General features: G+C 46.7%; 2 protein-coding genes across 4 annotated transcripts; both read left to right on the top strand.

Moving 5' to 3' along the window:
- The first annotated feature begins 7,522 nt into the window (after positions 1 to 7,522).
- LOC137349046 (zinc finger protein 229-like) lies at positions 7,523 to 17,729 on the top strand. Of its 3 annotated transcripts, none has more exons than XM_068014325.1 (2): positions 7,523 to 9,549; positions 15,723 to 16,105. In XM_068014325.1, the coding sequence occupies exon 1, from the start codon at positions 8,608 to 8,610 to the stop codon at positions 9,532 to 9,534; it is 927 nt and encodes a 308-aa protein (XP_067870426.1). In that variant the 5' UTR covers positions 7,523 to 8,607; the 3' UTR covers positions 9,535 to 9,549; positions 15,723 to 16,105. The 3 variants fall into 3 exon arrangements, with proteins under 3 accessions (XP_067870426.1, XP_067870425.1, XP_067870424.1); XM_068014324.1 differs by lacking the exon at positions 15,723 to 16,105 and having other exon boundaries at positions 7,523 to 7,714; positions 8,249 to 13,545; XM_068014323.1 differs by lacking the exon at positions 7,523 to 9,549 and adding an exon at positions 15,211 to 15,266 and having other exon boundaries at positions 15,723 to 17,729.
- A 20,398-nt stretch (positions 17,730 to 38,127) lies between these two features.
- Positions 38,128 to 43,674, top strand: LOC137349045 (BTB/POZ domain-containing protein 17-like). The gene is made up of 2 exons (XM_068014321.1): positions 38,128 to 38,201; positions 40,918 to 43,674. The coding sequence occupies exon 2, from the start codon at positions 40,921 to 40,923 to the stop codon at positions 42,229 to 42,231; it is 1,311 nt and encodes a 436-aa protein (XP_067870422.1). The 5' UTR covers positions 38,128 to 38,201; positions 40,918 to 40,920; the 3' UTR covers positions 42,232 to 43,674.
- The last annotated feature ends 18,300 nt before the right edge of the window (positions 43,675 to 61,974 follow it).

Here is a 61,974-nt window from a genome sequence, read left to right as displayed (position 1 = left end):
TCAAACATCTGTGGTATAAGAGTACCAGTAGTTAACAGGTTCCTGTGAAGTCCTCCATCTGCTCTATTATGCGAGCGATACCAAACTTGGAAGTATTGTGAACTGTGAGAAAGATAGTTTCGAACTTCAAAAGGACATAGACAGGTTGGTGGAATGGGCTGACACGAGGCAGATGGAATTTAATGCAGAGAAGTGTGAAGTGATTCATTTTGGTAGAAAGAGTGCAGAGAGAGAGACTACAAAATAAAGGTTACAATTCTAAAGGGGGTGCATGAGCAAAGGGACCTGGTTGTCTATGTGAATAAATGATTGAAAGTGGCAAGACAAGTGGAAATCACGGTTCATAAAGAATTCAGCATCCTAGGTTTTATCAATAGGCACACAGAGTACAAAAGGAAGGAAGTTATGTTAAACTTGTATAAAACACTGGTTCGGCCTCACTGGAGTACTGCATCCCGTTCTGGGCACCACACTTTAGGAAGGATGTGAAGCCTTTAGAGAGGGTGCAGAAAAGATTGAGGAGAATGGTTCCAGGGATGAGGAACTTCCATTATGTGGATAGATTAGAGAAGGTGGGAATGTTTTCCTTGGAGAAGGTTGAGAGGAGATTTGATGGAGGTATTCAAAATCATATCAGGTCCAGAGAGAGTAGGTGGGGAGAAACTTTTCCCATTGGTGGAAGGATCAAAAACAAGAGGGCACTGATTTAAGGTAAAAGAAACAATGAGGAAAAGGTCGTTCATTCAGTGAGTGGTTAAGGTCTGGAATGCACTGTCTGAGAGTGTGAGGGAGGCAGGCTCAATCAAGGTATTCAAGACGGAATTGGATTGTTATCTGAAAAGGAAGAATGTGCAGGGCTATGGGGAGAAGGCAGGGGAGTGGTACTAGGTAAATTGCTCCTTCAGAGAGCCAGCACAGACACAACAGGCCGAATGGCCTCCTTCTGTGCTGTAACCATTCTATGATGCTATAATGTTAATGCAATGTTCAACCAATTTATTTTAAATGGGTTTTTAAATAGGTTAACACTTGTCTTAAGTTGGTAATCTCAGAACCATACTACAAACACATTAAAGCTTGGTAGAATAATGACCAGAGTCATTTTCAGACTGGAAATTTAAACCTGCTGTTTCACTTCCATTCAGGAACAGATCACAGTTTTACACCAGTCTCTGATTTGACAGCACATTTCCAGCATTCACTGTTGTTCTTCCTGACTCTAAACACAGCTGTAAAGGGGCCTTCTGTTCCGTGTTTAGGAGCTCTGACCGTTGGAGAGCGGCTGGGACACATTTCTTACAGGCCTCAGGATTAACCCACCTGGGACTTTGCTGTCAGTGAAGAGAGACGAGAAAGACCAAAGTGCCGTTTGTCCCTCTCATTGTGATCCTGAAGGAAGAAGTTCTGTTCCTGCCGTACAATCCTCCCCCAGATTGTCCTTTCTGAGCTCCAGCCAGGTGATGCTAAACACTCAGGTGGGAAAGACAAAAATCTACAACAATGTGTTTAAAACACAGATTGACATAGTCATAGAGCACAGAAACAGGCCCTTTGGCCCATCATGTCTGTGCCAGCCATCAAGCACCGAACTATTCTAGTCCCATTTTCCAGCACTTGGCCCGTAGCCTTGTATGCGATGGCGTGTCAAGTTAATACCATCACAAACAAATCCCAATTTTCAGAATGAACATGGTTCAGTCCTGGATGTGATTAACAGCAGCAATAACAGCAGAATCCAACCCCTGCAGTCACTTGTGAACTCACTGGTGTGACAGCAGATAGGACGACTAATGTGATGTTTGCTGTGAGTTCCCCGTCTGCAAATCCTCCTGTTCTAATACCCTGTAAAAGGAGATTCTAAAAGTCAGTACAGAATAGAAAGTCAGAACAGACAATTCTAGCTTTTTTTATATAATTCATTAATGGGATCTGAGCATCACTGGAAAGTCGGCATTTATTATCCATCCCTAATTGTCCTTGTGATGGTGAGCTGCCTTCCTGAACTGCTGCTGCCCATGTGGTGCAGTTACACCCACAGTGCTGTTAAGGAGTAAATTCCAGGATTTTGACCCAGTGACAGTGAAGGAACGGCAATATAGTTCCAAGTCAGGATAGTGTGACATGGAGGGAACATTGAAAGTGGTGGTGTTTCCAGGAACCTGCTACCTTTGTGTTTCTGGGCGGCAGACGTTGCAGCTTTGGAAGGTGCTGTTGGAGAAATCTTGGTGAGTTTGCTGCAGTGTATTTTGTAGATGGTACACACTGCTGCCACTGTGCGTTGGTGGTGGAGGGAGTGAATGTTTGTAGATGGGGTGTCATTCAAGTGGGCAGCTTTGTCCTGGATGGTGTCGAGCTTCTTGAGTGTTGTTGGAGCTGCACCCATCCTCGCAAGTGGAGAGCATTCCATCATGCTCCTGACTTGTGCCTGGTAGATGGTGGACAGGGTTTGGGGAGACAGGAGGTGAGTTACTCACCACAGGATTCCCAGCCTTTGACCTGCTCTTGTAGCCTCAGCATTTAGGTGGCTGATCCAGTCAAGTTTCTGGTCAATGCAGATGGTGGGGGATTCGACTATGAATGTCAAGGGGAGATGGTTAGACCCTGTAGTGTTGGTCATGGTCATTGCCTGTCATTTGTGTAGCATAAATGTTACTTGCCACTTATGAGCCCAAGCCTGAATGTTGCCCATGTCTTGCTGCATGCATGCACAGACTGCTTCAGTATCTGAGGCATTGCGAATGGAACTGAACACTGTGCAATCATCTGCGAACATCCCCATTTCTGATGAAGGGAAAGTCATTGATGAAGCAGCTGAGAATGGCTGGGTGTAGGACACTGCACTGAGGAACTCCTGCAGTGATATCCTGGAGCTGAGATGATTTGGCCTCTAACAACCACAACCATCTTCCTTTGTACTCTGTATGATTCCAGCCAGAGTTTCATTTTTATCCTGATTCTGATTGACTTCAATTTTACTCAGGCTCCTTGATGCCACGCTTGGCCAAATGTTGCCCTGATGTCAAGGGCAGTCACACTCTCCTCACCTCTAGAATTCAGCTCTTTTGTCCATATATGGACCAAGGGTGTAATGAGGTTGGCAGCCCAAACTGAGCATCAGTGAGCAGATTATTAGTGAGCAAGAGGTCAGAATTGGAGGAATGCAGAGTTCATAAAATCATAGAATGATACAGCACAGGAGGCCATTCAGCCCCTCATGTCTGTGCTAGCTCTTTGAAAGATCTGTGCAATTTAGCCCCACTCTCCTGTCCTTTTCCCATATTCCTGAAGATTTTTTCTAATTCAAGTATTTATCCCTTTTGAAAGTTACTATTGAATTTACTTCCACTACCCTTTCAGCCGGTGTATTCCAGATCATAACAACTCAATGCACAACTTTTTCCCTCAAGTCGTCTAAGGGTACCATTCTAAAGGGGGTGCAGGAGCAGAGGGACCAAGGTGTATATGTGCATAAGTCATTGAAGGTGGCAGGACAGGTTGAGAATGTGGTTAATAAAGCATACAGTATCCTGGGCTTTATTAATAAGAGCATAGAGTACAAGAGCAAGGAAGTTATTTTGAACTTGTGTAAGACACAAGTTCGGCCTCAGCTGGAGTATTCCTGAAGATTCCTGGGTGCCTCACTTGAGAAAAGACGTGAGGGCATTGGAGAGAGTATAGAAAAGATTCACAAGAATGGTTCCAGGGATGAGGAATTTCAGTTATGAAGATAGATTGGAGAAGTTAGGACTGTTTTCCTTGGAGAAGAGAAGGCTGAGAGGTGATTTGATAGAGGTATTCAAAATCACGAAGGGTCTGGACAGAGTCGATAGAGAGAAAACTGTTCCCACTCATGAAAGTATTGAGAACGAGAGGGCACAGATTTAAAGTATTTGGTAAGGAAGTAAAAGTGACATGAGGAAAAGCTTTTCACACAGCGAGTGGTTAAGGTCTGGAATGTGCTGCCTGAGGACATGGTGGAGGCAGGTTCAATTGAAGACAGTTATATGAAAAGGAAGAATGTGCACAGTTACGGGGAGAAGGCGGGGAATGGAACTGAGAGCTGGTGCGGACACGATGGGTCGAATGGCCTCCTTCTGCGCTTGAAATGATTCTGTGATTCTGGTTCCTTTGCCAATTATCTTAAATTTGTTTCCTGCTTCCTGACCCTTCTGACACTGGAAACAATTTCTCCTTATTAAGAGGGTTGTGGGGCTGGAGGAGATCACAGAGATGGGGAGGAGTGAGACTGTGGTGGGAATTGAACACAAGGATGAGAATTTTAAAGGCTGAAGCCACCAAGCATCTTCCCCCAGTACAGAATGTGGCTCACTACTAACAGAAAGGATGTTTCTGTAACTAATAAATGTGCGGAAAGGTGAGAGGTTGTCCGTTTAAATATCACAAACACATAATGAGGGAGAAATCAATCTCTGTATCTTCAACAAAATAGTGACATGGAAAGAGGGAAATGAATGACCTTTAAACACCTGGTCCACTTGGCTCTGAAGTGTCTGAAACTCAAAATAGGAATTCCACGAAAACAAAATACTGATAAATGCTGAAGTGTTTTGTTGATAAAAGAAAGATTGACTTCACTTTGAAAGGATAAATAGTTTGCCAGGGGTTCACATTGACTCACCTGACTGACAGCCTCAGGTTGCAGCCCTCAAAGGCCGCGATTGCTTCCAGAAGGCCTGTTACGTAAAATGGGCGGCACAGTGGTTAGCACCGCAGCCTCACAGTTCCAGCGAGCCTGGTTCAGTTCTGGGTACTGCCTGTGTGGAGTTTGCAAGTTCCCTGTGACCATGTGGGGTTCCGCCGGGTGCTCCGGTTTCCTCCCACTGCCAAAGACTTGCAGGTTGGCAGGTAAATTGGCCATTGTAAATTGGCCCCCAGTGTAGGTAGCTGGTAGGAGAATGGTGGGGATGTGGTAGGGAGTATGGAGTTAATGTAGGATTAGTATATATGGGTGGTTGTTGGTCGGCACAGACTCGGTGGGCCGAAGGGCCTGTTTCAGTGCTGTAACTCTAAATAAATAAAATAAAAAAATAAAGAAGCCGCTGCTCCCTTGGCCCTCCGGCCTCTGAGCTTCTTCCTGTTGCTTCCCAGGACAATCAATCAGCTCTCGGTAACATGACCCTGTCAGAGGGAGTTCAGGGGCTCAGAGGAAGAAAACAAATGAGGCCATGAATCTGAGTTGGGAAATACAGTGAGAGAAACAGGATTCAATTGATGGGCGGGAGGATCACCGTTAACCCGATGGTGCAGCGCCTCCCCCATCCGACCCACCGCTTCCCGGTTTCTCCCGTTTCCACCGAGTCCGACTCGCAACAAAGGACAGGACCGCCCAGAATGCCCCGCGTCTGTCCCTAGGGAGCATGCGCACTTCCAGCGCACGGGGGAAATCAACGGGTTGGATAGACCGGTTCCTCGGGCGCAGGGAATTGTAGGAACTGCCACCGCCATTCGTCAATTAACCCCGATTGCTCAGACACCAGTGAGTTCACCTGTGTCTGCAGGGATTGGATTCAGCTGTTGTTAATCACATTCGGGACTGCAGCACAGCAGAGGGCCCTTGAATTTGTGTTTCTGTGTGAATTTTTCATTAATTTCATCTCAAAAGGATCACAGAAAATTATTTTCTAATCATTGATTGGGTCTTCCTTTGACAAAACTGTGACCGAGCATTCCCCGTGGAAGTGTTCGTGCCGAAGGCATTTATGTTAAACTTGTATGAAACACTGGTTCAGCTCAAGTGGTGTATGTGTCCAGTTCTGGATGCCACACTTCAGTAATATGTGAAGGCATTAGAGAAAGTGCAGAAAAGACTCACGAGAACGGTTCCAGGGATGAGGAATATCAGTTATGTAGATAGATTGGAGAAGTTGGGACTGTTTTCCTTGAAGAGAAAGTTGAGAGGAGATTTGATAGAGGTATTCAAAATGATGAGGGGTCTGGATAGAATAGATAGGGGAGAAACTGCTCCAATTGATGGAAGATCGAGACCAACAGGGCACAGAATTAAGGTAGTTGGCAAAAGAAGCAATGGCGGCATGAGGATAAACTTTTTCATGCGGTGAGTAGTTAGGATCTGGAATGCACTGCCTGACAGTGTGGTGGAGGTAGGTTTGATTGAGGGTTGCAGGAGGGAATTGGATTGTTTTCTGAAAAGGAAGAATGTGCATTAATAAAGGGGGAAGGCAGGGAAATGGCACAAGGTAAATTGATCCTTGAGAGAGCCAGTGCAGACACGACAGTCCAAATGGACTCCTTTCGTGCTGTAACAATCCTGTGATTCTGGGTCATGTATGTTGGTTGCATTTGCTGACAATGCAACCACGAGGTGGCACAGTACTTGCATATGCGCAAACGCAGGCTCTTCCACTGGAACGTCCTTGTCTGCGACGTTCAGGCAGCTGCCGGGATTAAAGATGGCACTGCTCCATTTCTCACAGGAAATGCTCATGGCTAGATCATTCTAGCAAACTAACCTTACATTAAGTTGGATGGAAGCCCAGTAATATGCCATGTAGTTCTTGGATACTAACTGTAATCCTCAGATCCATTTAATATTCCAATAATCCTATTAAATATAAAAGGAATTTTCTGATTGAATTTCCAATGGAAGACAGTGAATTGGCACCCCGATCGATGGAAAAGAAAATTGGGCCAACTATAAACTGGCCTGCCAATTCGTTATTGTGATTCGTTTATATAACTGACCAGGACTGATTTCACCTGAACGCCCTACTGGCCATTCTCCCCCCCCCTCCCTACCAGCCACTTCCCCTCCCAATCAACCACATGCTCCAGACCTCGCTGCTCCCCCCACTCCCCTGGCCGATTGTTCCCCGCTCGTGCCACCCAGCTCTCTGGTCGGTTGCTCTCTCCACGGCCCCCCCTCCCCCCAGCCACTAGCTCTAGGCTGCGGCGCTTCCCTCCACTCGCTCCCACGTTTGATTGTTCTCCACGCGCTACCCAATGTGGGCCACGAGGGGTGAAGGGGCGATTTCGGAGCGAGTGGCTGAGTGGAGGGAAAGGGCACGGCCTAGAGCTAGCGGTTGGAGATCAGGTTGGTGCAAAGTGAGGAACATTCGGCCAGGGGAGTGGGGGGGGGCAGCCAGGTCTGGAACGAGCGGCTGAGGGGAAGAAATGTCGAGGCCTGGAGCGAGGGTGGGGGGAGAGCTTCAGCCTTAAAGTCTCCCATTCAGCCGCTTCCTCGAGCCGAGGGGGGACTCGATAGTCGATGACGATTTATCGTAAATGTGCGAAGATGGCCCAGGCGTGGATAGGTGATGATGTTACAATAGAAAGGCAAAATACTGCAGATGCTGGAAATCTGAAATAAAAACAGAAAGTGCTGGAAATACTCAGCAGGTCTGACAGCATCTGTGGAGAGGGAAGCAAAGTTAACATTTCAGGTCAGTGACCCTTCATCAGAAAGCAATGACGTTGGCGCTGTACGATGACGTCATCCCGCGCATGCGCTTAATTCGCAGGATGTAGCTGCAGTGTGGCATACCCTGATTATGTCTGTGGGCCGCTGCGTTGTCAGCAGTCACTTTGTTGTATCACAAGTCATTTTCTGTGCTGCAACCATTCAGTGAAATTCACACCAGAGGAACCCAGTGCGCAGGCGCTGGACTGCATCTGGCGCATCCGCAGTGTCATTCTCATCAGAGCTATGCGAGTGATGGAGACGATTTTGCAGCAGGTGGGAGTCGGCGGGGCGCAGGGGAGGAATGGAGCCGGCGGGTGGGCGAGGAGGCTTCAGAAACACTTGGTGTAGGCCGCAAGCCCCGTAAAAGAACCTCCTGGTCCCCATTTGCAGCGCCAGGGCTTTTCCGAACAGGCCCAGTTTGATGGCCGCCATTTTGTTGAAGGAGGAGCAAAACGCATGCGCGACCATCTTGGTGACGACACAGAGAGTGGGCGGGGCTTCAGGGTCCCAGTGACCAGGAGAGAAAATCATTAACTCATTGATTTGATTCTCACTCTGCAACACAGGGGCTGGAGAACTGAACCCAGTCAGAGTAGAGGGAGGGAGAAAACTGGCAGCAGAGGAAAGAAATGGTGCAGATGATGCAATGGGTTTGGATTTCAGCACAGGGAGGAGGGAGAGTGTGTGGGATGCGGATTTACAGCTTTGGGGGAACAAGAGAGGAAAAATATTCCATCGGAACTAGAATTGTCCGTTCAGAATTTCTATCCTGTACTACGTGATGACTTTCATAAACTCCTTTTACAGAGGTTAGAAGGGGAGGATTTGCAACCAGGAAACTCAAACCAAAGATCACATCATGATATGACAGAGTGACTCAGTTCATCAGGACCTGAATATCATCGGCCTGTGAATGTGGAAGGAGAAATGTTTGTTCTTTCTGTGGGAAAAGATTTCAAACATCAGTGTGACTGGAAAAGCACCGAGACCCACACACCCATGTGAGAGTGTTCCAGTGCACTGACTGTGGAAAGAACTTTAACCAGTTACACAGCCTGTAAAAGCATCACACCATTCACAACGGGGAGAAACTGTACGTGTGTTCTGTGTGTGGTCGAGGCTTCAACTTATCATCCAACCTGGAGAGACACAGGGACACCTGAGCCATGGAGAAACAATGGAAATATGGCGACTGTGGGAAGGGATTCGGTTGCCCGTCCAAGCTGGAAATTCATCATTGCAGTCACACTGGGGAGAGGCCATTCATCTGCTCCGTGTGTGGGAAGGGATTCACTCAGTCATCGGATCTGCTGAGACACCTGCGTGTTCACACAGGAGAGAGGCCGTTCGCCTGCTCCGTGTGTGGGAAGGGATTTAATCAATCATCCAACCTTTTGGCACACCAGCAAGTTCACACAGAAGAGAGGCCGTTCACCTGCTCCATGTGTGGGAAGGGATTTAAGCGATCATCCGATCATCTGAGACACCAGCGACTTCATACTGGGGAGACGCCATTCACCTGCTCCGTGTGTGGGAAGGGATTTAAGCGATCATCTGACCTCCTGACACACCAGCACGTTCACACGGGGGAGAGGCCATTTTCCTGCTCCGTTTGTGAGAAGGGATTCATGAATTCATCCGACCTGCGGTCACACCAGCGAGTTCACACCAGGGTCAGGCCGTTCACCTGCTCTGATTGTGGGCAGGGATTTAAGCGATTGTCAAACCTTCTGACACATCAGCGAGTTCACACTGGGGAGAGGCCATTCACCTGCTCTGTTTGTGGGCAGGGATTTAAGCGATTGTCCAACCTTCTGACACACCAGCGAGTTCACACTGGGGAGAGGCCATTCACATGCTCTGTGTGTGAGAAGGGATTCATTAATTCATCCCTCCTACTGAGACACCAGCACATTCACACCGGGGAGCGGCCATTCACCTGTTCCTTCTGTGGGAAGGGATTTAATCAGTCGTCCAACCTTCTGACACACCAGCGAGTTCACACTGGGGTGAGGCCATTCACCTGCTCCGTGTGTGGGAAGGGATTCACTCTGTCATCCCACCTGCTGAAACACCAGCGAGTTCACAAGTGACTGCAGGTGTTGCAGGTGCTGTTATTTTTGCTGTTAATCACATCCAGGACTGAACCATGTTCATTCTGATAGTTGGGGTTTGTTTCTGTTGATAATTAATTGATCAGCCAGGATCTAATTGGATGGTGCAGCAGGCTCGATGGGCTGAATGGCCTGCTCCAGTTCCTCTGAAATTTCAGCCCGGACTTTCCCAACTCTCAAAACCAGCACTTGAGCAGAGTTTCTGTTGCACTGCCTTCTCCCCAGTTCCCCCATGACTTTCCATTCATCAGCTGTGTTTGACTCCCGGTTTATTCGTGACTTGGGAACGGGAGTCGACCATTTAGCCCCTCGAGCTTGTTCTGCCGTTCAATGAGATCATGTCTGATCTGCAACCTAACTCCGTGTACCCATATATTATTTTAATACCAGCTTCCTTAGTCTGTTGTAATGTGATTTTAAAAACAACTGTCATTTACATTGCACCTTTAAGGTAGGAAAGCATCCGAAAGTGCATCTCAGAAGCTTAAACTGACAAATCAGACAAAAGTTGTCACTGAGCTAAAGAAGGGTATATTAGGAGGGCTGACTAAAAGCTCGGTCAGAGACATAGGTTTTTAGGAGGGTCTTAAAGGAGGAGAGATGTGGACTGTCAGAGAGATATAGGGAGGGAATTCCAGAGCTTAGGTCCAATGACTGAAGGCACAGCCAATGGGACAGAGAAAGTGAGGGATGTGTAAGAGGCCAGAATTGGAGGAATGCAGAGTTCTCTGAGGGTTGTACGGCTGGAGGAGGTTACAGATACAGGGAGGGGTTGAGGCCTTGAAGGGATTTGAATGGAGATGAGAATTTTAAACTGAAGGCATTGGTGGACCTGGAGCTATTGTAGGTCAGTGAACACAGTAGTGATGGATGAGTGGGACTTTGTGATGGTTGGGGTAAAATGCAGCAGAGTTTGGATGAGCTCAAGTTTAAGCAGGATGGAGGTCAGTCGGAAGAGCATTAGAATAGACAAGCAGGCTGACAACACTGGAAGGGTCAAGAGAGGTGGTGGTGAGGTAGAGATGGGTGTCTTCAGTGTCCATGTGGAACCTGATGTCATGTGTTCAGATGATGGCAACAAGGGACAGCAGATAGATGAGGGATAGAAGGAGCCATCGATAGATCCTTGGGAAACTCCAAAGATAACTGGGTGAGAAGAGAAGTCATTGTTAGAGATTCTTTGGCTCTGATTGGATGGGTCTGAGTGGAGCCAAGTGAGGTCAGTCCCACTCAGCTGGACAGTGGAGAGAGGTGTTGGAGGATGGTGTGGTCGACTGGGTGGTCAGGAAGTATGAGGAGGGATAGTGTCCCATAGTCACCAAAGATGTCCTTTGTGGCATGGATTCGAGCTGTTTCAGTGCTGTGGTAGGGATGGAAACCTGATTGGAAAGGTTCAAACATGGAGTTACAGGAAAGGTGGGCACGGATTTGAGAGGAATAAAGACATTCAGTGACTTTGGAGAGGAATGAGAGGTTGAAGATGAGGTGGTAGTTTACAAAGACAGCGAGCCTGAGGGTGGGGGTTTTGACAAGGTGGGTGATGACAGTTTTAAAAGGGAGCAGGAAATACCTGAGGAAAGGGAATTGTTTACAATGTCAGTTAACACGAAGACCAGGAAGGGAAGTTGGTTGATCAGTTTAGTGGGAATGGGGGTGAGAGAGAAGGAGGTGGGTCTCATGGATAAGATGAGCTTGGAGAGGACATGATGGGAGAGAAACTAGACAAAGACACAGGTTCAGGGTGAGGGAAGAGGGAACCTCGGGGGATGTTTGTCTTGGTGGAGAAGAGGAGGATGCAGCTGAATGGATGGTCTCAGTGTTAGTGACAAAGAAATCCATGATCTCCTTACACTTGTTTGAGTTCAGGTGAGAGAGGTTTAAGGAGACTGTGGTGGAGAAATGAAGCTGGGATTATCTTTGCTTTCAGGACGGACCCTGAAATAGTGAGCAGTTTTGACAGAGGAGAGCCAGGCCAGATAGAGCTTGATGTGTGGTGCAGCTGGCTCTGGTAATGAATGGCTAAACCAGTCGTGGGCCAGATATGTTCAAATCTGAGTTCCTTAGACTTGAGGAAGTGAAGATGAGGGAGTGACAAGGGTGGAAGAGAGTCAGGGTTTTACTGAGGGTAAAGACATCAGAGGTTGAGGGAGTGATTGAGCAGATCGCCAGTTACAGAAGCATTGTAACAAATGGACGGCCAATGGTGAGACAGTTGAGAGTTTGAAAGAGTAGTTATAAGTGACTTGGGGAGAGTTTTTTCCAGGGTGGACACAGAAGGAAGGGAAATGTGAGTGATGAGGGATACAAGGAAGTGAACAGAGATGGCCTTGCCTGTCAACAAGAGAATAACCAGGTCGAGGTGATACTTGGGGTTTTCTGCTTTTCACAAAGTGTCCTGTGATTTTATTAAAGAAAATAAAAACTGATTTATTTGAATAAACCCAAAAATGTTCAAACTAAACACTGAAAATCATCAGAATTAAATACTGAAAATGTTTCTGATACTCAACTGAGCTTATAGTCATTTTATCTTTGTGTTTTTTCTCAATGTTGGTTTCAACATTCTGGATATCATTCGGTGTATAACAGTGTGGCCTTTCATGAGGACTGGAGGATAGGAACTGGAACTTGACTGAAATAATTAGACACAGATCAATGGTCTCAGTTGTACAGAATGTGGTTGCTTTATGTGGTTGTATCCAGCAGTAGTTGCACTGCCCCTTATACCACATCCAGGCCCGGAGTTTCCTCGGGATTTTCACACAGAGACATGTGCAGGCTGGGTACAAACAATTTACAAAGCTTAAAACATTGTTTAGACTTGGGTGGAAGTGAGATTGTGCTGATGAGAGCAGATGACACGAAAATTGGTGGTGTCATAAATAGTGAGGAGGAAAGCCTTAGATTACAGGACGATATTGATGGGCTGGTAAGATGGGCAGAGCAGTGGCAATTGGAATTTAACCCTGAGAAGTGTGAGGTGATGCATTTTGGGAGGACAACAAGGCAAGGGAATATACAATGGATGGTAGGACCCTAGGAAGTACAGAGCGTCAGAGGGACTTTGGTGTACCTGCCCATAGATCACTGAAGGCAGCAGCACAGGTAGATAAGGTGGTTAGGAAGGCATATGGGATACTTGCCTTTATTAGCCGAGGCATAGAATATGAGAGCAGGGAGGTTATGATGGAGCTGTATAAAACGCTGGTTCGGCCACAGCTTGAGTACTGTGTACAGTTCTGGTCACCACACTATAGGAAGGAGGTGATTGCACTGGAGAGGGTGCAGAGGAGATTCACCAGGATGTTGCCTGGGCTGGAGCATTTCAGCTATGAAGAGAGACTGGATAGGCTAGGGTTGTTTTCCTTAGAGCAGAGAAGGCTGAGGGGGGACCTGATTGAGGTATACAAAATTATGAAGGGCATAGATAGGAAGAAACTTTTTCCCTTAGCGGAGGGGTCAATAACCAGGAGACATAGATTTAAGGTAAGGGGCAGGAGGTTTATAGGGAATTTGAGGGGGAAAAAATTACACCCAGAGGGTGGTTGGAATCTGGAATGCACTGCCTGAAAAGGTGCTTGAGGCAGGAACCCTCACAACATTTAAGAAGTATTTAGATGAGCAATTGAAACGCCATAGCATAGAAGGCTACGGGCCAAGTGCTGGAAAATGGGATCAGAATAGATAGGTGCTTGATGGTCAGCACGGACACGATGGGCTGAAGGCCCTGTTTTTTCGCGATATGACTCTATGAGAGGAAACTCTAGGCCCGAGTCTCAGACTGCACTCTTGAAATAATCTGGGTATTTTTGTAACTCCATCACTGATGTCACTTCCAGCTTGCAACATGAGAATCAGAACCCACTGAACTGAAATCAAATGTTTTTAATGTAAGATTTGCTTTTTCTGCTGATTATTGGAGTGGTGAATTGGTTATAATTAATTATCAAGTTGAACTGGTTTTCCTTTAATGTTGAAATGACCACCTGGAACTTAGAAGTAGTTCATTAATAGAAAAATGAAGAATTCTACTTGCACCTCGTCTGGGACTCTGTTGTTTGCAGGATTCATTTCAAAAAGAGAAATACAGAACAGGGGGCTTCTAGTTATCTGAAATTTACTGATTTGGAGCAAACTGAAGTTAGGGGATCAGAGTGACTTAACCAGATGGATAAATTCATCTATTAACAGACACTCAACAGTCAATGTGAAATATATATACGAGAAAGAACTGAACTGAAGAAAAGATGATTTAGGATCAGTCTTATCCCATTCTTTTACAATACACAGTGAGTCCTACCAGCCCTCCGATAATTTAACTGTGTTATGAACAGGTAGTAAATTTTGAAAACAAATTTCTCTATATTTTCAACAACCTGCCCATAAGCAGATTGTGATTTTAATTTTTCCCCTTTTTTGAAAAGAAATCCTGATGGTGTATTTCTCCACTCCCTCAGTTTGTGAACCCTAACTTTTAAAGGACTGCAACAACACTGCTGTTAAAAGTTTTTTTTTAAAAAGTAGGGTTTATTGACCCACACTCTTAAACTCAGGAGTGGGTTAACTTCACAACACACGCTCACAAACATACAAGAAAACGTAAAAGCATCAGAAAGGGCAAGGACATTTACCGATTAGAAAACAACTTAATTACAAACTGACAGGGGTCCCAGTTGAAACCAGAGTCCCATTTTTTTGAACTAACAAAGTCCAAAGCTGGAATTAACTGACTGGAAATGCCGAATGGAGTAAGAGTCGTAGGAAATTTCATCTCTTAATCTATCTTCTCTGTACTTTAGAGAGAAACTGAGGCAGCTTATTTTCTGACTTAACCCTTTTCGATGAGAGAAACTGGAAGAAAGCAGAGACAAATTTTCTTTCTACTTTTCAGACTACGGCTTTTCCCCCTTCTTGCAGGCCCCGGAGATGGTCAGGTGCACAGCTTCCAGGCAGCTGCTTTCCTAAACAAGCTGTTCCCTCCAACTGAAACTGTTTCAAAACCAGACAGGCTAAAAAGGGTGGCTTCTAGGTCATGTGACCAGACCCCTTCAAGTAGCTGTCCCACCTCCTGTTGGCGTTACCATCTGTTAGAGTTGATGAAGTGATCTCCCCCCTCTATTTTAAACATGTTGAACACAGAAGTCAATCAACTTAACATGCCGTGTATAATGGCAGCTGACAATAACACCCAAATGCCCAAAAATATTATAATTTACAGTTGGTTTTCATCCGTTTGTGACGTGTACATGTCAGCACAAGTCCGTTTACAGGTTTTCCCAGAAGATGAGGACACTGAGGCTGCTTTTCTCTCCAGTCTCCTATTCCCTGTTTTATCTGAATCAGCCTCACCTTGCAGCTTCTGTCCACAGGCTCCAGCAGTAAATGCACTGTCTCTGTCCATCACCTATTGCAAACTCCATCTGAAATGAACTTATCCAATAATATCGTGAGTCTTAATTTCATCAACAAGTCTCCTGTCCAACACCTTACCAAACACTTTTGACAATCCATCTACACAACATCCACTGAATTTCCTTTCTCTGCACTATTATTCCCTCAAGTTTTCGCTGGAGTTTGCAATAGGTGATGGGCAGAGAAAGTGCATTTACTGCAGGAACCCAGTGCGCAGGTGCGGGGCTGGACTATATTTGGAGCATGCGTAGTGTCACTTTGAGCTGAGCTGTCGCGTGTCGAAGAGGCTTTTGCAGCGGGTGAGAAGCGGCGGGGCGCAGGGGAGGAATGGAGCTGGCGGGTGGGCGGGGAGGCTTTAGAAACACCTGGTGTAGGCCGCAAGCCCTGAATAAGAACCTCCAGGTCCCCATTTGCTGCTCCGAGGCTTTTTCCCGGGAACAGGCCCCAGCTAATGGCCGCCATCTTGGCTGAGCGATGAGCAGAGCGCATGCGCGGCCATCTTGGTGACGACACAGTGAGTGGGCGGGGCTTCAGGGTCCCAGTGACCAGGAGAGAAAATCATTGACTCATTGATTTGATTCTCACTCTGCACACAGGGGCTGGAGAACTGAACCCAGCCAGAGTAGAGGGAGGGAGAAAACTGGCAGTGGGGCAATGTGCAGCAGGGCGCCTGCACGGCCATCCTGGGCCAGGAAGCAAGAGGAGAGAATGTTGGGAATTTCTGACAGTGATGGCTTTTGTAAACTCTTTTGCAGGCCTTAGAAGGGGAGGATTTAAAGACGGGAAACACAAACCAAGCAGCAGATCAAGATTTGACAGACTCACACGATTCATCAGGCCCTGAATATCATCCTTTGAACGTGGAAGGAGAAATGTTTGTCTGTTCTGTCTGTGGGAAAGTATTTCAAACATCAGTGTGACTGGAAAAGCACTGAGACACACACACCCAAGTGGGAAGAGCTTTAACCAGTTACGCAGCCTGAAAAAACATCACACCATTCACAACAGGGAGAAGTTGTACACGTGTTCTGTGTGTGAACAAGGCTTCAAGTGAGTGTCCAAGCTGGAGAGATGCAAGGATACCCACACCAGGGAGAAACTGTGCAAATGTAGGGACTGCGGAAAGGGATTCAGTTCCCTGATGCAGCTGGAAACACATCAGCTCAGTCACACTGGGGAGGGGTCGTTCATCTCCTCTGTGTGTGGGCAGGGATTCACTCGGTCTTCCGACCTTCCGAGACAGCAACTTATTCACTCCAATCAGAGACATTTTCAATGTTCTGACTGTGAAAAGATATTTAAAAGCAAAAAGGACCTACTGATACACCAGCGAGTTCACACTGGGGAGAGGCCATTCGTATGCTGCGTGTGTGAGAAGGGATTCACCCGTTTATCCACCCTGCTGACACACCAGCGAGTTCACACTGGGGAGAGGCCGTTTACCTGCTCTGACTGTGGGAAGGGATTCACTCGGTCATCGAGCCTCCTGACACACCAACACACTCACACCGGAGAGAGGCCGTTTACCTGCTCTGACTGTGGGAAAGGATTCATTAATTCATCAAACCTGCTGACACACCAGCGAGTTCACACTGGAGAGAGGCCGTTCACCTGCTGTGTGTGTGGGAAAGGATTCACTCAGTCATCTAAGCTGCTGAGACACTTGCGAATTCACACCGGGGAGAGGCCATTCACCTGTTCCGTGTGTGGGAAAGGATTCACTCAGTTATCCACCCTGCTGAAACACCAGCGGGTTCACTCTGATGAGAGACCTTTCAAATGCTCTGACTGTGAGAAAAGCTTTAAAAGCAGAAATGATCTGCTGAGACACCAACGCACTCACACCGGAGAGAGGCCGTTTACCTGCTCTGACTGTGGGAAGGGATTCACTCATCCGTCCGCCCTGCTGACACATCAGCGAGTTCACACTGGGGAGAGGCCGTTTACCTGCTCCGTGTGTGGGAAGGGATTCACTCGATCATCCTCTCTGCTGAAACACCAACTTGTTCACACTGATCAGAGACCTTTTAAATGTTCTGACTGCGACAAGAGCTTTAAAAGTAGAAATGATCTGCTGAAACACCAACGCACACACACTGGGGAGTGACTGTTTACCTGCTCCGAGTGTGGGAAGGGATTCGCGAAATCATCAAACCTGCTGAGACACCAGCGAGTTCATAAGTGTGCAGTGGGACCAGAAGGGTGACATTAGTAGAATTAGTATTAGAATGTATTAATAAGTTTAGAAGAATCACTGTAGTTGTGAGCAGCCCGTTGAATGATGGGATACTTTCTTGACCACTATGTTTTAACTGTATAACTATTTAATTGCCTCCACAGTCTGTGTAAACTCCTTGCTTCACTAATCAAAGAGATAAGGGGAAAGGCAGGAGACGATACAAGCAGTAAACGATGGGAGCTGGCAGCTTCAAGGTTTGGGAGGAGATAGCAGGAGAATGTTAGTGGGACAATACAATCCAGGTTATTGATCAAGCTGCAGTCCTGGAATGTGTTGGGGTGGTGTGAACAAATGAGTAATGGTTATTGTATTCTATAAATGTGTGCTACAGACTCTGTTTCACTGAGAAACTCTTTGGATGAACCAGAGAACTTCTCCCCTGTACCGTGCTTGATTAGAAACCTTTTATTTGCTTTAATCCCATGACTCAGTGGCTATATTTTCTCCACAACAATTTGATGTAGTCAACAGGATCTTCAGGGCTCAGTCACTGTTGCCCAGTCAAACGTCAGCCTCAGAGAGCAGGTGAGTACATTTACTTTACCACCCATTAGATAGGGAGGTAGGCATTTGGGATGGGGAGCTGGCGGGTCGATTTGAGGATCCAAACCAAAGAATGGATCCATGGGTGAAGTAACTAAAGATGGCGCAGAACCAGAATCGCAGTTCCTTGGGTAAAGGAGGAGGTAATATCGTTCTCTGGGTTAACCAGGCGAAGTAAGAACGATCGGAGTGGAAATGAGAGGTCCTTTTCCCAGGCAGGAACGATCGTAATGTAGCGAGAGATCCGTACCCACACAAATCGTAACAATACTCAGAATATAAAACATCAGCCTTGGCAAATAAGGATGTGGAGTGGGGACCCAAAGGGTCACACCAAATTTCTGGCAGCCAAAAACAAGAAGAACTTCAGATAAAATGATCGGGAAGATTGGGATCCCTCGTGGACTCCGGATAAGCATAAAGAAAGGTGGGAAGAACAGACAAAAGGGAATCATTATATGATACAAGTATTATCTGACCATGTGTCAGTCTGGAAAGTCTGAATTAGCCAGGCTAACTCAGGAAAAGAGACAGTTTAGAAGTGTCAGAAGGGCGACAGCCAGAGTGGGAAAGTGAGAGGTATCTGGTTGAGGTAAGAGGGATAATTTAAACAAGATGCTTTAGTGAAATTTAAAAGTGAGTAAAAACAAGTTACTGTGCCTTTGTTCGAGTCTGTATGAATGTTGGAAGCTTCCACGACTTTATGTCCTTGTCTGTGTAGCTTGCGTGCTGCGGAGCTAACAGTCGTTTTAAGGTGGCTTTTATACCATAGATCCCTTTTAGTTTGTCGAGAAGGCCTTTATTCCCCAGACGTCCCGGGTGTGCCAGCTGGTCCCATCTCCATCAAGATCTCACCTCCAGGATCGATGGCGGAGGAGTCCTCCCTGGGTTTTTCTAGGGAACTGGTGCCTATCGGCGCCAGGGGGTCAGGAAGCCCCTCCACCTCCGTCCAAAAGGTTATTGAGTGGCCCAGGGGAGATGGTTGTTCCCGACTCCGGAAATCCAGCCAGAGCTGAGACTGGAAGCGGAGAGAGGAGGCCATCTTCTGCCCCGCCAGTGCCCAGAGTCTTAGCAGATGGAGTCTTAGCACCATGCAACTTGATCTTCGATAGGGTACATCCTGGGTGCAGCATCAGACTGCTGGGAGAGTTGACCTTCACAGGTCTCACCCCCATCCAGGACACCCTACCCATTGGCTGAAGGAGAGATTTCTCTTGTGGAGGCCACAGGCTTCCCCACCACAGGCATTCTCTCCCCGCTCATCTGGAGTTGCTAAATTAACAGGGGCTTCTCTCCTCACTCTACCCTCAGGGGCAGAGGGCTGCCGCTTGGGGCTCGAGGCCCTGGTGGTGCTGGTGGCGAGGCCCATGGACCCCAACAAGGAGATGGACCCCAAACCTCATGGCCCCCTCCAGAGGAGGGGTGCCTCCTCCTCTTATTCCGGGAGCAGCGCTGATGCTCAGAGACCTCCAATGCAGTAGAGGTCTCTGCTTCTACCTCTGCATCTCCCACTCAGATTCCTTGGGCTGGAACTCAGCCGCGGGGTAGGTGGGCTCTCCTGAATCAGGCTTAGGGCAGAGCTCAGGCTCAGGATGTTCGGTATTCTTTTTCTACCGTTATCTAGAGGTTGTAACATTGTTCCTCTGCGGACATGGTCCGCTTTCGATCTCCAGATAAAGTGCAATATGGCTCGGGTGACCACCACAGTGCCGGAGTGGGGTATGAGTATGGTACCTCTTTGACCAAGCTTTTGGTGATCTGACCTAATAATTCCTTATGTGGCTCTGTGTCATATTTTGTTTTATAATGCTCTTGTGAAGCGCCTTGGGATATTTTATTATGTTAAGTACAATTTGTTGCTATCAGCCGACACATGGACACCTCACAATGCCAGGATGATTGACACCAGCTACAGGCCAATGGGAAAAGTGGGCGGGGATGGAGGACCGAGCGTTGGTTGGTCCTCCAACAAACCAGAGCAAATGAGAGGCGGGGCTTTTAGTCTAGGGTGGACGGGGCTGACCCTGGATCCCCATCATTGGCTGAAACTCTGAATCATTTTGAAACCTGATTTTTCAAAGGAGAAAAGTGGCCCTTCCTGCTGTGGCTTTAAACAGATGAAGCCCTGTGCGTGTGGAGCAAACATTTCAACTGTTGTTAATTAAATAGATTAATTCAGGACAGACAACAGGGATTATTTGAGTGAATAACAGTGCAGTGAGAAAGGAAATGCAGATGAATTGTCAACATGGATTGACAAGGTGCAGGACAGGAGGCTTGTTGATAAAATTAAGGCTAACAGTAATGCTGCACAGTTTATTTTAGCTGGAGTTTGCAATAGCTGATGGACAGAGACAGTGCATTTACTGCTGGAGCCCAATGCGCAGGCGCGGGACTGGACTGGATCTGGAGCGTGCGCAGTGCCACTTTGATCAGAGTTGTACGAGTGCCGGACAGGCTTTTGAAGTGGGTGAGAGGCGGCGGGGCGCAGGGGAGGAATGGAGCCGTCGGGTGGGCGGGGAGCCTTCAGAAACATCTGGTGTAGACCGCAAGTCCCGAATAAGAACCTCCAGATACCGCAATTGCAACTCCGGGGCTTTTTCCCGGGAACCGGCCCAGGCTAACGGCCGGCATCTCGGCTGAGCGTCAAGCAGAGCGCATGCGCAGCCATCTTGGTGACGACACAGAGTGGGCGGGGCTTCAGGCTTTCCGTGACCAGGAGAGAAAATCATTGACTCATTGATTTGATTCTCACTCTGCACACAGGGGCTGGAGAACTGAACCCCAGTCACAGTAGAGGGAGGGAGAAAACTGGCAGTGGAGGAAAGAAATGGTGCAATGGGCATGGATTTCAGCACAGGGAGGAGGGAGAGTGTGTGGGACGGGGATTTACAGATTTGGGGGAACAAGAGAGGAAAAATTGTTCCATCGAAACTAGAATTGTCTGTTCAGAATTTCTATCCTGTACTTACAGTGATAACTTTTGTAAACTCCTTTTACAGGGGATTTGCAGACATTGATTTTATTTTCTGTACACAGCAGCTTTCTCACCATCTCTCCTGAAGGTGCTGGTAAGTGCCGGGGTCTAACCCCTAATGTATCTGCTTCTACCACCACCGCTGGCAGCGCATTCCACGCACCCACCACTCTCTGTGTAAAGAACCTACCTCTGACATCTCCCCGAAACCTTCCTCCAATCACCTTAAAATTATGCCCCCTGGTGATAGCCCTTTCCACCCTGGGAAAAAGTCTCTGACTATCCACTCTGTCTATGCCTCTCATCATCTTGTATGCCTCTATCAAGTCACCTCTCGTCCTTCTTCGCTCCAATGAGAAAAGCCTTAGCTCCCTCAACCTTTCCCCATAAGACATGCCCTCCAGTCTAGGCAGCATCCTGGTAAATCTCCTCTGCGCCCTCTCTAAAGCTTCCACATCCTTCCTATAATGAGGCGACCAGAACTGAACACAATATTCCAAGTGTGGTCGAATCAGGGCCTTATAGAGCTGCAGCATAACCTCGCGGCTCTTAAACTCAATCCCCCTGTTAATGAAAGCCAACACACCATACGTCTTCTTAACAACCCTATTAACTTGGGTGGCAACTTTGAGCGATCTATGGACATGGACCCCAAGATCCCTCTGTTCCTCCACACTGCCAAGAATCCTGTCTTTAAGCCTGTATTCCGCATTCAAATTCGACCTTCCAAAATGAATCACTTCACACTTTTCCAGGTTGAACTCCATCTGCCACTTCTCAGCCCAGCTCTGCATCCTGTCGATGTCTCGTTGCAACCTACAACAGCCTTGCACACTATCCACAACTCCAGCAACCTTCATGTCATCGGCAAACTTGCTAACCCAGCCTTCCACTTCCTCATCCAAGTCATTTATAAAAATCACAAAGAGCAGAGCTCCCAGAACAGATCCTTGTGGAACACCACTGGTCACCGAGCTCCATGCTGAATACTTTCCATCTACTACCACCCTCTGACTTCTTTGGGCCAGCCAATTTTGTATCCAGACAGCCAACTTTCCCTGAATCCCATGCCTCCTTACTTTCTGAATGAGCCTACCATGGGGAACCTTATCAAACGCCTTGCTAAAATCCATATACACCACATCCACTGCTCTTCTTTCATCAATGTGTTTTGTCACATCTTCAAAGAATTCAATAAGGCTTGTGAGGCATGACCTGCCCCTTACAAAGCCATGCTGACTATCTCTAATCAAACCATGCTTTTCCAAATAATCATAAATACATGTTGGAAAACCAGTCCCAGTCAAAGCAGCTGTAGTTCACCAATAGTATTAGTAACTTGTAACAATCTCTATCACGAGGAAAAATGTGCTGGACAAACTGATGGGACTAAGGGCAGACAAGTCGCCAGGACTGATGGCCTGCATCCAAGGGTTTTAAAAGAAGTGGCTGCAGAGATAATGGAGGCATTGGTCATAATTCAAAACTCACTGGATTCCGGTAGGGTACCAGTGGATTGGAAAACCATCAATGTGACGCCCCTATTCAAGAAAGGAGGGAGTCAGAAAGCAGGAAACTACAGACCAGTTAGCTTAACATCAGTCATTGGGAAAATGCTAGAGTCGATTATTAAGGAAGAAATAGCAGGACATTTAGAAAAACATAATGCAATCAAACAGAGCCAACATGGTTTTATGAAAGGGAAATCATGTTTGACAAATTTGTTAGAGTTCTTTGAGGATATAACAAGCAGAGTGAATAAAGGGGAACCAGTAAATGTTGTGTATTTGGATTTTCAGAAGGCGTTTGATAAGGTGCCACATAAAAGGTTATTGCACAAAATAAGAGCTCAGGGTATTGGGGATAATGTGTTGACATGGATTGAGGATTGGCTAACACACAGAAGTCAGAGAGTAGGGATCAATGGGTCTTTTTCAGGTTGGAAAGCCGTAACTAGTGGGGTGCCACAAGGATCGGTCCAAGGGCCTCAACTATTTACTATCTATATTAATGACTTGGAGGAAGGGACAGAGTGTAGTGTATCCAAATTTGCTGATGATACAAAAATAGGTGGGAAGGCAAGTTGTGATGAGGACACAAAGAATCTGCAAAGGCATATAGATAGGTTAAGTGAGTGGGCAAAAACTTGGCAGATGGTGTTCAATGTGGGAAAGTGTGAGGTCTCCACTTTGGCAGGAGGAATAAAAAGGCAGAATATTTAAATGGAGAAATACTACAAAATACTGCAGTACAGAGGGATCTGGGTGTTCTTGTGCATGAAACACGAAAGGTTATCATGCAGGTGCAGCAAGTAATTAGGAAGGCAAATGGAATTTTGGCCTTTATTGCTAGGGGGTTAGAGGTTAGAAATAGGGAAGTCTTGGTACAACTGTACAGGGTGTTGGTGAGGCCACACCTGGAGTACTGCGTCCAGTTTTAGTCCCTATATTTAAAGAAGGATATACTAGCATTGGAGGCAGTTCAGAAAAGGTTCACTAGGCTCATTACAGGGATGAAGGGGCTGTCTTATCAAGAACAACTAAACAGGTTAGGCCTTTATTCATTGGTGTTTAGAAGAATGAGAGGTGATCTTATCGAAATATATAAGATTTTAAGGGGGCTTGATGTTGAGAAGATGTTTCCACTCATGGGGGAATCTCGAACTTGGGGACATAGTTACAGAATAAGGGGGCACACATTTAAAACTGAGATGCAAAGGAATTTCTTCTCTCGGGGGTGGCGAATTTCTGGAATTCTCTGCCTCAGAGAGTTGTGGAGGCTAGGTCACTAAATGTACTTATGGAGAAGGTAGATAGATTTTTGAAATCTTGGGGAGTTAAGGGTTATGCGGCGCTGGCCCGAAAGAGAAGTTGAGGCCTGGGACAGATCACCCATGATCTTATTGAATGGTGGGGCAGGCTTGAGGGGCTGAATGGCCTACTCCTGCTCTTATTTCTTATGTTCTTATGTTAAACCTGATGGTTCAACTAGACTTTGCATGGGCTACAGAAAATTAATGCAGCGACAAAGGCAGGCTCCCACCCAATCCCTCGCTTGGTAAACAGTATTGACAGAGTGGGCAGTGCCATGTTTCTTACAAAATTGTATTTGTTAAAGGAATACTGGCAAGTTCCTTTAACACCCCGAGCTAAAGAAATTTCAGCTTTTGACACACTGGCCAGCTTTTTCCAGTGCCAAGTGATACCATACAGGCTAGGGGGTGCTCCAGAAACTTCTCAGACTAGTGAACCCAGTGGTAGCTAGTGTTCCTAACTGTGTAGTTTACCTTGGTGATGTGCTGGTCTATAGTGACACTTGGAAGGAGCACTTGGAACAACTGGGGGGCTCTGTTTGGAAGGTTGCAATCGGCCGATTTGTGATAGCATTTGTAGAAAGATTTTTTTAAAACCAGAATGCCAGATGATCCCAATGGAGTTTACTATTACAGCCCTATCATTTAAAGGTTGTCCACAGTGCAGGCAAAAATAATGTTATTGCAGATGTTTTATCGAGAATTTAATCTTGTTTGAGTTATATGAGTGCAAACATGGTACAAAGCAAAATTGTATTAACTACAGGTAAAGAGTGAATGGGGTTGAGTATGAGAATGTGTTTTAAAATGTTTTCAACTTCTGTTTTATTATGCATTATAATGAAATGCATTTAAAAATGGCATTTCATTTCTCCAAGGGCGGAAGTGTTACGAGTCGCTTCTACTTCTTTTTAAAAATATGTTTTAAGGACTTAAGGGCACAGATTTAAGGTAATTGGTAGAAGGATTAGAAGGGACATGAGGAAAAACCTTTTTCACCCAGAGGGTGGTGGGTGTCTGGAATTCACTGTCAGGAACGGTGGTGGAGGCAGAAACCCTCAATTCTTTTAAAAGGTACCTGGACATGCACCTGAAGTGCTGTAGCCGGCAAAGCTACAGACCAGGTGCTGGAAGGTGGGAATAGACTGAGGGGCTAGTTTTTCTGATCTGGCATGGACACAATGGGCTGAATGGCCTCCTTCTGTGCCATAACTTTTCGATGGTTCTAAGGTGGGACGAACGAGTGAATCCCTTCCCACACACGGAACAGATGAACAGCCTCTCCCCAGTGAGAGTACATTGGTGTCGCAGCAGTTTGTTTTTACTTTTAAATCTCTGCTCACAGTCAGAACATTTAAAAGGTCTCTCACCTGTGTGAACAAGTTGGTATGTCAGCAGGGTGGATGAATTAATGAATCCCTTCCCATATACAGAGCAGGTGAACGGCCTCTGCCCAGTGTGACTGTGTCGATGAGCTTCCAGCTGGGATGGATAATTGAATCCCTTCTGAATGTCTCTAGATTTTCATTGTTTCCCCGTGGTGCGGGTGTCCTTGTGTCTCTCCAGGTTGGACGATCAGTTGAAGCCTCATCCACACACAGAACACATGAATGGATTCTCCCCACTGTGAATGAAACAATGTTTTTTCAGGCTGTATAAATGGTAAAAGCCCCGGAACACCCTCACTCAGATGCGTGTGTGTGTGTGTCTCAGTGCTATTCAGTGCTGTTGTTTCAAATCTTTTCGCACAGACAAAGCAGACAAACATTTCTCCTTTCACATTCAAAGGCTGGTGATATTCAGGTCCTGATAAATCGAGTGACCCTGTCAGATCTTGATGAGAATGCTTGGTTTGAGTTTCTCGACTGCAAATCCTCCCCTGTAAAAGGAGATTACATAGAACACACAGCACACGAAAAGGCCATTCAGTTTAATCAGTTTGTGCTAGTGTTTATGCACCTCACTTCCCTGCTCCCATTCCACCTTCCTCATTTCAGCCTGTGCCTTTATATTTATTCTTGTTTTTTTTGGGATGTGGGTGTCACTGGCAAGGAGTTTGTTGCCCATCCCTCGACAACCGAATTCAGAGGGCAGTTAAGAGTCAACCACGTTGCTGTGGGTCTGGAATCACGTGGTCCAGACCAGGTAATGACGGTAGATTTCCTTCCCAAATAGGTGCCAGATGGGTTTTTGCAACAATCATTTTAATCACTGAGATTAGTTTTCAACTCCAGATTTTTACAAATTCATTAATTAAATTTATTAACTATTGAATTCAAATTTCGCCAGCTACCATGGCGGGATTTGAACCAGTGCCACCAGAGTATTAACGTGGGTCTCTGGATTATTAGCCCAGTTGATATTACCACTACACCACACTCTTCCCCCCCCCAATGCCAGGCTTTCAGCAAACTTTCTTACTCCCTTTAATCTCATCTTTTCATCTAGTTTCCTTTTGAAAGCATCTCAACTATTTGCTTCAACCACTTCCACATTCTAAACACTTTCGGAAGAAAAAAAATTTCCTCTTATTTCCCTATTGGATTTATCAGTAACTGTATTCATGGCCCCTGGATTTGGATTCACTCACAAGTGGAAACATTCTCTCCACATCTACTCTGTCCAACCCATTGATCATTTTAAAGAGCTCTATCATGTCACCGCCAAGTCTTAGAATCATAGAATCACAGAAAGAGGCCACTTGGCCCATCGTGTCTGTGCCAGTCAAAAACGGATCCATCTATTCTAATACTGCCTTCCAGCATTTGGTCCGTAGCCCTGTAGATTACGGCACTTGAGGTGCATATCCGGACTGCTTTTGAATGAGTTGAGGGTCTCTGCCTCAACTACCCTTTCAGACAGTGAGTTCCAGATCATCACCATCCCTCTGGGTGAAAAAGTTCTTCCTCATCTCCTCTCTAATCTTTCTACCAATCACTTTAAATCTTTGCCCCCTCGTCACTGACCTTTTTGCTAAGGTGGATAGGCCCTTCACCTCCACTTTATCCAGGCCCCTCAAAATTGTGTACATTTCAATCAGATCTCCCCTCAGCCTTCTCTGTTCCAAGGAGAACAACCCCAGCCTATCCAATCTTTCCTCATAGCTGCATTTTTCCAGTCCTGTAAACATCCTCGTATATCTCCTCTGTACCCTCTCTAGTGCAATTACATCCTTTCTTTAATGAGGTGACCAGAACTGCACACAGTACTCAAGTTGTGGTCGAACCAATGAGTTATACAGTTCCAACATAATCTCCCTGCTCTTGTATTCTATACCTCGGCTAATAAAGGAAAGGATTCTATATGTCTTCTTAACAACTTTATCAACCAGTCCTGCTACCTTCAGGGATCTGTGAACATTCACTCTAAGGTCCCTCATTTCCTCTACACTTCTCAGTATTTTCCTATTAATCGTGTATTCCTTTGCCTTGTTTGACCTCCCCAAATGCATCACCTTCTCCAGGTTGAATTCCATTTTCCACTTGTCTGCCCATCTGACCAGACTATCAATATGATCAGCAGCCTACAGCTATCCTCCTCATTATCTACCACAAGGTCAATCTTTGTGTTGTCTGCAAACTTCTTGATCACGCTCCTTATATTTACATCCAAATCATTAATATATACCACAAAAAGCAGGGGACCCAGTACTGAGCTCTGCGGAAGGTCACTGGAAACAGCCCTCCAGTCGCTAAATCACCCGTCAACAATTACCCTTTGTTTCCTGCCACTGAGCCAATTTTGTATCCACCTTGTTACATTTCCCTGGAACTCATGGGCTCTTGTTTTTTTTAACCAGTCTGCCATGTGGGACTTTGTCAAAGATCTTGCTAAAAATCCATGCAGACCACATCAACTGAACAACCCTCATCTATCTTCCTTGTTACTTCTTCAAAAAAATGGATCAAGTTGGTCAAACAAGATCTTCTCTTAACAAATCCATGCTGACTATCCTTGATAAATCTGTGTATTTCCAAGTGACTGTTTATCCTGTCTCTCCGAATTGATTCCAATAATTTGCCCACGACTGAGGTTAAGCTGACTGGCCTGTAATTATTTGGTCTATCCTTCACTCTCTTTTTAAACAAAGGTACAACGTTAGCAGCTCCCCAATCCTCCAGCACCACATCTACAGTCATAGAGTCATCGAGTCATACAGCACATAAACAGGCCCTTCAGCCCATCGTGTCTGTGCAGGCCATCAAGCACCTATCTATTCTGATCCCATTTTCCAGCACTTGGCCCGCAGCTTTGTATGCTATGGCGTTTCAAGTGCTCATCTAAATACTTCTTAAAGGTTGTGAGGGTTCCTGCCTCTTCCACCCCCTCAGGCAGTGTGTTCCAGATTCCAACCACCCTCTGAGTGAAAATCTTTTTCCTCAAGTCCCCTCTAAACCTCCTGCCCCTTACCTTAAATCTATGCCCCCTGATTATTGACACCTCTGCTAAGGGAAAAAGTTTCTTCCTATCTACCCTATCTATGCCCCTCATAACTTTGTAGACCTCAATCAGATGCCCCTTCTCTGCTCTAAGGAAAACAACCCGAGCCTATCCAGTCTCTCTTCATCGCTGAAATGCTCCAGCCCAGGTAACATCCTGGTGAATCTCCTCTGCACCCTCTCCAGTGCAATCACATCCTTCCTATAGCGTGGTGACCAGAACTGTACACAGTACTCCAGCTGTGGTCTAACTAGTGTTTTATACAGCTCCACCATAGCCTCCCTGCTCTTATATTCTATGCCTCGGCTAATAAAGGCAAGTATCCCAAAAACCTTCCTAACCACCTTATCTACCTGTGCCGCTGCCTGCAGTGATCTATGGACAAGTACACCAAGGTCCCTCTGACCCTCTGTGCTTCCTAGGGTCCTACCAGCCATTGTATATTCCCTTGCCTTGTTAGTCCTCCCAAAATGCATCACCTCACACTTCTCAGGATTAAATTCCATTTGCCATCCGCCCATCTCACCAGCCCATTTATATCATCCTGTAATCTGAGGCTTTCCTCCTCACAATTTACGACACTACCAATTTTCATGGCATCTGTGAACTTACTGATCATATCTTCCGTATTGATGTCTAAATCATTAATATACACGACAAACAGCAAGAGTCCCAGCACCGATCCCTGGGTTCCACTCGCAAAAGCCACAGAATTGTGACAGTGCAGAAGGAAGCCATTTGGCCGATCATTTCGGCACCGACTCTGTGAAAAAGCAATTCAGTCAGTTCCATTCCACTACTGTGTAAAAGTGCACTTCCCTGACCGGGAATCAAACCCGGGCTGTGGCGGTGAGAGCACCAAATCCTAACCACTAGACCACAAGGGACTTGCTGCATGCACTGAGGACTGGAGAATTATCGTCAATTTGCTGTTTCATTTCCTGCTTCTTTTAACATTCGAGGTTGTTTCATTTGGCCCTGGCGATTTATCAACTTTCAAGGATGCTAATCCCGTGTATATTTCCTCTCTCCCTACGTTTATCACATCCAATATTTCACACTATTTCTCCTTAACTACAATATCTGCATCGTCCCCATTTTTTGTGAAGACAGACACAAAGTATTCATTAAGAACAATACCAACATCTTCTGCCCCGACACATAAGTTACCTTTTTGGTCTTTTACGGGCCCTACTCTCTCCTTAGTTATCCTCTTACTCTTAATGTATTGATAAAATATCTTTGGGTTCACCTTGATTTTGCTTGCCAATATTCTTTCATCCCTCTCTTTGCTTTCCTAATTTCCTTTTTGATTTCACCGCTCCACTTCCTATACTCCTCTCGGCTTTCTGTCATACTGAGTTCTCAGTGTCGGACATAAGCTTTCCTTTTCTGCCTGACCTTCCCATGGAAGCTCCTTGACATCCATGGAGCTCTAGATTTGTCCGTTTCACCCTTTTTCTTTGTGGGAACCTGCTTACTCTGAACCTCCTGGATCTCCCCTTTGAATATCTCTCACTGCTCTGACACTGATTTACCTTCAAGTAGTTGTTTCCGGTCCACTTTCACGAAATCACTCCTCATTTTAGTAAAATTGGCTTTGCCCCAATTGAAGGAAAAATTGCTGGGGAGAAATCCTGATTTATTCCACCAGATGGCAGCAAAACCCCAGGAATGATCCCGCAGAGTCTGTCTGCAAAAACTGATCTCTGCCAGGATTATGCAGGTCATGCTACCTGAAACTTTAATTCACTGACACACTGCCTTGAAGTATCTCCAAAGTGCCATTTTGTCAGTGTCTGTGGCACAATGGGCTAGCACGTTCGGCTGTTGCTAGAGAGGTTGGTGGTTCCAGCCCACCCAGGTATGAAGTTTTTTAACGTTATTTTCGCCTTTCAGCCTTCCTTGCCACACAGCTCCAGCTTCTCTGAAAGAAACTTCTTCTTTGGCCTCCTTGTCTCGGGAGACAATGGGTAAGTGCCTGGAGGTGGTCAGTGGTTTGTGGAGCAGCGGCTGGAGTGGCTATAAAGGCCAATTCTAGAGTGACAGGCTCTTCCACAGGTGCTGCAGATAAAATTGGTTGTTGGGGCTGTTACACAGTTGGCTCTCCCCTTGCGCTTCTGCCTTTTTTCCTGCCAACTGCTAAGTCTCTTCAACTCGCCACACTTTAGCCCCGCCTTTATGGCTGCCTGCCAGCTCTGGCAAACGCTGGCAACTGACTCCCACGACTTGTGATCAATGTCACAGGACTTCATGTCGCGTTTGCAGACATCTTTAAAGTGGAGACGTGGACGGCCGGTGGGTCTGATACCAGTGACGAGCTCGCTGTACAATGTGTCCTTGGGAATCCTGCCATCTTCCATGCAGCTCACATAGCCAAGCCATCTCAAGCGCCGCTGGCTCAGTAGGGTGTATATGCTGGGGATGTTGGCCGCCTCGAGGACGACTGTGTTGGAGATACGGTCCTGCCACCTGATGTCAAGGATTCTCCGGAGGCAGCGAAGATGGAATTAGTTGAGACGTCGCTCTTGGCTGACATACGTTGTCCAGGCCTCGCTGCCATAGAGCAAGGGACACTCGGACTTTTATGTTCCATGTCAGTGCGCCATTTTCCCACACTGTCCTGGCCAGTCTGGACATAGCAGTGGAAGCCTTTCCCATGCGCTTGTTGATTTCTGCATTGAGAGACAGGTTACTGGTGATAGTTGAGCCTAGGTAGGTGAACTCTTGAACCACTTCCAGAGCGTGGTCACCGATATTGATGGATGGAGCATTTCTGACGTCCTTTCCCATGATGTTTGTTTTCTTGAGGGTGATGGTTAGGCCAAATTCATTGCAGGCAGCCGCAAACCTGTCGATGAAACTCTGCAGATACTCTTCAGTGTGAGATGTTAATGCAGCATCGTCAGCAAAGAGGAGTTCCCTGATGAGGACGTTCCGTACTTTGGTCTTCGCTCTTAGACGGGCAAGGTTGAACAACCTGCCACCAGATCTTGTGTGGAGGAAAATTCCTTCTTCTGAAGACTTGAACACGTGAGAGCAGCAGGGAGAAGAAAATCCCAAACAGTGTGGGTGCGAGAACACAGCCCTGTTCCACGCCACTCAGGATAGGAAAGGGGTCTGATGAGGCGCCGCTATGCTGAATTGTGCCTTTCATATTGTCATGGAATGAGGTGATGATACTTAGTAGCTTTGGTGGACATCCGATCTTTTCTAGTAGTCTGAAGAGACCACGTCTGCTAACGAGGTCAAAGACTGGTGAGATCTATGAAAGCAATGTAGAGGGGCATCTATTCTTCGCGGCATTTCTCCTGTATCTGACGAAGGGAGAACAGCATTTCAATGGTGGATCTCTCTGCTCGAAAGCCACACAGTGCCTCAGGGTAGACACGCTCGGCCAGCTTCTGGAGCCTGTTTAAAGCGACTCGAGCAAAGACTTTCCCCACTATGCTGAGCAGGGAGATTCCATGGTAGTTGTTGCAGTCACCGCGGTCACCTTTGTTTTTATAGAGGGTGATGATATTGGCAACGCGCATGTCCTGAGGTACTGCTCCCTCGTCCCAGCACAGGCATAGCAGTTCATGTAGTGCTGAGAGTATAGCAGGCTTGGCACTCTTGATTATTTCAGGGGTAATGCTGTCCAAACATTACCAGCTCTGCTCCCACCCAGTCACTTAGCACTGAAATTCTTTCACCAGCATGAATTTCCAATAAAGTCAGGAAGAAAAGCCACAGATAAATCAACCATGTACTTACATTGACACCATGAGAAATATGTTCAGTTAGTAGCTTCAAAGGAACGAATGAAATTTGATTCGATGAATGCACAATATGGGGCTATTGTACAGTTGTTATTATGGAAAACAATTCTGAACACAGTGGACCATTTTAATGATGTTTTACCTGCAACAAATAACTTCATCTCTGTTGATGTAAACTCAGAGTCCCTGGCTGTATTTGTTCCAGTCTCGCTGCTAACAGGTGATGAAAGTGGCTGTGGAATTGTCACTGAGAGCTGAACACTGAGCAGTGTTCCCTTTAGCTTTCAAATCCAATTCCACACACCAAGTCCCAGAATCATCACTCAGAATCACCGCTATGAAAGTAGGAAACTGCTCCAAATACACAACAGGACGGGCAGCTTGTGAAAAACTATTCAACTTTTGGTGTATAGACTTTTCCCAGAACTTCAAACAGAACTGTGTGACAAAAAAACTGTGAGTGTATGTATGTGGCTGACATGTTTCTGTATAAACTGTGAGTGCTGATGTGATGCTTTGTGTAAGTGTCAGTTGTAAATTTGCCCTTATTTTTACAATATGCATCAGGTTCTAAATCTATAAATATTGATGATTGATACTGTGATATTTGTAAATGTATTGTGGGTGTATGAGTGTGCTGGTTCTGAATAAATGTGTGTGTTATTTCTCAATGGATTGGTGTGTGTCTGTGTTGTGTATAACTGTATTTAGGTGTAAATGAAAAGTAAGAGAGAAATAAATAGGCAGAAAATATTTTCTGAATGAAAACAGATTCAGCCGAAAGATGAACAAAGAACACAGACACATGGAATAGGTTTGTAAGCAGTAGAGTTATGAAATGGATGTGCACGCAGCACAAAAAATCAAAATCAAATGAACACCACTGTATTCAGTTATTGGGTGCACAATCGATTATTTCAACTCTTGGTTGGTCTAGTGATTAGGATTCAGCGCGTTCGATTCCAAGTCAAAGCAAGACATTTTACAAAGCAGTTTATTTCATCACTGTTAATTAACCAACATCCTGTTACACACTGAAGGAAGCATTTCCCAAGTGACCTTCCCTGTGTCAGGTGAAACTGGTATCAGCCACACTACATAAGCATTTAATCTTTTGGCCTCAGCTCAGAGAAAGTGTTGAGGAAGAAGATGAAATACTGAATCCTCTGCACTCACTCAAACAAACATTTCACCGTTGCAAATCACACGGGAAAAAATATCCAGTACAAAGTCATTAAACTCCTGAAGGAGTTTCTGAATTTGCTTCCCTGAATCTTTGGAATCAGATCACTCTCATTAGGATGAATTTGGATGGTAACCGGCCTCCCTCCACCTCCGGGAAACACATTCTAATCCTGTTAATGGGGAGAGTTTTGTTTGAAAAGTGGGTTTTGCATCGTCTCAACTGCACATTTTCAATATCACGTTTCCAGGATGTGAGATTCACAGACAAATTCAACATGTTCCAGCTCTGACAAGAACAGCTGGACAAATTTGCCCAGGAACTAGCACTGCAGGGCAGGTATACACAGGAACTAGCAGTGCGGGGCAGGTATACACAGGAACTAGCAGTGCGGGGCAGGTATACACAGGAACTAGCAGTGCGGGGCAGGTATACACAGGTACTAGCAGTGCGGGGCAGGTATACACAGGTACGAGCACTGCAGGGCAGGTATACACAGGAACTAGCACCGTGGGGCAGGCATACACAGGAACGAGCACTGCAGGGCAGGTATGCACAGGAACTAGCACTGCAGGGCAGGTATACACAGGAACTAGCACTGCAGGGCAGGTATACACAGGAACGAGCACTGCGGGACAGGTATACACAGGAATGAGCACTGCAGGGCAGGGACACACAGGAACTAGCACTGCTGGGCAGGTATACACAGGAACTAGCACTGCGGGGCAGGTATACACAGGAACTAGCACTGCGGGGCAGGTATACACAGGAACTAGCACTGCGGGGCAGGTATACACAGGAACTAGCACTGCGGGGCAGGTATACACAGGAACTAGCACTGCGGGGCTGGTATACACAGGAACTAGCACTGCGGGGCTGGTATACACAGGAACTAGCACTGCGAGGCAGGTATACACAGGAACTAGCACTGCGGGGCTGGTATACACAGGAACTAGCACTGCGGGGCTGGTATACACAGGAACTAGCACTGCAGGGCAGGTATACACAGGAACTAGCACTGCAGGGCAGGTATACACAGGAACCAGCACTGCAGGACAGGTATACACAGGAACTAGCACTGCAGGGCAGGTATACACAGGAACTAGCACTGTGGGGCAGGTATACACAGGAACGAGCACTGCTGGGCAGGTATACACAGGAACTAGCACTGTGGGGCAGGTTTATCCAGGAACAAGCACTGTGGGGCAGGTATACACAGGAACTAGCACTGCTGGGCAGGTATACACAGGAACTAGCACCGTGGGGCAGGTATACACAGGAACTAGCACTGTGGGGCAGGTATACACAGGAACTAGCACTGCAAGGCTGGTATACACAGGAACTAGCACTGCAGGGCAGGTATACACAGGAACTAGCACTGTGGGGCAGGTATACACAGGAACTAGCACTGCTGGGCAGGTATACACAGGAACTAGCACTGTGGGGCAGGTATACACAGGAACTAGCAGTGCGGGCACTTATACACAGGAACTAGCACTGCAGGGCAGGTATACACAGGAACTAGCCCTGCAGGGCTGGTATACAAAGGAACTAGCACTGCAGGGCTGGTATACACAGGAACTAGCACTGCAGGGCAGGTATACACAGGAACTAGCACTGTGGGGCAGGTATATACAGGAACTAGCACTGAAGGGCACATATATACAGTAACTAGCACTGCAAGGCAAGTATGCACAGGAACTAGCACTGTGGGACAGGTATACACTGGGATTTGAACTGCTGGACAGGGATACTCAAAACCTGGAACTACAGGACAGGGATATCCACGAACTCCCACCTGATCAGAGCAAGTGTTTATATTATGGTTTTAACCACTTTGTGTTGTATTTGTCAAATAAATAGACAGCGGCAGGTTTTCTTGTAAGTTTACAAACTGAAGATTATTTATTGAGAAATATGACTTATCCCAAGTTTTTCACAACCACACCCACTTACATGTATAGAGAGGAAAAGAGGGAAGTGGTTCGAAGTGGGGTAGGATTTCGGGGTTCATGGTTAACCTGTTGAACTTTCCCAGAGGTCAATTTCCCTTTACTTGCAGGCCTGAGGTGTTTGTAAATTTCTCTGTTGGTTGAAACTTCAGTTTGAAGACGGGGATCACTTCCAATTCTCTGCTGCACATGTTGAAATGTAGAATTCACAGCAGGGTGCCTTCCTTTTCGGCTTGCTGGATTTTCTCTCAGCTCTCAGCTGGACAAGCTTTGGTGATGATTTTTTTCTGGATCCCTCTCTCCAGATAGTTCCCATTTAATCTAGAAATCTCCGCCATGTTGCTTCTGTTGGAAGACGCAGACCTTCCACCCTATGGTGACCGACAATGGCCCAGGATGTGGCTGCTTCACACCTTCTTTGTTTCAGAAGAGCCCATTCAATTCAAAAACGTCTCTTGATGAGTATAGGATGAGTGTAATTGACAACTCTTAGCTATGGAATGTATCCTTCTGACCTTGCCAAATTGCAGACATTTTCAATATACAAAGGATGATTCAAGGGAAAAGCGTTGTTAATGGAGCAAATAAAGAAAGAAAAGACAGGAGATCTGTTCTGGATCAATCATCTGTATCTGCTCTTGTTGGGAATTTGTTGCTTCTCCGTTCAATCGTCTCACTTCTGTCCCACATGGAAAATCTCAATCCTTCTCTTCCATTGTCTTTTACAAACATTTCATTGATCAAACCAACACATTTCACACAGGCAAAAAAGTCTTCATTTTGATGTGAATAACGTTCAGGAGTTCCCTAATTTCTCTCCCAATCGAATTAATCAGATCATTCTCATTGGGATCCCTTTCGATGTGATCCCGCTGCTATTGGTCCCCCAGGAAGTGGTCATTCTGATTCTGTGACTCTGAGCAGTTTTGTTGGGACAGGGGTTTGACTGGAAATTCACATTTTTAGAGTGTCATCATTGATTGACCATTTTCCAGAACACACTGGATACAGATGTAGTGCCAGAGGTTTGGAGGACTGCTAATGTTGTACCTTTGTTTCAAAAGGGAGCGAGGGATAGACCAAATAATTACAGGTCAGTCAGTCTAGCCTCAATAGTGGGAAAATTATTGGAATCAATTCGGAGAGACAGGATAAACTGTCACTTAGAAGTGCACAGATTAATTAAGGATAGTCAGCATGGATTTGTTAAGGGAAGACCATATCTGACTAACTAGATTGAATTTTTTGAAGAAGTAACAAGAAGGATTGATGAGTGTCGTGCAGTTGATGTGGTCTACATGGATTTTAGCAAGGTTTTTGACAAGGTCCCACATGTCAGACTGGTTAAAAAAACATGAGTCCATGGGATCCAGGGAAATGTAGCAAGGTGGATACAAAATTTGCTCAGTGGCAGGGAAGAAAAGGTAATTGTTGATGGGTGTCTTTGTGACTGGAAGGCTGTTTCCAGTGGCGTTCCACAGGGCTCAGTACTTGGTTCCCTGATTTTTGTGGTATATATTAACGATATGGATGTAAATGTAGAGGGCATGATTGAGAAATTTGCAGATGACACAAAAATTGGCCACGTGGTTGAAAGCGAGGAGGATAGCTGTAGGCAGGAAGATATCAATGGTCAGAGGGGCAGAAAAGTGGCAAATGGAATTCAGCTCAGAGAAGCGTGAGGTGATGCATTTGGGGAGGTTAAACAAGGCAAAGGAATACACAATTAATGAGAGAATACTGAAAGGTGTCGAGGAAGTGAGGGACCCTGGAGTGACTGTCCTCAGATTCCTGCAGGTAGCAGGACAGATCGATAAGGTGGTTAAGAAGACAAATGGAATCCTTTCCTTTATTAGCTGAGGTATAGAATTTAAGAGCAAGGAGGTTATGCTGGTATTGTATTCATCATTAGTTAAGCCACAACTTGAGTACTGTGTGCAGTTCTGGTCATCTCATAACAGAAAGGATGTAATTGCACCAGAGAGGGTACAGAGCAGATTCGATTAGAGATACAGCACTGGAACAGGCCCTTCGGCCCACCGAGTCTGTGCCGAACATCAACCACCCATTTATACTAATCCTACACTAATCCCATATTCCTACCAAACATCCCCACCTGTCCCTATATTTCCCTACCACCTACCTATACTAGTGACAATTTATAATGGCCAATTTACCTATCAACCTGCAAGTCTCTTTGGCTTGTGGGAGGAAACCGGAGCACCCGGAGAAAACCCACGCAGACACAGGGAGAACTTGCAAACTCCACACAGGCAATACCCGGAATCAAACCCAGGTCCCTGGAGCTGTGAGGCTGCGGTGCTAACCACTGCGCCACTGTTACCAGGACTGGAAAAATGCAGTTATGAGGAAAGTAATGGCTAGGCTGGGGTTGTTCTCCTTGGAAAGGAGGAGGCTGAGGGGAGATTTAATTGAGATGTAAAAAACTGTGAGGGACCTGAACAGACTGGATGTGAAGAGCCCATTTACCTTAGCAGAGACGTCGGTAACTAGGGAGCATAGTTTTAAAGTGATTGGTAGAAAGATTAGAGTGGAGATGAGGAAAAGTTTTTACACCCAGAGGATGGTAGGGGTCTGGAAATCACTGCCTGAAAGGGTAGTAGATGCAGAAACCCTCAACTCATTTAAAGGATATCTGGACATGCACATCAAGTGCCGTAACCTGCAGGGCTACGGACCAAATGCTGGAAAGTGGGCCTAGGCTGGGTGGTTTGTTTTTCGGCTGGCTCAAACACAATCATAATTTCATCCTGACTTCCCCAGATTCACGCAAAAAATTGACTGAGTCGGTCTCCAATGGCTGCTGAATTACCCACAGGCCCTTGCGCCTCAGAATCCACTCTATCTCGGGCCTTTGGTTTTTGATTTGAGGTCGGAGAGTAGCCGGAAGCGGCGGATACTGAGAGTGAATAATGCTCATTGTTTAATATTCGGGCCTGGGGCTGCACTCGGTATTTGTAAACCCCGCTCCCCACCCTCCGGGGTTGATTAACCCGCTCCCGCCAGCGACCTCTCACCTGGCAGCTCACAATACCCGGGTGATTGACGGCAGCTCCTGACCAATAGGAAGAAGGGGCGGGGCTGGAGGCTAAGGAATCCGCCCACTGGGGGGGGGGGGCGGGCCCAGAATTCACCCCTCGCTCCTCCAGTTGTTGAGGGTTTTATGTTGGTTCTTACTGTGTGGGCGGGATGAATGACGTTATTCCCACTCACTGAATAATCCCGTCAGAACAGGGAAACGAAAGTGAAAGTGTTGAGCTAAACCTAAACATACCTGCCTGCTCCTGTACAGAGCGTCGTTGATCTGTGAGTTCAGTCAAAAGTTCAAATCAGCACTCATTTCTTTCCTGCAGCAGAAATTAAATACAACTTTTCCGTGAAAGGCAGAGATGGAGAGGATTGGAGATACCGAGAGAAACGGAGTTAGCGGGAGGGATGAAACGCTGGTTAGGCGGTTCTGAAGGAGGGTCACTGACCTGAAACGTTAACTCTGCTTCTCTTTCCACAGATGCTGCCAGACCTGCTGAGTGGTTCCAGCATTTCTTGTTTTTATTTCAGATTTCCAGCATCCGCAGTATTTTGCTTTTAATCTAGTTAGGCCACAGCTGGAGTACTGTGTACAGTTCTGGGAACCACACTGTAGGAAGGATGTGATTGCACTGGAGAGGGTGCAGAGGAGATTCACCAGGATGTTGCCTGGGCTGGAGTATTTCAGCTAAGAACAAAGAACAGTACAGCACAGGAACAGGCCATTCGGCCCTCCAAGCCTGCGCCGATCTTGATGCCTGCCGAAACTAACACCTTCTGCACTTCCGGGGCCCATATCCCTCTATTCCTATCCTATTCATATATTTGTCAAGATGTCTCTGAAACGTCACTATCGTATCTGCTTCCACCACCTCCCCTGGCAGCAAGTTCCAGGCACTCACCACCCTCTGTGTAAAAAACTTGCCTCGCACATCCCCTCTAAACTTTGCCCCTCGCACCTTAAACCTATGTCCCCTAGTAACTGACTCTTCCACCCTGGGAAAAAGCTTCTGACTATCCACTCTGTCCATGCCGCTCATAACTTTGTAAACCTCTCTCATGTCGCCCCTCCACCTCCGTTGTTCCAGTGAAAACAATCCGGGTTTTTCCAACCTCTCCTCAGAGCTAATGCCCTCCAGACCAGGCAACATCCTGGTAAACCTCCTCTGTATCCTCTCCAAAGCCTCCACGTCCTTCTGGTAGTGTAGCGACCAGAATTGCACGCAATATTCTAAGTGTTGCCTAACTAAAGTTCTGTACAGCTGCAACAAGACTTGCCAATTTTTATACTCTATACCCCAACCGATGAAGGGAAGCATGCCGTATGCCTTCTTGACTACGTTATCCACCTGCGTTGCCACTTTCAGTGACCTGTGGACCTGTACGCCCAGATCTCTCTGCCTGTCAATACTCCTAAGGGTTCTGCCATTTACTGTATACCTCCCACCTGAGAGACTGAATAGGCTCGGGTTGTTTTCCTTAGAGCAGAGAAAGCTGAGGGAGGAACCTGATTGAGGGATACAAAATTATGAGGGGCATAGATAAGGTAGATAGGAAGAAACTTTTTCCCCTCGTGGAGGTACCAATAAGCAGGGACCAGGGGTCCCAGGGCACCTTCCCCTGCAATCGCAGGAGGTGTAATACCTGCCCATTTACCTCCTCTCTCCTCACTATCCCAGGCCCAAACACTCCTTTCAGGTGAAGCAGCAATTTACTTGTACTTCTTTCAATGTCGTATACTGTATTCGCTGCTCACAGTGTGGTCTCCTCTACATTGGGGAGACCAAGCGCAGACTTGGTGACCGCTTTGCGGAACATCTCCGCTCAGTCCGCAAGCAGGACCCCGAGCTTCCGGTTGCTTGCCATTTCAACACTCCCCCCTGCTCTCATGCTCACATCTCTGTCCTGGGATTGCTGCAGTGTTCCAGTGAACATCAACGCAAGCTCGAGGAACAGCATCTGATTTACCGATTAGGCACATGACAGCCTGCCGGACTGAACATTGAGTTCAATAATTTCAGAGCATGACAGCCCCCCATTTTACTTTCATTTTTCGTTATTTTTTTCTTCCTTTTTTTTTACATTCTTTTTTACATTTTTTACAATTTTTTTTTTGCATTTATTTCATTTCATCTTAGTTTGTTCAGTTTGCTTACACACTGTTTTTTTTTCAGGTTTGCACTTGCTGCTGTTCAATATTCAGTGTATTTACACCTAATCTGTACTAATGCTTTGTCTTTCAACACACCATTAACATATTGTTTGCCTTTGCTCCGTGCCCTTTTGGTCAGTTATGTGGCCTGGTCCAATCCAGACCTCCTTTGTTATCTCTTGCCCCACCTCACTTGCTTATAACCTGTGACTTTTCTAATATTTGTCAGTTCCGATGACGGGTCACTGACCCGAAACGTTAACTCTGCTTCTCTTTCCACAGATGCTGCCAGACCTGCTGAGTGATTCCAGCATTTCTTGTTTTTATTATGGCATAGATTTAAGGTAACGGGGAGGGAGGTGTAGAGAGGATTTTTTTTTCACCCAGAGGGTGGTTGGAATCTGGAACACACTGCCTGAAGAGGTGGTAGAGGCAGGAACCCTCACAACATTTAAGAAGTATTTAGATGAGCAATTGAAACGCCATAGCATACAAGGCTACGGGCCAAGTGCTGGAAAATGGGATTAGAATAGATAGGTGCTTGACGGCCGGCACAGACACGATGGGCCGAAGGGCCTGTTTCTGTGCTGTATAACTCTATGACTCTATGATACCTAACTTAGTGTTGTCAGAAAATGTTGTCAGAAAACTTAGATATATGGCTCGCCAGTCTTTCACTCAAGTTGTTTATCAATATAGTGAATAGTACAGATACAGATCCCTTGGTGGGGGGTTTGTGGGGCACTACTGGTCACAGCTTGCCAATTGGATAACTTTCTGTTATCCCTGCTTGCTGTCTCCTCCCTCCTTGCCAATTAATGATTGTGTGCACTTCATTGCCAGGTGATGAATGCCATTGGGCCCTCAGAGAGTCTGGACCACCAGACCAGCTTCATCAGTACCCTCTCTGCCCTATTCAACAAGGAGGATCTCAGCGACATCAAACTGATTGTGAACAGGAAGCTCACACTGAACGCCCACAGGTTCATCTTGGTCGTGCGCAGCGATGTCTTCAAGACCCTGTTGGACACTGCGCGTTGGTCGGATGCTAAAAGCCAGGCTGTCCACCTCACCGAGGAAGAGGACTGCCTGGCCCACTTCCAGGACTTCCTGAGGTACCTCTATGGCGGGAGTGTCACCCTCAACACCGAGAACGTGATTTCCCTTCACCTTCTGTCGGAAAAGTACAATGTCCAGGAGCTGAGAGAAAGCTGCCAGCGGTTCATGTTGGCCAACGTGGCCGCCCCGGGCTCCTCCAACCGTGCCATCACTTGGCAGAGATACGCCAAGTTGATTGGTCTGGGCCAACTGGAAGAGGAATGCTTCTGGTTCATAGCCTGGAACATGGGCACCGTCATGAAGTCCCCAGACTGGACATCGATGGAAGCTCACCAACTCTCTGCTCTCCTCCAAAGGTCTGACCTGGTGGTGGAAGATGAAGTGGTCCTTTTCCAAGCCATGGTGAGCTGGCTGTCCCTGCATTCTGCCCACACTGAGGAAATGTTGCCCCACATTCGCTATCCTATGATGTCCCCGGAGAATCTGTTTAACCTCCAAGCCCCAGGAAGCCTACCCGAGGCAATCTCTTCCTACCTGCTCAGGGAGAGCTTGCTGGTTTACCAAGCGCACCTTTTGTCAATGGATGCCATCAGCCAACGTCATGACATCACCACCATTCCATTTACCATGAGGCTTTACACATCAGAAAGGTTCAGCCAAGTGTGGGACCTCCCAGAATATCAGGCGATGAATGGCGCATCTGTTGAGATATTGACCAGCTATTTCCAACTGAAGACTCGATGGTACGTCACCTTTATCCCTAAAAGTAAGGGGATTCCAACCCAGCGGTCAAAGAAGAGCTGTAACTATCACAGGGGATATGAGCAGGTTTGGAAAGAGGATGCCTCGATGACACTATCTGTCTCGGTGAGCTGTCGCGATTCAGCGGCCAAGACGCACTCTCACAAGCTGAGCGTTCTGCTTTACCAATTCGTCAACGGTGAGTGGTTTGTGAGCAATGTGAAGACCCTCGAGGTCCCACACTCAGAGAATGCCGAGATCAATGATCTGTTCCCCTTGTCAGAGCGGGATAAATACATGACTAATGGTACCTTGAAGCTGCACCTTATTGATCAGACCACCTGGGAGAAACATTAATCGAGATGTTCACAACCATGAAGAGTTTTGATAGAATAGATAAGGAGAAACTGTTTCCACTGGCAGGAAGGTCAGTAACCAAAGGATGCACAGATTTAAAATAATCTGCCAAAGAACAAGACGGTGGGATGAGGAGATTCTTTTTTGTTTGACACAGCGAGTTGTGATCTAGTGTGCACTGCCTGATGGGAGTTGTGAAGCAGATTCAAAAATAACATTCAAAAGACTATTGGATACATACTTGAAGTGGCAAAAATTGCAGGGCTATGGGGAAAGAGCCGGGGAGTGGAATTAATTGGATAGCTCTTTCTAAGAGATGACACATGTACAATGGGCTGAATGGACTCCTGTGTGTAAGAAATGGGACCTTTAAGAAGTGATATTTCTCAGACTGATATTGTGATTGCCTGAAATGAAGCTGCTCTCTCTGTTAAGAGATTCTATAGCAGAGAGCCACGACAGTGTTGGCCTGTTTTCTCTTCCAAGGACATGATTCCAGCACAAGCTCTGAAACAAGATATTCCGAAAGCTGAGAAGGTGAGATCTCATAAGTAAAAGGGTAAACACGATGTCCTAGCGAGCAATGAGCCATGAGATGAATCTGTGGGCTCCAAACGGAAATGGGAGGGACAACCTTGACACGGTACCTTGACTAGTCACAAGAAATAAAATGTATAAACCAGGAGCTCAGGAGAGAAATCGATGGTCTTTGGATGGAAAAGAGCATTTTAAGGTGGATCCGTGTTGGCTCCGGACTAACACTTTGGTTAGCTCAAGAAAACTGAGGACCCTGAGGTCCAAAGAGATGACCAACACCTCAGTCAACACGAGGAGCCAAAAGACAAAGACATAAAGAAGTCGATGGCTGCTGTCACTCCCAGACGGAGAGATCGGCTACAGAGAGACTGTCACTCCCAGACGGAGAGATCGGCTACAGACAGACTGTCACTCCCAGACGGAGAGATCGGCTACAGAGAGACTGTCACTCCCAGACGGAGAGATCGGCTACAGAGAGACTGTCACTCCCAGACGGAGAGATCGGCTACAGAGAGACTGTCACTCCCAGACGGAGAGATCGGCTACAGAGAGACTGTCACTCCCAGACGGAGAGATCGGCTACAGAGAGACTGTCACTCCCAGACGGAGAGATCGGCTACAGACAGACTGTCACTCCCAGACGGAGAGATCGGCTACAGAAAGACTGTCACTGCCAGCTGCAGAGATGGGCTACAGAGAGACTGTCACTGCCACACACAGAGATTGGCTACAGAGAGGCTGTCACTCCCAGACACAGAGATCGGCTACAGAGAGGCTGTCACTCCCAGACGGAGAGATCGGCTACAGAGAGACTGTCACTCCCAGCCGCAGAGATCAGCTACAGACAGACTGTCACTCCCATCTGCGGGGATCAGCTACAGACAGACTGTCACTCCCATCTGAGGGGATCGTCTACAGACAGACTGTCACTCCCATCTGCAGAGATCAGCTACAGACAGACTGTCACTCCCAGACACAGAGATCAGCTACAGACAGACTGTCACTCCCAGACACAGAGATCGGCTACAGACAGACTGTCACTCCCAGCCACAGAGATCGGCTACAGACAGACTGTCACTCCCAGACACAGAGATCGGCTACAGACAGACTGTCACTCCCAACTGCAGAGATCGGCTACAGACAGACTGTCACTCCCAACTGCAGAGATCGGCTACAGACAGACTGTCACTCCCATCTGCAGAGATCAGCTACAGCCAGACTGTCACTCCCAGCCGCAGAGATCAGCTACAGACAGACTGTCACTCCCAGACACAGAGATCAGCTACAGACAGACTGTCACTCCCAGACACAGAGATCGACAACAGACAGACTGTCACTCCCAGACAAAGAGATCGGCTACAGAGAGACTGTCACTCCCATCTGCAGGGATCATCTACAGACAGACTGTCACTTCCAGCCGCAGAGATCGGCTACAGACAGACTGTCACTTCCAGCCGCAGAGATCGGCTACAGACAGACTGTCACTTCCAGCCGCAGAGATCGGCTACAGACAGACTGTCACTCCCAGCCACAGAGATCGGCTACAGAGAGACTGTCACTCCCAGATGGAGAGATCGGCTACAGACAGACTGTCACTCCCAAACACAGAGATCGGCTACAGAGAGACTGTCACTCCCAGACACAGAGATCGGCTACAGAGAGACTGTCACTCCCAGACGGAGCGATCGGCTACAGACAGACTGTCACGCCAAGCCACAGAGATCAGCTGCAGACAGACTGTCACTCCCATCTGAGGGGATCGTCTGCAGACAGACTGTCACTCGCAGTCGCAGAGATCAGCTACAGACAGACTGTCACTTCCAGCCACAGAGATCGGCTACAGACAGACTGTCACTCCCAGACACAGAGATCAGCTACATTCGCTCGCTCATTCTCTGGGATCGGTAAACTGTTTCTGTCTATTTAGCTTCTGCATCATATCTAAACTGTTGCTTAATAAACTGCTTTAAAATCACTTATGAGTTCTATACCACCTATTTTGTGTAATTTGTGACTTCCGAAACTAAATCGACAAATTGGTGTCAGGAGTAGGGTTAATAGTAGTCAAGATATCATAGGATTGAAACTATCTTAAATCGTTGTTCTTAAGTGAAACCAGGATTTACAATGGCAATGGAATACACTAGAGAGTGACTGACACAGAACTGGATGGAAAAAACTGGGGCAAAGAGAACAAGAGTTATACTGGAGAATGTGGAAGAGTGTGATGGGGATTCCAAGTGTATCCTTGACAGGCTTTCCAAAGAAGTCCAGAAAGGCAAGATGCAGTTGAACAAGGTCAGGAATAAGATAGCCTACGGTGCGCATGTCTGTGCTTTACAACTGAATAGAAAATACAAGGAGTTAAGAGAATGGGTAGATAAGTTGCAGAAAGAAAGAAAGTGATGGTTGGCAAGAGAATATCTCCGCCTTACACAGTCAATTTCACCGAGAACAGGAAGCATATGGCAAAGCACGTTATATTGAAAAAAAAGCAGATAGAGCAAATAGTTTAGAGATACAGCACTGAAACAGGCCCTTCGGCCCACCGAGTCTGTGCCGACCATCAACAACCCATTTATACTAATCCTACACTAATCCCATATTCCTACCACATCCCCACCTGTCTCTATATTTCCCTACCACCTACCTATACTAGGGGCAATTTATAATGGCCAATTTACCTACCAACCTGCAAGTCTTTTGGTTTGTGGGAGGAAACCGGAGCACCCGGAGGAAACCCACGCAGACACAGGGAGAACTTGCAAACTCCACACAGGCAGTACCCAGAATTGAACCCGGGTCGCTGGAGCTGTGAGGCTGCGGTGCTAACCACTGCGCCGCCTGTGTTTACTGGAACAAAACATCGAATTACAAACCGAGAATGCCAGACTAAGTGAGGAGTTAGGAGTTGCAGGAGTGGGGTGGGGAGGGCGCTTTGGGGGAGTTAATTCGAAGCAGACCAAGCCCCATGTTTAACTAAAATCCATCAACTCCAGGCACAAATCGGCCAACAGCAGGCAATGGTGGCTGCTGTCTCCAAAACCAGAGGAGGGGGCCCCGACCCTTGTTGGTACAATATAGTTGAGAACCTCACCCCCTCTGCTCCACCTCTCTCATACAAGACAGACAGAAAAATGCCAGTGTGTGCGGTTACTCGAGCCAGGGCCAAGACAGAGTGGGGTGGAGAGAAGCGGTGAGGAATCGTCCCCATCCACCATGGTCACAGAGGTCACATCTACCCACCAGTCCCTTTCCCCCAGCGAGCTCAGGGCTCTGAGGGAATAGTTAGAGATGACAGTGGATATAAGCACCGATCCTCTCCAGCTCATGTCAAAATGGGAAATTTGAACCCCTCACACCTAGAGTTAGTGAGCAATGACCTTAAACAGATCCTCCTAGCTGCATGCTCTGGAGAGTTAAAGCAAGAGATGGACCGGGACACAATGACCAAAGGCTCACTCAAGGAGATAGAGGCTGACCTATGAAGGGCCCTAGGGGAAGAGAACATTGATTACTGTGAAGTCCTAGTTAACATCAAACAGGCCCCACCGAAAGTCTGAATGTCTACGCAGAGAGACTCATGACTGATACCGTAAAACTCAAGAGGGGGAGGAGGAGGAGGAGGAGGACAATACCTATCATGACACCCCAAATTTTAACAGCCTTTTCCAGAAAGAAATCCAGCCAGCAGTCGGTAGTTGGTTGAGAGTTTTATAACAGTAAAACAGTGTCCTGGGTTGATTTGATCCTCCATGCCACCACTATCTGGGGACAGGTCCGCGATAACCTCCCTCAAACATCTGCGAAAGCTAAGGTAGCAGCTGTCAAAGGCCCTGTGCCCAGCCAGAAATCGGGACCAACTTGAAACCCCAAGCTGAGAAGGAATGTCCCAGTGCTTTATTTTAACTGCAGCCGGTTGGGCCACTGCACTCATGACTGCTGTAATAGGTGGGAGGTGAGGTGGGGGAGGGAATGGTGGTGTAGCTGACAGAAACAGTGAGACTCGTTCCCCTCCTCCTGTTCCAGCATTGATGAGTTCCCACCCCGTCCAACAGTGACTAGAGAGAATGGAGGCAGCAATACAGGCAACGCAAATTCGAACTGGGTCCCAGCCAGTATCTGCTGCAGTGTCTCAGTCCTCCAGGCCAGTAAGCCAGCCTCCCCAGTTACTCCTAACGCCCTTGGTTTCCCCTCTCCAATATGACAGTGGTGGGAGTCTGCACTGTTGATACCAGAGGCCGTGTATTTGCAGCCCATTAACATGATTGTGTAAATATAACCCCAGCCTCGAAGATATTAGCAGACCAGTACATGCTCCTAAGAGGCAGTACCCTTACACAGCTGAAAGTATACCATATATACTCGAGCCACTGCTAAGTCATTGTTAAAGCAGGGTGCTGTTCACAAACATCAGAAATTGAAAAATTGGGTTTGTGGAAGAAGCTAATAAGTTTGGAAACAATTCGAGTTTAATCTAAAATACTTTCATACCTGATGCCAGTTTTTCCCTTGAAGTTGCAAACGTTACTGCTGGTTTTTATTGTTTCCAATTCCTTGTACAAGTTTTAAAAGGGCTCCAAGACTTGGGAGAATAGTTTAAAATGGTGCTGGGTTCGTCTTTGATTGGAAAATAAAGTTGCGTGAAGTAACGCGTTTGAGAATGTTTTGCTCCTCGCCTTTGAAAACAAGCACCGAAGTTAACCCATTATGTTGACAACTGTTTTTCTTTCATTCACACATAACTTTTGTTTTGCTGAGTGTAAAGTTATATATTGGACATTGTTAAGTTTTACGTTTCTAAATTGATAGGTATGTTTGGACAAATTAACCCATTGGGCTCTGGGTCAGAGCCACAATGGATTCTTTGTATTTTTTTTGAAACAGGAGATGATGGGACTGATGTCATAGCAGCAAATCTAATAGTTTGTTGTAGAGATTTTAATAATTTATCTGAAAACATCAAATGTCACAGCACGGTGACAATTTGGACCAAAGGCTTTGCCTTTCAAAGACTTGGCTTCAATCCATTCAGACCTTTCATTATCTTCTAAGACAAAGTGCTTGAGAAGGAGAGATACTGAAGCCACCATCAATCTTGGGCATAATTCTTCCTGAGATCTGAATTGATAAAATAAACTGATACGAGTGGTGGAAGCAGGTACGATAGCAACGTTTAAGAGGCATCTTGACAAATACGTGAATAGGAAGGGAATAGAGGGATATGGGCCCCAGAAGTGCAGAAGGTTTTAGTTTAGGCAGGCATCATGATGGGCGCAGGCTTGGAGGGCCGAATGGCCTGTTCCTGTGCCTGTTCCAAGCAATCAAAGGAAAAATTGCCTGAAATTTAAAGGGATAACATTTTCATTCAATAATAAAAACTAATGAAAAGCAGTCCAGGTGGTTCCTGAGTAGCAAAAAAAGAAAACCCCAGAAGGTTTCTTTTTGGGGGGGGCTGGGGAGGGGGGGGGGGTGGTGGAATTGAACATTGACAAAACCTGTCAGCCCAACAATACTGCTGCTTGAATTTGGGATAACTTCGAAATTTTTGAAGCATAAAAGGTCCTTGAAATTAAAGAACAAACAAATGTGTTAATAACTGGGGAATGTATGATTTTAGTTCTAAAGATATTATGAGAATATTGTATTGGACAGTAAAGTTCCTCCAGGGTTCATGAATAAGATAGAATGGTAAGTAATGGGATGGCCTACTTAGAGTAAAAGATAGAGACAGGAAAATCACACCACCAAATGGGAATTGGAATAACTCACCTTGTGTGTGGTTCAATGGAATGTATCAATATGGTATCCCCGCTACATTCTAATGAAAGTCAGGAAAGTGTGATGAGACTTGTAAATTGATAGCTGAAAATATTTGTGTCCTTGCCTATGAACCTTTTTAGAAAACTGTATTTGATAGTCTGACCACTACCCGAGATATCAGGACCATTCATGAGGAGATGAACGAATGTGTTTACCGTGATAAGGTCACCAGAGAGTCGAGAATGTGTGACGTGATACGGGGACACTGGTATAAGTATGCAAGTTACGTGCAAAGTAACAAACATGTGGGAATGCATGGTGAACCTGCACTGGAGAACAGGTCTCAGACATGCTCAGCTACTTGAAAACAGGACACCATGGAATGGTTATTGTGGCCAGTAGAGTGAGACAATATTTTAAATCATCAAGGCATTGACACATACTCCATAGAGAAACTGACCTCCGAATAGAATGGTACCTGTCAGAGGCAGTGAAATTGTTGGGCATTTAACATAAAGAGGGATATGGAATCTGGATTAAGACATTTCAGAACCAGGTCTAATATTTGGCAAGCACGATCTGCAAGATGGATACATGTGGGCGGCACAGTGGCGCAGTGGTTAGCACCGCAGCCTCACAGCTCCAGTGACCCGGGTTCAATTCTGGGTACTGCCTGTGTGGAGTTTGCAAGTTCTCCCTGTGTCTGCGTGGGTTTCCTCCGGGTGCTCCGGTTTCCTCCCACAAGCCAAAAGACTTGCAGGTTGGTAGGTAAATTGGCCATTATAAATTGCCCCTAGTATAGGTAGGTGGTAGGGAAATATAGGGACAGGTGGGGATGTGGTAGAAATATGGGATTAGTGTAGGATTAGTATAAATGGGTGGTTGATGGTCGGCACAGACTCGGTGGGCCGAAGGGCCTGTTTCAGTGCTGTATCTCTAAAAAAAAATTTAAGAAGTATTTAGTTCAGCACTTGAAACATACAAGGCTACGGGCCAAGTGCTGGAAAATGGAATTAGAATAGATAAGTGCTTGATGGCCAGCACAGACATGATGGGCCAAAGGGCCTGTTTCTGTGCTGTATAATTCTGTGACTCTAGATAAGAGGACAGCTGGAGAATCTGTTAAGCCCATGCATGATCTTTTGTTCAAACAATATGTATTCATTTTACTGGAAATGTTTTAACATTTATTCTTGGCAGCAGCTTAGAAATATCTAGGTTAGCTAAAAGAAAATCGGTTGTGAGAAGTCAATAAGGATATTTCATTCTCAGGGGGGTGGGGGGGGGAGGGGAGCTGTAAGAAATGGGACCCCTTTAAGAAATACTTTTCAGAGTAATATAGAATTCTTACAGAAACAATAGCTCTACCAGAACATGTTGTTGCTCTTGTTTCAGACAGTGACAACACACAAGAGGTGCTCTATACCCCTGAGGATCCTAATGCAGTTAAATGGTTAAAGGATGTATGATATTTAGATGCTGACGTTTATTGCTCCCAAATACATACTGAGAAACTCAGTCCATCAAACACATACTCACATACACAAACTCTCACAGACCCACAGAAGAGCTGTTCTCCCTTCTCTCTCAAAAGGGAGAGAGAAGTTCGTAACACCAGGGTCATCACGGTGCAAACACAATAGGGGAGAGGAGCATAACATTCCCAAGGAGGTCATATAGAAGCCACTAGATACCATAAACATTCCTAAGTTGATGGGGTGGAAACTTCTGGCGTCTTCTGTACCCTCCTTATCTGTACAAGTGCCTGGTAAGGACTGACAAATGGCCTATGAAGTAAGATAAGGTATATCAATGGATACTCGGAGGAGCAGAACCCAGCCTCGTCTGACAGAGAAGTTAGGTAGCTTCCTGACACCTCGGCCAACGATAGAGACAGAGAGAGATAATTCAAGAAAACTGCCATTTCGAACTGCAGTAATCAGATGCAAAAGACTGTTATCCCAGCTGCAGAGGTCAGCTCACTCATTTCTCCAGGATCAGTAAACCATTCTCATCTGTCATGGGTCCTATACCTTTTCTATCTATTCAGCTGATGCATTATCGAAACTATTGCTTCTTAATAAATTTAAAGTCTCAACCACCTATTCTGGGTAATCTGTGACTCCCAAACTGAAATCTTACAGTTTACACAGGGAAACGATTTTCTCTAAGGGAAGCCCAAACTATTTCCCAAAGTTCAGACCTGGCCCGTGAACAGGGGCTTTCGGATCCACATACATCAAGTGCCATTACCGGCTGCTCCTCACCCACTCACCAGAGCTCCTGGCCTCTCCCTGCCCTTCAGTGCCTCCCCACACCATTGCCGGTCCCCGAACGCTGATTTAGATTAGATTAGAGATACAGCACTGAAACAGGCCCTTCGGCCCACCGAGTCTGTGCTGAACATCAACCACCCATTTATACTAATCCTACACTAATCCCATATTCCTACCAAACATCCCCACCTGTCCCTATATTTCCCTACCACCTACCTATACTAGTGACAATTTATAATAGCCAATTTACCTATCAACGTGCAAGTCTTTTGGCTTGTGGGAGGAAACCGGAGCACCCGGAGAAAACCCACGCAGACACAAGGAGAACTTGCAAACTCCACACAGGCAGTACCTGGAATCGAACCCGGGTCCCTGGAGCTGTGAGGCTGCGGTGCTAACCACTGTGATTAAACACAACTCCGCACTTTCTGCAGGAATTCCTTCCCACAGTTTGGAGTGACATTCGGTCACTTAGAGCACATCAACAAAGGAAAGCGAAATGGTGATAGCACTGATGGTGCAGCAGATGGAAGCTGCAGTGACAGCAGGAAAGAGTCAGAATGATATCAGAGGGAGGGGGAAGGAGAGTCAGAATGAGACTGGATGGAGGGGGAAGGAGAGTCAGAATGAAATTGAAGTGAGTGGGGGAAGGAGAGTCAGTATGAAATTGGAGGGAGGGGGAAGGTGAGTCAGTATGAAATTACAGGGAGTGGTAGAAGGAGTGTCAGTATGAAATTGGAGGGAGGGGGAAGGTGGGTCAGTATGAAATTGGAGGGAGGGGAAGGAGTGTCAGTATGAAATTGAAGGGAGGGGGAAGGAGTGTCAGTATGAAATTGAAGGGAGGGGGAAGGAGTGTCAGTATGAAATTGGAGGGCGGGGGAAAGTTAGTCAGTATGAAATTGGAGGGAGGGGGAAAGTGAGTCAGTATGAAATTGGAGGGAGGGGGAAGGAGTGTCAGTATGAAATTGGAGGGAGGGGGAAGGAGTGTCAGTATGAAATTGGAGGGAGGGGGAAGGAGTGTCAGTATGAAATTGGAGGGAGGGCAAAGGAGTGTCAGTATGAAATTGAAGGGAGGGGGAAGGAGTGTCAATATGAAATTGGAGGGAGGGGGAAGGAATGTCAGTATGAAATTGAAGGGAGGGGGAAGGAGTGTCAGTATGAAATTGGAGGGCGGGGGTAGGAGTGTCAGTATGAAATTGGAGGGAGGGGGAAGGAGTGTCAGTATGAAATTGAAGGGAGGGGGAAGGAGTGTCAGTATGAAATTGAAGGGAGGGGGAAGGAGTGTCAGTATGAAATTGAAGGGAGGGGGAAGGAATGTCAGTATGAAATTGAAGGGAGGGGGAAGGAGTGTCAGTATGAAATTGGAGGGCGGGGGTAGGAGTGTCAGTATGAAATTGGAGGGAGGGGGAAGGAGTGTCAGTATGAAATTGGAGGGAGGGGGAAGGAGTGTCAGTATGAAATTGGAGGGAGGGGGAAGGAGTGTCAGTATGAAATTGGAGGGCGGGGGTAGGAGTGTCAGTATGAAATTGGAGGGAGGGGGAAGGAGTGTCAGTATGAAATTGAAGGGAGGGGGAAGGAGTGTCAGTATGAAATTGAAGGGAGGGGGAAGGAGTGTCAGTATGAAATTGGAGGGAGGGGGAAGGAGTGTCAGTATGAAATTGGAGGGAGGGGGAAGGAGTGTCAGTATGAAATTGGAGGGAGGGGGAAGGAGTGTCAGTATGAAATTGAAGGGCGGGGGTAGGAGTGTCATTATGAAATTGGAGGGAGGGGGAAGAAGTGTCAGTATGAAATTGGAGGGAGGGGGAAGGAGTGTCAGTATGAAATTGAAGGGAGGGGGAAGGAGTGTCAGTATGAAATTGGAGGGAGGGGGAAGGAATGTCAGTATGAAATTGAAGGGAGGGGGAAGGAGTGTCAGTATGAAATTGGAGGGCGGGGGTAGGAGTGTCAGTATGAAATTGGAGGGAGGGGGAAGGAGTGTCAGTATGAAATTGAAGGGAGGGGGAAGGAGTGTCAGTATAAAATTGAAGGGAGGGGGAAGGAGTGTCAGTATGAAATTGGAGGGAGGGGGAAGGAGTGTCAGTATGAAATTGGAGGGAGGGGGAAGGAGTGTCAGTATGAAATTGGAGGGAGGGGGAAGGAGTGTCAGTATGAAATTGGAGGGAGGGGGAAGGAGTGTCAGTATGAAATTGGAGGGAGGGGGAAGGAGTGTCAGTGTGAAATTGGAGGGAGGGGGAAGGAGTGTCAGTGTGAAATTGGAGGGAGGGGGAAGGAGTGTCAGTGTGAAATTGGAGGGAGGGGGAAGGAGTGTCAGTGTGAAATTGGAGGGAGGGGGAAGGAGTGTCAGTATGAAATTGGAGGGAGGGGGAAGGAGTGTCAGTATGAAATTGGAGGGAGGGGGAAGGAGTGTCAGTATGAAATTGAAGGGAGGGGGAAGGAGTGTCAGTATGAAATTGGAGGGCGGGGGTAGGAGCGTCAGTATGAAATTGAAGGGAGGGGGAAGGAGTGTCGGTATGAAATTGAAGGGAGGGGGAAGGAGTGTCGGTATAAAATTGGAGGGAGCGGGAAGGAGTGTCAGTATGAAATTGGAGGGAGGGGGAAGGAGTGTCAGTGTGAAATTGGAGGGAGGGGGAAGGAGTGTCAGTGTGAAATTGGAGGGAGGGGGAAGGAGTGTCAGTGTGAAATTGGAGGGAGGGGGAAGGAGTGTCAGTGTGAAATTGGAGGGAGGGGGAAGGAGTGTCAGTATGAAATTGGAGGGAGGGGGAAGGAGTGTCAGTATGAAATTGGAGGGAGGGGGAAGGAGTGTCAGTATGAAATTGAAGGGAGGGGGAAGGAGTGCCAGTATGAAATTGGAGGGCGGGGGTAGGAGCGTCAGTATGAAATTGAAGGGAGGGGGAAGGAGTGTCAGTATGAAATTGAAGGGAGGGGGAAGGAGTGTCGGTATAAAATTGGAGGGAGCGGGAAGGAGTGTCAGTATGAAATTGGAGGGAGGGGGAAGGAGTGTCAGTATGAAATTGGAGGGAGGGGGAAGGAGTGTCAGTATGAAATTGAAGGGAGGGGGAAGAAGTGTCAGCATGAAATTAGAGGGAGTGGGGGAAGGACTTGTTGGCCAGGGGCTGCAAGAAACACAGAATCTGTTCCAAACTGCTGGGATTGTTTGACCTGTGGTAACCTGGAGTTCGGACACTGGCCTGTGCTGGTAAAAACCAGTTTGAACTAATAACTTTATGGGACAAGACAAAGAACAGGACACAGGAAAAGGGCCTTATTTGGACATGGTGAGATTCCGGGGTCTTTGGGCCTGGGCCAAATAAGAGAAGCTGTGAATGAGGTGAGCAAGCTTAAACCAACCGGAAAGACACAGCTCAGATTTGCAGAGATAAGCAACAGGATAAGAATAGAGCTTTTTGGGCATAGAGCCAGTGAAAACTCCAGAGATCAAACATTGAGGAAGCGGAAGACCCTGCGTGAGCGACGCGGCGATGATATAGAAGAGAGAGAGAGAACGGAACACCTGGCCAGCGTTAACTCTCCGTTTTTCAGGTAATATCCTTAGTATTCTGTGACTAGGTCAGCGAAAGGTCAGAGAAACCTAGTGGCTGTGCTTATGAATTCAACTAGTTTTGTTATTAACAATATAACTCAGTGGGAGTTGTATGTTTTTGTCTAACTAAGTGTATAAGCTTTATTCTTACATTGTACAACAACGTGAATAAAGTAAATTGATAGTTAAAGAAAGGACTGAGTTCCTCCTCTTTGTACTAAGCCAGTAACTGTAGCTGTGAATTAAGCTGGAGGGTGGCTCTCTTGAAATCTGATATCCCAAATACTCAAGCTGAGCCTGACGGCCAGGATCAACTGGGTATAGGGAATAAAGGGCACAAGGGGGAGTTGTCTCCGCACCACGGTGAACATAATTGGCGTCCCTGGGTGGGCTCGAGGATAAATCTCTCCGTTGAATCAGCGGAGACTCGAGCCGAACCGAATTGGCAAAGTACAGAGAGAACAGGAACTTAGGGGTTAATTTGTAGCCACTAACATAAGATGACGAAAGAAAGGGAATCTCCAAACCTTGCAGACTCGGATTGTTTTGATTGGAAAGGATTCCTCCAAAAATACGTAATAGCGAAGTGGCTGCAATACGGAGCGTATGCTGGTCACACTAGCGATAAGGGAAAACCTGTAGGGGAAGCCCTTTGGAAGACTGCACAAGCAAAGATGTCAGCTCGGAAATTTAAAAAGATACAGAAGTCAGTAGCTATCAGCTGCTTACTTGAGGAATGGATAGAATGCCAACAGCAGGCTAAAAATGAGCAGAACAGACTTGAGGAGGAGATTTAAAAACTCCGTGAGGAGACAGCCCACCTTAGTGAAAAAGTAACTGATTTGCAGGGACAGAGAAGTGCGGATTTGATGCATATGAACCAATATCAGTTACAGTGTGAGAAACAAGTTACGGAAAAAAGTAGGCGAGAGGAAGAAGCCCAAGCAGCTAAAGCTGAGGTGGAAGGATGGAAACAACAATGTAGTGATTTAAAAACTGCCATCAATGTGATTCAGAGAGCAGCTCAGGAAAAGAGAAGTAATACAGCTGATCACACAAAGTGGTCAAAAATACATAGTGAGACTGCAAGAGCAGCTAGCCACGCAGAGAGGTATAATCTGTGCTTTTGCACCCGAAGGAAGTGAGGAGAATGGTGAAGGGGACATAGATTGGAATGAGTTAGCAGACGAAGTGGCTCGATACGGCCATGATGATGGAGACCCTCTACCCAAGGATCCTCCGCCAGCATATGAGCCAGAGCCAAAGGAGCCATTGGCCCCCATGGCCCCCCTTGTGACCACTAGGGCAGCGATAGGGGCAGATGTTCAGGTGGCAGCTGACCCGCGTATGACATATTCCACTCCAATGGGGGTACAGCAATTGAGGGATATTGTGAAAGATATTGGGACGTGCGCACCCGGGGATGATCTTAGGGAGCTGTTCCAAGCGGTCAGTCAACAGAGAGGAATACACGGCTTAGATGATGCTGAAGAAAGAAAATTAATTATAATGTGCCTACTCCCACACATACACTCCGCCCTACCGGAGGAACAAAAACTCGGTAGAGGCTCAAATGAGGATTTAAAAGAACAAGTATTAAATGTCATGGGTGCTAATAGAGGGGACCCAGTGGAGGCGCTAACAAAATGTTATCAAAGAAAAGGTGAACACCCTGTCGCATTTGTAGCTCACATCTGGGCGGTGTTTCAAGGGGTATATGGTGTGAACCTAGATAGAGCCAATCCAACGCCAGAGATTAGAAACCGATGGCTGAGAACCCTGGTGTCGCATGGCACTGAGGAGTCAAGAAGGGCACTAGATCAATTTGATCCCTCTGATGACACACACACAGAGGCTTGGGTACTCAGGAGGATGGTTAGAGCATGGGAGAAGGAAACAACAAAATTCTCCAAGGCCCCTGGGGGAAAGGCGATGCCTGTAAAAGATCAGACAATAACCTGGAGAAATGAAGGGAGGGGAACTACACAAGGGGCACCCCACCCAGCCTTTCAGACAGGAGGAAGGGGTAGAGGCATTGGGAGAGGATCCGTCCTAGGAACAGGGAGAATTCCGAGCGGGCCGACCCACTGCTATAATTGTGGCCAGGAGGGACATTTCAAAAGAGAATGCCCAAACCTGAGACGAGAAAATGTGGGTCGGGGAGGAGGCCAGAACAAACGCCAGAGCCTACCCGTGAAAGGACCAAATAGGTCAAATCCTCAATGTGATATATTAGAGATAGCACCATCTTCGGGGTTGTACCCTGAACCACAATGACGGTCGCAGGCCTCTCCGTTATGGGTGTGTGACACACGGTGGGATAACACAGGGAGACCCCTAGTGAATGGTAGGGTTGGAGACCGCCCTGTCACGTTCCTTTGGGACACTGGAGGATCCCGAACCACCGTAAACACCACCAATGTTAGTAAAGTAAATTGGAAAATTCAAAGTAAACTTGTTTTACATGGATTTACAGGACATTCACAAGTGGGATATGTGAGCGTACTGTTGGAAGTCAGTGTGGGGGACGGAGCAATAGAGCACTCAGTGATTCTCATTGAGTTACCCAGAGAACAAGAATATATATTGGGGTGTGATTACATGGCTAAAGCAGGACTCTGTTTTGACCCTGTTAATTGCACGATTTGGCAAATGCCCTTGGGCAGGGGTAGTACAGATCACACATCCGTCCCGGTGGAGGAATACCAGGATAGGATATGCACGTTCGGGGAACTGTGGACAAGACCAGAAGAAATGAGTAGCGATAGTGAAGTACAACAAATTATCACACGGAATTCAGTAGTATTTGCTCGACATAAACGTGATTGTGGGAAAATGACCGGGAGTGTGTATATACAGGGCCCAGACCCCAAACCACAGAAGCAGTATGGTTTTCCGAAACAGGCAGAAGAGGAGGTAGGAAAGGTGATAGAGTTTGTTGCTACAAGGGGATATTAAGACCGGTAGCCTCCACTAAGAACTCACCGATTTGGCCGGTGAGGAAACCGGATGGTAGCTGGCGACTAACGATAGACTATCGAGAATTAAATAAGGTAACCCCGTTAATGGCCCCCACCGTAGCAACTAGCCCAGAGACGGTAGTTAAACAAAATGAGGATGCACAGTGGTTCACTGTTTTAGACATAAGTAACGGGTTTTGGTCTATTCCATTGGAGAAAGAATGCCAATATAAATTTGCGTTTACCTTCCAAGGACAACAATATACATGGACCGCCCTGCCACAGGGATTTCATAATTCCCGTCTATATTTCACCAACGTCTAAGGGAAGGGTTAAAAAGGTTCTCAAAGCCTGAATGTCTGGTGCAGTATGTAAACGATTTACTGCTACAAACTGAAACGGAACAGGAACATTATCAGTTACTAAGTGAATTACTACAATTGTTACACGAATTGGGACTAAAAGTAAACCCTAAAAAAGCGCAAGTTATGAAACAGAAGGAACAGATATCAATGTAAACAAAAACTGAAAAAAACAACTGTATATACTAAGTTTTATAACATATCTTTTTGTATGTAACAGTATTGCACACTCATTGGGGGACAATGACATTCTCAGGAATGGTTCACAGAGAAGGGAAACTTGATGATCCTAAAATAAGTATCTTTGGATCATGAGGGGGGAGATGTTGGCCAGGGGCTGCAAGAAACACATAATCAGTTACAAACTGCTGGGATTGTTTGACCTGTAGTAACCTGGAGCTCAGACACTGGCCTGTGCTGGTAAAAACCAGTTTGAACTAATAACTTTATGGGACAAGACAAAGAACAGGACACAGGAAAAGGGCCTTATTTGGACATGGTGAGATACCGGGGTCTTTGGGCCTGGGCCAATTACAAGAAGCTGTGAACGAGGTGAGCAAGCTTAAACCAACCGGAAAGACACAGCTCAGATTTGCAGAGATAAGCAACAGGATAAGAATAGAGCTTTTTGGGCATAGAGCCAGTGAAAACTCCAGAGATCAAACATTGAGGAAGCGGAAGACCCTGCGTGAGCGACGCGGCGATGATATAGAAGAGAGAGAGAGAGAGAGAACGGAACACCTGGCCAGCGTTAACTCTCCGTTTTTCAGGTAATATCCTTAGTATTCTGTGACTAGGTCAGCGAAAGGTCAGAGAAACCTAGTGGCTGTGCTTATGAATTCAACTAGTTTTGTTATTAACAATATAACTCAGTGGGAGTTGTATGTTTTTGTCTAACTAAGTGTATAAGCTTCATTCTTACATTGTACAACAACGTGAATAAAGTAAATTGATAGTTAAAGAAAGGACTGAGTTCCTCCTCTTTGTACTAAGCCAGTAACTGTAGCTGTGGATTAAGCTGGAGGGTGGCTCTCTTGAAATCCGATATCCCAAATACTCAAGCTGAGCCTGACGGCCAGAATCAACTGGGTATAGGGAATAAAGGGGACAATCAAGGGGACTCCGCACCACGGTTAACAGTCAGTATGAAATTGGAGGGAGTGGGGGGAGGTGTGTCAGTATGAAATTGGAGGGAGTGGGGGGAGGTGTGTCAGTATGAAATTGGAGGGACTGGGGAAAGGTGAGTCAGTATGAAATTGGAGGGACTGGGGGAAGGAGTGTCAGTCTGAAATTGGAGAGAGTGGGGGAAGGTGAGTCAGTATGAAATTGGAGGGAGTGGGGGAAGGTGAGTCAGTATGAAATTGGAGGGAGTGGGGGAAGGAGTGTCAGTATAAAATTGGAGGGACTGGGGGAAGGTGAGTCAGTATGAAATTGGAGGGACTGGGGGAAGGAGTGTCAGTATAAAATTGGAGGGAGTGGGGGAAGGTGAGTCAGTATGAAATTGGAGGGAGTGGGGGAAGGTGAGTCAGTATGAAATTGGAGGGACTGGGGGAAGGAGTGTCAGTCTGAAATTGGAGGGACTGGGGGAAGGAGAGTCAGTGTGAAATTGGATGGAGTGGGGGAAGGAGTGTCAGTATGAAATTGGAGGGAGGATCGGAAGGAGTGTCAGTATGAAATTGGAGGGAGTGGGGGAAGGTGAGTCAGTATGAAATTGGAGGGAGTGGGGGAAGGAGTGTCAGTATAAAATTGGAGGGACTGGGGGAAGGTGAGTCAGTATGAAATTGGAGGGACTGGGGGAAGGAGTGTCAGTATAAAATTGGAGGGAGTGGGGGAAGGTGAGTCAGTATGAAATTGGAGGGAGTGGGGGAAGGTGAGTCAGTATGAAATTGGAGGGACTGGGGGAAGGAGTGTCAGTCTGAAATTGGATGGAGTGGGGGAAGGAGAGTCAGTATGAAATTGGATGGAGTGGGGGAAGGAGTGTCAGTATGAAATTGGATGGAGTGGGGGAAGGAGTGTCAGTGTGAAATTGAGGGAGTGGGGGAAGGAGTGTCAGTATGAAATTGGATGGAGTGGAGGAAGGAGAGTCAGTGTGAAATTGGATGGAGTGGGGGAAGGAGAGTCAGTGTGAAATTGAGGGAGTGGGGGAAGGAGAGTCAGTGTGAAATTGAGGGAGTGGGGGAAGGAGTGTCAGTATGAAATTGAGGGAGTGGGGGAAGGAGTGTCAGTATGAAATTGAGGGAGTGGGGGAAGGAGTGTCAGTATGAAATTGAGGGAGTGGGGGAAGGAGTGTCAGTATGAAATTGAGGGAGTGGGGGAAGGAGTGTCAGTATGAAATTGGAGGGAGGATCGGAGGAGTGTCAGTATGAAATTGGAGGGAGGGTGAAGGAGTGTCAATATGAAATTGGATGGAGTGGGGGAAGGAGTGTCAGTATGAAATTGGATGGAGTGGGGGAAGGAGTGTCAGTGTGAAATTGAGGGAGTGGGGGAAGGAGTGTCAGTATGAAATTGGATGGAGTGGAGGAAGGAGAGTCAGTGTGAAATTGGATGGAGTGGGGGAAGGAGAGTCAGTGTGAAATTGAGGGAGTGGGGGAAGGAGAGTCAGTGTGAAATTGAGGGAGTGGGGGAAGGAGTGTCAGTATGAAATTGAGGGAGTGGGGGAAGGAGTGTCAGTATGAAATTGAGGGAGTGGGGGAAGGAGTGTCAGTATGAAATTGAGGGAGTGGGGGAAGGAGTGTCAGTATGAAATTGAGGGAGTGGGGGAAGGAGTGTCAGTATGAAATTGGAGGGAGAATCGGAGGAGTGTCAGTATGAAATTGGAGGGAGGGTGAAGGAGTGTCAATATGAAATTGGATGGAGTGGGGGAAGGAGAGTCAGTATGAAATTGGAGGGAGTGGGGGAAGGAGAGTCAGTATGAAATTGGATGGAGTAGGGGAAGGAGTGTCAATATGAAATTGGAGGGAGTGGGGGAAGGAGTGTCAATATGAAATTGGAGGGAGTGGGGGAAGGAGTGTCAGTGTGAAATTGGAGGGAGTGGGGGAAGGAGTGTCAATATGAAATTGGAGGGAGTGGGGGAAGGAGAGTCAGTGTGAAATTGGAGGGAGTGGGGGAAGGAGTGTCAGTGTGAAATTGGAGGGAGTGGGGGAAGGAGTGTCAGTGTGAAATTGTAGGGAGTGGGGGAAAGAGAGTCAGTATGAAATTGTAGGGAGTGGGGGAAGGAGTGTCAGTGTGAAATTGGAGGGAGTGGGGGAAGGAGTGTCAGTGTGAAATTGGAGGGAGTGGGGGAAGGAGTGTCAGTATGAAATTGGATGGAGTGGGGGAAGGAGAGTCAGTATGAAATTGGATGGAGTGGGGGAAGGAGAGTCAGTATGAAATTGGATGGAGTGGGGGAAGGAGTGTCAGTGTGAAATTGGATGGAGTGGGGGAAGGAGTGTCAGTATGAAATTGGAGGGACTGGGGGAAGGTGAGTCAGTATGAAATTGGAGGGACTGGGGGAAGGTGAGTCAGTATGAAATTGGAGGGACTGGGGGAAGGTGAGTCAGTATGAAATTGGAGGGACTGGGGGAAGGTGAGTCAGTATGAAATTGGAGGGACTGGGGGAAGGAGTGTCAGTATGAAATTGGAGGGACTGGGGGAAGGTGAGTCAGTATGAAATTGGAGGGACTGGGGGAAGGTGAGTCAGTATGAAATTGGAGGGACTGGGGGAAGGAGTGTCAGTATAAAATTGGAGGGAGTGGGGGAAGGTGAGTCAGTATGAAATTGGAGGAAGGTGAGTCAGTATGAAATTGGAGGGACTGGGGGAAGGAGTGTCAGTATGAAATTGGATGGAGTGGGGGAAGGAGTGTCAGTATGAAATTGGATGGAGTGGGGGAAGGAGTGTCAGTATGAAATTGGATGGAGTGGGGGAAGGAGTGTCAGTATGAAATTGGATGGAGTGGGGGAAGGAGTGTCAGTGTGAAATTGAGGGAGTGGGGGAAGGAGTGTCAGTATGAAATTGGATGGAGTGGGGGAAGGAGAGTCAGTGTGAAATTGGATGGAGTGGGGGAAGGAGAGTCAGTGTGAAATTGAGGGAGTGGGGGAAGGAGTGTCAGTATGAAATTGAGGGAGTGGGGGAAGGAGTGTCAGTATGAAATTGAGGGAGTGGGGGAAGGAGTGTCAGTATGAAATTGAGGGAGTGGGGTAAGGAGTGTCAGTATGAAATTGAGGGAGTGGGGGAAGGAGTGTCAGTATGAAATTGAGGGAGTGGGGGAAGGAGTGTCAGTATGAAATTGATGGAGTGGGGGAAGGAGAGTCAGTATGAAATTGGA

Source organism: Heterodontus francisci, chromosome 34, assembly GCF_036365525.1.
Source record: "Heterodontus francisci isolate sHetFra1 chromosome 34, sHetFra1.hap1, whole genome shotgun sequence".
Lineage (NCBI taxonomy): Eukaryota > Metazoa > Chordata > Chondrichthyes > Heterodontiformes > Heterodontidae > Heterodontus > Heterodontus francisci.
The sequence above is the reverse complement of the archived record's forward strand: the minus strand, read 5'-3'. Positions and strand labels throughout refer to the sequence as shown.

Excerpts from the sequence above, each read along its gene's own strand:
- LOC137349046 (XM_068014323.1), top strand. The coding sequence starts at position 16,109 with ATGCAGCTGGAAACACATCAGCTCAGTCACACTGGGGAGGGGTCGTTC.
- LOC137349045 (XM_068014321.1), top strand. The coding sequence starts at position 40,921 with ATGAATGCCATTGGGCCCTCAGAGAGTCTGGACCACCAGACCAGCTTC.